General features: G+C 37.5%; 4 protein-coding genes across 4 annotated transcripts; 3 read left to right on the top strand and 1 right to left on the bottom strand.

Annotated features, from left to right (window-relative positions):
• The first annotated feature begins 5744 nt into the window (after positions 1 to 5744).
• On the top strand, positions 5745 to 11231 carry LOC129788362 (uncharacterized). The gene is made up of 4 exons (XM_055824337.1): positions 5745 to 6096; positions 6178 to 6262; positions 6340 to 10941; positions 11096 to 11231. Exons 3-4 carry the CDS (start codon positions 6755 to 6757, stop codon positions 11229 to 11231), a joined length of 4323 nt encoding a protein of 1440 aa, XP_055680312.1. The 5' UTR covers positions 5745 to 6096; positions 6178 to 6262; positions 6340 to 6754.
• On the top strand, positions 11232 to 12672 carry LOC129788680 (uncharacterized). The gene is made up of 2 exons (XM_055824923.1): positions 11232 to 12491; positions 12573 to 12672. Exon 1 carries the CDS (start codon positions 11264 to 11266, stop codon positions 12122 to 12124), a length of 861 nt encoding a protein of 286 aa, XP_055680898.1. The 5' UTR covers positions 11232 to 11263; the 3' UTR covers positions 12125 to 12491; positions 12573 to 12672.
• A 12489-nt stretch (positions 12673 to 25161) lies between these two features.
• Positions 25162 to 60081, bottom strand: LOC129788678 (protein artichoke). Its single transcript, XM_055824921.1, is given in 7 exon segments — positions 25162 to 28693; positions 30522 to 30814; positions 31507 to 32088; positions 32091 to 34374; positions 36329 to 36591; positions 41598 to 42109; positions 59612 to 60081. Coding segments are annotated over 6 exon segments (4212 nt in total). The 5' UTR covers positions 41797 to 42109; positions 59612 to 60081; the 3' UTR covers positions 25162 to 28102.
• LOC129788679 (uncharacterized) lies at positions 38296 to 41449 on the top strand. Its single transcript, XM_055824922.1, has 2 exons — positions 38296 to 38569; positions 38640 to 41449. The coding sequence occupies exon 2, from the start codon at positions 38945 to 38947 to the stop codon at positions 41321 to 41323; it is 2379 nt and encodes a 792-aa protein (XP_055680897.1). The 5' UTR covers positions 38296 to 38569; positions 38640 to 38944; the 3' UTR covers positions 41324 to 41449.
• Positions 60082 to 62519: the final 2438 nt, after the last annotated feature.

The raw sequence follows: 62519 nt of genomic DNA, 5'->3' as shown, positions 1-62519 counted from the left end.
TAGCTAAACAAAAGAAAATTACCATACTTTCTCTCGTGCTATCTACATAACTTTTTTTTCTTGCGAAATAACATACAGAAAGTGAAAGTTTTCCCTGGAAAAAAAAACTGAGATTTTTTTCTCTATACTTTCTGTTGGTTTTTCCTCACAACTTGAGAAACAAATCGCCATGCGGATTTAAAGGTATTTTTGTGGGGTATTTGTGAATTTACATCTAAGCTCCGTACATGGTGCGGGGCAGGGGTTTGTCATAAAAATTGGTTGGTGAATCTCCCTCTTTTTTTTTTGTGTCACGTCCGGACTCTTCACATCTGATAGAATCTCAAACCCCGCGAGCTTTCGATGCTAAAATAAACTTTGAAACAACTTTTGTGTTATTTCCGGCCGATTTCCCCAGCGTTCTCTGTTAGTATAGTTCACGCAGAGGGAGCGGAGGGTTCTGCATTTGGGGCTTCAACCTCTGGTGGAGTGTTCCTTTTTTCCCGCCCATCGGTGGGACCATGAAATTGTGTGTACATATACCGAACGAGTACCTCTTAGCCCATCAAGTGTTGTCCCTTGAATGGGTGTGAGACGATGGAATTTCCACAGAGTGAGGTATGGAATATTTAACTTTCTCCACAACACAATCCCTCCCCCGAAAAGTGATTAACACACTAATGAGCTCCCCATTTGTGTCTTTCCCAAGACTATTTCTTCACGGTTTATTTAAGTTGAAATTCTCGTGTCCTAATGTGGCGGGAGGGGTGGAAGACGGCTTATAAAAAGGCGCGTATAGAATGCCTAGAGTCCCTATTGGTGAATGTAGGTACCTTTCTTGAGGAATTTAATCAGATAAATGAGTGAAAATTGTCAAGAAAATCTTTGAAAATGAAATAAAATTGCTTTTCAATTTTACCCAGGTGTTCTGTTTCTAATTTACACCACCCATATACCTTTGCTGAATAACCACCCCACCGTAAAGTCATTAACATAGGCTACATTTAATTTTCATCGCCATTTAATGAGTTGAAAATAAATTTTCTAATTAGAATTTCAACATTACTGGCTTTAAATTTTGAGGAAATGCCTCGTTGTAAAAAAAATTGAGAGAGAAATGCAGAGAATTTGAAATGAAAATTCCGAATTTTTAAAGCTGACTTTCAATTAACAAATGGTTGAAAGAAAAACTTAAAAGTTTGAGAAGAATAAAATTCGAGATGTTTTTTTTCAAATTTATTTTTCCATTCTTTCCACGTGGAAAGAAAACTTATCAAGATTTAGCAAAATAATTCTTTTAAATACTCTGAAGTAAATTAACTGAATAAAAATCGCGAAAATACGTATAATAAGAAAAAAGCTCAATTAAAAGCTTTCCTTAAACCCTTCATTGCGTAGCAAGGATATTTAATTTATTGCTTGATTTTTTTCTATAAAAAATTCCTTCCCAATATTTGCACGAAATTCTACCGAAATCAGAATATTTTCATCTGTTTTATTACGTGAGCTTGAAGATGCAAAAGTAAGGTGAAAAATCAATTGCAACTGAAGCAATGCCACTAAGTAGATATATGTACTTGAATTCAAATTCTACTTCTGCTGCAAAGCTTTGTGCATGAATTTACATTAGGAAATGAAATTTTTCCACATTCTGTCGCACCAATTTTTTCTTCTAATTTGATGAGAAGAAAAGCTTGCCTTCCATCATACAAAGTGACACGATGACACGAAAGAAAAAAAAGGCACGTGGAAAAAATCCTATATAGCAAAGCTGGGGGTATGACGAAATTTAACACAATAAATATTCACCCAAAACGGCGTGTAAATACATAATCCCGGGTTTATTGGGCGGTGTGAGGAGTTTTGTGAGGCGCTCCAGGAAACCCTGATAAGGGCGGTTTGTGCCTTTTGTCACCTATACCATTCAGCTATGTAGTGTAGCTTTGCTGTACCATTAATCCGATTGAAGGCAACTGTTTATGAATTTATACACATAAAATGCCTGAAACTATGTTACGATACATTAGTTATAAAGCCCTCTCTTATAGCTCATCTATTATTTCGCTATTATAGCACAAATTCACACATCGTCACCACTACAATCGATTAATCAACAAATTATGTTTAAAATATTCTCCCATGCTCCCCCTCAATAAATTTGTAATTGACTGAGCACCTGCTACCAAATGTTACCTACCTCTAGTAGGTAGGTACCTATCGCTTTTACCACCAGGTAATGAATTAAAATGAGGGAGTAAGAATTTAGGCAAAAATCAAATTTTCATGAACAACCTTTGAATATTTTAATTATTATAGATAGTAGCTTCTATTTTTTCCATTTTAAGCAATTTTTTGACATATTTTCCTAGTTCTATTTTTTTTTACTCTTCTTAGGATTCCGTGTATCCTGATTATTTCTTCGAATTAGAAGTTTTCTCTACATTGCAGGTAAAATCTTTCCACAACATATTTCTATAAAATAAATCAAAATTATAGTTTGAACTTCATTTCCAGTTTAATTCTGCAATTCCACATGACATGACATTATAAGTTGTAATTAAACTTCTCTCAAAAGCTTTCGTCAGTTGAGAACATTTTATGATAGAAGTTAAAATGATAATTACTTTATTTTAATTGTTTAATGTTTATTTCTCATAAATCTCAACACATGAAAAGTTTATTAAACATTATTTGTTTATCAATAACAAAACCAATGAAATAATATTTTGCTCCTTTTGTGTGCCAATCACGGGTTATTTAATAAAATTCATTTGATTTAATATATCACCAAATATAATTCTATTTATTTCAATAATTCCACTATTATACGAATATTTTTTAAAAGTGTTTTTAATGGATGATGTACAATCAAATTGCTTTGTATTGAACAGATTATTTGGTGAATGCATTGCCTACGGGGAAAGCAGATAATTTCATTCATAGATTACCTCCAATATAAGGCCTATCTATCCCACGATAATCCTACAACACACATATTGAAAATGGAAGAGGAGAATTTTGTGATATTGCATACGATTTTCCAATAACGTACTACCCACTACACCACCATTATTCTGCAATTTATTATGTATAGGTAGTAGCTTGTGGGTTAGAGAATTTCCATTTATTGCATAACCCCTTTGGTTGGAAAATAAATCACATTTTTTGAATGATTGACTAAATTATCATGCAAATTTGGTCACTTTACCTTATCAAGAATGCGGTTGAGATGGTAATAGCTTGGCTAAGGCATAAGTGTAGTATATGGCTGAGTTCTCGTTTGGGAGTGTAATTAATGAATTATGTGAATTGAGGATGTTGGCAATTTACAGTGACAACCCTTTAAGTAATTTACCTTGAGTGTTTGCATACTGTTACAAGCAATAAACAGTTTAATCAAAAGGCCAGTTAATGAACATTCTGAGAAGCATGATGAAGCTACACAACTATACACATAAATATATTTATACGGAATAGTATTTCACATCCCTCACAGCAGTAGGTCTCACAGGGTTTACAGGAATATTAAAAGTTTTAATGCTATCATGAGGGAATAGGGGGTATCCCTCATCATAGAAAGGACTAAAATGTTTTAAAATTCGTTAGAAAAGTTTTCATGTTTTTTTTTTCCTCAGCAGAGCCACAGCATCTAATTATTTTCAAATCAACGATTTAAATTGTTAATTTTTGGCGCCAAAAGTTAGATCTATGTAGAGGAATGAGCTAGCTTTCAGCTAGACTAAAGCAAACGAATTCAAAAATCAAGTACTCAGCATTATTTAACATATTTTTAACCTGCCATCCCTCGTTTCAATTCCATCCCCTTTCCCCACCTCACTCCTCATGGTAAAGAATGTTGATTTGGAAAGTTTTTGATGAGCGTGTCAGTTTACCGGGGAAAGGCACTACGAAGCAACTATATGGGGGTGAATTTTGGGGAAATGTATGTATGTACATATGTGTGTGGATATGGGCACAAAAGCTCAGAGTGATTGAGTTTGAAAGGGGAGAATTTTGGGGTGTGTCGTTAGTTTTACATTTCCATCTTAATTGCATTAAATTTCACCGACAAAATAAACTATGTTTCTACCTTTAGGACCATAATTTTCTCTTAGCCTCTACCGAACAGCTGGGGATCATTACGGGAAAAGGAAAACTATTTTGGAGGATTAAAGCTCAAGGGAAGAATAATATGGAAATTATAGAATTAGGAATTTTATTATTTTAATTTAGGTAAACATTTAACTAGGATTTGTTTGGAATTTTCATTCCATTTATTTTGGAATTTTTCATCTCATATTTTTAGGTCAATAAAAATTCATAGACTAGTGAAAAATAAATTGAAAGTATCACAATGTTAGTCTTAATCTTTGCAAACTATTTTTGCCTTCGTCTGACTTATTGTTTAGTGGAAACTTGGCTCTAAAAATTTCATCATTTAGTTGGTATACCACAATCGTGGCATACCAAGTATTGTAATCATCGGAAAAACCGACCACTTCAGATCGGGCTCAAACTTGGTATGAGCACGTTTTAGACATCCCACATTACGAAAATGGTGGTGGAAAATTTTTGATCCGGCCGGCCGGCCTGCCGGCCTGCCGTTGGTCCCCATTTTGCCTTATAGCTCGAGAACGGTAACAGATAGAGACTTCGGGTTTGAAGTTTTCTATAGAAATGTGGGTGTAAAATTTCATTTTTTCGCATTTTCAAAATCCAAGATGGCCGCCGTCCGCCATTTTGAAATACCGTTAACCACTTCCTTTGTAGCTAGAGGTCTGAAATTTTAGTATGTTGTAGGGCTTAGTGAGATGTTTTCATCAACAATTCACACTTGAAAATCGGTCAAGCGGTTTAGCAAATATGGCGGCCTAAAGCAAAAAGTGTTTTTTCGATATAACTCGAGAACGGCTTGACCGATTTTGATCATCTTGATATCAAATGAAAGGTATTGAGAAGCCCTACAACTGTTTAGAACATTTCAAGTTTTAAAAACATCCGCAAGAGGCGCTAAAAACAAAAACAAAAATTGCCTAACTTTAAGGAGCTATATCTCCGAATCCCCATCATAGATTTCCTTGAATTTTTGATATGTTGTAGCCTGACTCAATATCTATCACCAGTCCGAAAATGAAGAAAATCTATGTCGCCGTTTAGAAGATATGGCAATTTGAAAAATTCTTAAATTTGAAAAGTTCTAAGAGCCATATCTCTTGAACCGCTTGTCCGATTTTGCTCAATTTGGTATCAAATTAAAGGTTATGCAAAACTCTACAACTTTCTAGAACATCAAAAACCTCTAGGACCATTCCTTCAGAACGAAAAGTGAAAAAAACTGTTTTTGTTGAACAAAAATCTGCCATTTTGTGTTCTGGAGGTGACCTTGAAATGTATCGAAATATATGTCAGATTATAGCTTATTTCAATACCTTTCCAGAACTAGTCTCGAAATTTTTGTAGGTCTTGTGGAACTTGAGATATAACCATTTTTGTCTTTCGAATTGATGAATTTCATAAAAAAAATCAACTTTGCCTACTAATCCTACTTACAAATTAAATTACAACGCATAGACTGACCCATCCGCGATGTGGTATACCAACTCTAATAACTGGACGCGTTATGATTGACTTTCACATAAAATTCATCCATGTTTATTTATTTTCATCAGTTTAATTTAAAACAATTTTACATTAAATACAAAAATGTAAACACAAATAAACAATAATAAAATTGTGCGCGCCTGTCCTAGGACAAGTCGGCACAGTAGTGTGGAAAAGTACGGCACAAATTATTTATAGGGAAAAACATCATAACCTCATTCTTCTTCTTACCCTGGCAACTGACGCAACAATACGCCATACTGTGAATTCTTAATTTTTATCATTTTTCTTGCCTTTAAACTTATTATTTGTGAAATTCATCATTCCTGTTCGAGAATTAAATTAGTTTTGAAGTGAAATATACTGAAATTCTCATCATTTGTGGACCACCTTAGCAGCAAAGGGAGGATTTGCATCGCTCAAAGAAAGGGAATCAGAGTCATTCAAGGTCACCCGCCATTCCGGTCAATTCGCGCCGGAGGTGCCTTTAATGCTCCCTCTGATTCTCTTCCGCAGGTGTGTAAAGCTCAAGAAGGAAGGCAAGGAGGTGAATTATCATTGAAGTTACTAATCTCTTTTGTGTACATCTTCTCAAAGGTGCGTACAGAACATATTGAGGTTGAGAGCCAGGGGACACTCCGTCACCATAGTGTCACTAATGTTTTTATCATCTCCCTCAAAGGTAACTTCATCTACATAAAATTCTGGTCAATTCGCGCCGGAGGTGCCTTTAATGCTCCCTCTGATTCTCTTCCGCAGGTGTGTAAAGCTCAAGAAGGAAGGCAAGGAGGTGAATTATCATTGAAGTTACTAATCTCTTTTGTGTACATCTTCTCAAAGGTGCGTACAGAACATATTGAGGTTGAGAGCCAGGGGACACTCCGTCACCATAGTGTCACTAATGTTTTTATCATCTCCCTCAAAGGTAACTTCATCTACATAAAATTCTGGTCCTTCGCACGTCAACAAGAATCAGCGCACTCAATTGGGAAGCCACCAGCAGCTTCTATTCTCAAGGGCATCGTGCTTTCTATCCTCCACGCCTCCAACGGCTTCAAGAAAATCTGCGCAGGATTGAATCACTTGCTATTCGACCTCGACTGTTGCGAATTGATACACACAATACCTGTCAAGTTGGTTCTACCGTCGTCACCCTGACCTGACTTGTAGCAAGATGGCAGAAATCAAACTCAGCGCATTCCGTGTACAGCGAGGTATTCACAAGCGTACTCTCACGAGACTGGAGAAGAAGGTCTCTGAGACTGACACAATCACACATCGTTTAGCAGCCTCCTGGCTCACTGAGATCCAATCAACATTGGATAAATTCATGCCAATTCAGATCGAGATCGAGGTTCTTGCACAAGTAGACCCTGATCTATGCAAACTCGAGGAAGATGAGGGCGACGCTTTTCAAGATCGCTGTATGGAACTACGTCTCAAGCTTGAGGACATCCTTGGAGAACACCAACAGAGCTCGAGAAATCACAATGACACTTCCAAGGACAACATGCTCCCGGAAGTACTGCAAAATCAAACCAATCTCCTACAGCATATTGTGAAGCTTCAAACAGAAGGCCCACCATCATCATCATCACTCTCAGCTCGCACAAAACTCCCACAGTTGAATCTTCCGACCTTCAACGGTCAATACACAGAATGGATGCGTTTCAGGGACGCATTTCACAGCACCATCCACTCAAATCCTGATCTGAGACCGAATCAAAAGATGCAGTATTTGAAAATGGCGCTCACAGGCAGCGCAGCTGAAGACATCAGCCATGTTCAAATTTCCGACGACAACTATGAGCCCACATGGCAGCGACTCACAAAGCGATACGAAAAGAAAGTGCATCTTATCAACGCCTTCATTGATCAATTCATGGCTCAGTCGAAACAGAAAGTAGACACCGTGGATGATCTCCTACAAGCAAACAGGAAATACCGCCAAATCTTCGACAGCATGAAGGCATTGGGGGATGATTGTCTAAAGCTAGATGTGTGGCTAATCTATCTTATGAAGCAGAACATGTCTGAGAAATTCAGAACAAAATGGGAAGAATCACGTGACTCGGAGAACATGGCTTCAGTGGATGACTTCTTCGACTTCATGGAAAAGGCTACTGATGTCATGGAGCGAGCTAATCTTGGCCTACAAGATACAACAAAGGCACCTCCCAAAGGTGCACCCAAGCAACCTGAGAAAGCTCCCTCTAAGCCCAGCAAGGGGGGAATTGCTACACATCACACGGAAACTGGAAAATGCCACAAATGTGGTGGAGCTCATCCGCTCTATCAGTGCGAGAGTTTCAAGGCTCTCCCTGTGGAGGAAAGGGGCAGGTTCGTCTCCAAATCTAGCCTCTGTTTCAACTGTATCAGAGGAAATCATCCTTCAAAGAAGTGTACATCACAATCTCGGTGCCGACTCTGCGGAAAGGCACATCACACTCTCCTGCACATTGATGTACAACAGGCTCAGATTCCCAAGCAATTTGTGCCTCCTCAAGGTCAACCACCTGTTGCTCCACAATCACCTACAGTTCCACAACAATTGATGCCTCCACAGGATACTCAAACACCTTCTACAAGCAGCATGGTCACTACACACCATTCTATGGTTCCCAAACGTGCCCTTCTCCCGACAGCCTTGGTTAACATTCTCGATGCTCATGGAAATAACCAGGTGTGTCGTGTTCTCATCGACGGAGGAGGTGAGTGTACCATGATCAGCGAGGATTGTGCGCAACGTCTCTTATTGCCACGATCAAATGCGAAAATTCCTGTGACAGGAGCCGCTGAAGTGACAGTTGGCTACACAAGGGGGCTTGTGCATCTCAGCATGAGTTCTATTCACGATGAAGATAGCAAGTTGCAGGCGGAAGCTTACGTCATGCAGAAGCTTACCGCATTTCTACCATCAGTTCCCATATCTCACATGTCATGGCCTCACATTGATTCTCTAAAGCTGGCTGATCCTGGCTACAAGACACCAGGGAAAATTGATGTGATCTTGGGAGGTGAATATGTGCCTTACATTACCCTTCCACAAATTCTCAAGGGGAACAATGATGAACCGGTGGCCCAGTTGACCATCTTTGGTTGGACAGCAGCTGGGAAAATTCCTTCTGAGGTGCGTGGATTCACATCGATGCACACTCACTGCGACTTGGACGACTCTCTCAAGAAGTTCTGGATGTCTGAAAATGTTCCATCGGACAAAAAGAAATGCTACACCAAGGAAGAACAGTTTTGCGAAGATCACTTTGCAAAAACACATACACGAGACGAATCTGGACGCTATGTGGTCGAACTAGCATTCAAAGAAGATCATGAAGAGTTGGGTGACTCATCAAAGGCGGCACTGGCGCGCCTCCAGACAATGGAGCGACGATTTGCTCGCGATCCTGAATTCAAAGCTGAGTACATAAAGTTCATGAATGAGTACCTACAGTTGGGGCATATGGAGGAGGTTCCATACGATCAGCTGTACAAACCACACAACAAGAGGTATTTCCTACCACATCAAGCGGTACTGAGGCCGAGTAGCGAAACAACGAAACTCAGAGTTGTCTTCGATGCCTCAGCTCCCACTCCTCCTAACAACAAATCGCTAAACGACAATCTTGCTGTCGGTCCAGTTCTCCAAGACGACCTATTCACCATTCTTGTGCGACACAGGACTTACGTTATCGCCTTCTGTGCCGATGCGGAGAAAATGTACCGACAGATTGGTGTTGCTATTGAATATCGTGACTACCTATCTCTCTTTTGGCGGCCAGACCCATCCCAAAAGATACGACAATACAGGCTGAAAACTGTGACGTATGGCACGTCCAGTGCACCGTACTTGGCAACCAAGGTACTTCAGCAAATCGCATTCGACTATGCATCTGAGTTTCCGGAAGCAGCAAGGGCCATCCTTAGCTGTTTCTACATGGACGATCTCCTCTGTGGAGCCTCTAACTTGGAAGAGGCAAAGAAGCTCTGTAAGGACATTCAAGAAGTTTTGCAGCGCGCGAAGTTTACATTGAGGAAATGGTGTTCAAACTCCAGTGAACTTCTTGCCGATATACCATCACACTTGCAAGCACTGTCTCCTGAAGAAGTCACAGCACAGTCCAAGACAATTACAGCACTTGGGCTACAATGGGCACCTGGGCCGGATGAGCTCTCGATTCTCACTGAAGCTCTTCCGCAGGTCATCACAAAAAGGGATTTTTGCGCTGCAGCAGCCAAAATCTTTGATCCACTGGGATTTCTCTCACCTTTCACGGTAAAACTCAAAATGATGTTTCAATCGCTATGGCTCTCTGGAATGGGCTGGGACGATGCCCTGCCTCAAGAACTTGTGGATACATACGAAGACTTCAGGACGCAGTACAGCGCTCTCAAGGAACTCAAAATTAGACGAAACATACCATCAAAGGGCGGAGTCATTGAACTGCACGGTTTTGCGGATGCTTCCGAACGTGCATTTGGCGCCGTAGTCTACGCAAAAGGGGAAGATTCTGAAGGCAATCCTGTGATTGCTATCGTCACCGCCAAGTCACGGGTGGCTCCCGTGAAAATTGTGTCGATTCCACGCTTGGAATTGAATGCCTGTCTGCTACTAGCAACACTCTTGGACAAAGTGAAAGATGCCATTACCAATTTCGAAGTCAAAGTTCATGCATGGTCTGATTCCATGGTCGCTCTTCAATGGATACAAGATTCTCCGAAGAGGTGGACTCCCTACGTGGCAAATCGTGTGAGTATGATCCATGATTATTTCCCACCAAGCATTTGGCGCCACGTATCCACTTTAGACAATCCCGCGGACTGTGTCTCGCGTGGCTTGTCCCCTACTGAACTGAAGGATCATCATCTCTGGTGGCAAGGCCCTCAGTGGTTGCTAGAGGAGGAATCCAATTGGCCAAAAACTGAAATCAAGAAGTCCACAACAAAGGAAGAGCGAACTTTACCAGTGAAAGTGTTTGTTACTCAGAAGCCAACTGGTTTTATTGAGGATCTCATTGACAAGCACTCCAATTTCTTGGACATCGTACGTATTCTCGCATGGGTGAAGAGGTATGTGCATAACCTTCGCCAACGCGCACGAAAGCAGCAAGTACAAACAGGAGAACTTCTCGTGCGTGAACTCAACAGTGCAACGTACACCATTTGTGCTCATATTCAGCAGCATTCTTTCCCGGATGAGTACAAATGTTGCCTCAAATTGAAACCAGTGTCTCTGAAAAGCAAGTTGAAAACGTTCGTGCCATTCTTGGACGAATTTGGCGTCATGAGAACAAAAGGACGTCTCCGCAACGCAGATGTGTCGGATGCAACGCGCCATCCCATCATTCTACCATCAAATCACAAGTTTGTCAAAGATCTTGTCACTCACACACACCAGACATATCTTCACGCAGGCCCAACACTCACCATGAGTATTCTATCAGCCACATACAACATTATTGGGGCGCGAAATCTCGTCAGGAAGGTTTATCAGCAGTGTGTGGTGTGTTTCCGGCAGAAACCTCGAATGGAAGCTCCTCTCATGGGAGATTTGCCGGCAGTCCGGGTGCAAGAAAACAGGCCATTCTACAATACTGGGTGTGATTTTGCCGGTCCTTTCAACTTCCGCAACACCTATCTCAGGAAATCCGTGATCACAAAAGGCTACATCTGCATTTTCGTGTGTATGGCCACCAAAATGATTCATCTTGAGGCTGTCACGGATTTGAGTACAGAAAGGTTCATCGCAGCTCTGCGGCGTTTCATGTCCCGTCGGGGAATTTGTGGCACTATCTACTGTGACAATGCCACGAATTTTGTTGGTGCCACTGGAGCTACGCGGGAGGAGAGAATGGAAGGAGTCCGCATTCACAACGGGAAAGTTGTCAAGCTCATGTCCTCTTTGGGGACAGCTTTCCATTACATTCCATCGTATTCTCCAACTTTCGGAGGTCTATGGGAGCGAGGTGTTGGCAGCAGCAAAACTCTCCTCCGCAAAGTCATTGGGGATACAGCTCTCACATATGAAGAATTTTCAACCATTCTCTGCCAGGTGGAGGCATGCCTCAACTCGAGGCCACTGTGTGCAAAATCTTCAGCTCCGGACGACCTGGAGCCACTTACGCCAGCGCATTTCGCCGTGGGACATGCTCTGACTCTGCCACCTGGTCCAGAACTGATGGACATGAATCCCAATTTATTAACTCGTTGGAACCTCATTCAGAGATTTCTTCAGCACTTCTGGCATCGATGGCATTCGGAGTACATCACTTCATTGCAGAATCGCCCAAAGTGTTATCGCAACACAAAGAATCTCGAAGTGGGTGATTTGGTTGTACTTCGTGAACCCAACTTGAAGCCTTCTCAATGGAAATTGGGGAGAATCCTTTCTACCAAGCCCGACAAGGAGAACGTCGTTCGTGTCGTGGTCATCAAAACTCAGGACAATATTCAGCAACGTGCCGTCAGCACTCTCGCCAAGCTTCCCGTCCCAATCAAGGATTTTGAGATGAACTCAATGGGGGGAATATGTGCGCGCCTGTCCTAGGACAAGTCGGCACAGTAGTGTGGAAAAGTACGGCACAAATTATTTATAGGGAAAAACATCATAACCTCATTCTTCTTCTTACCCTGGCAACTGACGCAACAATACGCCATACTGTGAATTCTTAATTTTTATCATTTTTCTTGCCTTTAAACTTATTATTTGTGAAATTCATCATTCCTGTTCGAGAATTAAATTAGTTTTGAAGTGAAATATACTGAAATTCTCATCATTTGTGGACCACCTTAGCAGCAAAGGGAGGATTTGCATCGCTCAAAGAAAGGGAATCAGAGTCATTCAAGGTCACCCGCCATTCCGGTCAATTCGCGCCGGAGGTGCCTTTAATGCTCCCTCTGATTCTCTTCCGCAGGTGTGTAAAGCTCAAGAAGGAAGGCAAGGAGGTGAATTATCATTGAAGTTACTAATCTCTTTTGTGTACATCTTCTCAAAGGTGCGTACAGAACATATTGAGGTTGAGAGCCAGGGGACACTCCGTCACCATAGTGTCACTAATGTTTTTATCATCTCCCTCAAAGGTAACTTCATCTACAAAAATAAATTTTAATATTTTAATGAACATTTTATGACAAACATTTGAAGAATTGAGTTCATAACAAATGTGTTAATTATGTACAATTAAATTCAATTACATCACAAATGCACATAGGTGTGAGAGTTGAGAGTTTATGGTGTATATATAAATAATTACTACAGAGAGAAAATTCACGAGGGCTCTCTACAAATGATTATTATTAATAAAGTTTGTCTGACAGGGTACCCCCATATAGGGGTACTCCACTAGTATGCAGGGCATGAAGGACAAATTCTGTAGATTCATGGACCATTTAGTTCCTTTTGAGTGTGCTAGACATCAAAAGCTCGGGTGGATTTTGTCCTGTATTAACATGCCATGGCAAATGAGCTTATTCTTATGCAATGAAAGTGCTCGGAGCTTTCTAGCACTAAATCTATACTTTAGTATTATTCATAGAATAATGAGAGGGGGTTGGGGGATGAATGAGGGGCACATAAGACATGAAAAATCCAAAAGGACTGCTGGCTGAAAATGGGGAAAATTAATTTTCTAGAAGAGTGTTAATTCATTCTCGTTGGGAAATGTATTCAACACCCGCACGTACACCTGCATAACTTTTTCCCCCGGGGCGGCTAGAGAGAGGACTATATGCAGGGTCCGCTATAAAAAGGGATGCATCTGCATATTAAATGGTGACAGTTAATGGTGCAATTTATCACCAGACTGTCTCGGCTTTTTTTCTTCACATCGTTACACAAGAGAATACGATGTATATAGTACGCTATATATAGTACATCTCGGGACGAATTGGACCAATTATTAATTTTTCTTTTCACCCCAAACCCTTTTTTCTTTTAAATTCAATTGAAACAGAATTTTGATTTATCATCCTTGATTGTGGGAAAAGGGAAAACGATTTTTTTTTGAATATATAACCCTTAATTGATTAGAATCGATTTATATTGCTCAAAGGAAAGCGTGGGAAAAAATTTAACTTTCAATCGCACCAGTTGAATAGATCACAATGATTGCTATATTTCCGATATTTCCGCTTTTCACTCATTTCACTGACAGTGAGAGAGAGCTTTCCATATAAACCACAGAGAGTGATTTATATAGCAAAATGGAATACAAATATTAATAATTTCTGAATTATTTGTGGTTTGCCAGTTAATGTTTCACATGTCATTCCGCCCACTAATACATCACAAAGCTTAATTGAATACCAATGTACTTTGCAAAACAAGGGGTAGGTACTAGGTAGGGTGGTAGGTACTTATCTGTGGAATATTTTGAAAATTATGGAAATGGTTGTAAAAGGGAGTTTGTTCAGCGAATTATGAAGAATTTTTTTGAATGAAAAAGGAGTTTATGTATCGAAGGGTTAAATTGATTTTTGCTTTCAGGTTTTCTTTTAAAATTGTTCATTCTTTTGAGCTAAACAAATATCTTTTTTCTCAACTTTTGGAAACTTAATTTTATGAATTTTCTCTTGTTGAAAAGTTCTTTTTTTTCAACTTTGATGTTTGGTGAATTTTAATCAAATAAATAATTAAATATTCTTAACGTTCTTAGCAATTTTATCAAACTGTCAATAAAGTTTCAGAACTTACGTGCAATTTGTGGTTGGATTTAATATGCAAAGCATTTCGGAAAGCTCATCAACCACAGAATTGAAAACAATTTTTTCAACGTTAGAAATTTTCTTCTTCTTTTAATTAAATGTCTATCGACTTCACAAATACCTACCTACATGAAAAAAAAGTTCCTCTCGCAATTTATTGCAATTAAAAGTCATTTTTGTGCATAATGATGCTGATGATGGCAGTGTGGCAGTAAAAACTTTCCTAGAGCATTGTGCTGGAGAAAATTCCCCCAAAAATGAGCATGCAAAAATGATACGTTGAAGATTATGTTTTATGCTCAAAACCTTCTAAATGAAGTGACTTTTAACATAAATTTTCCACTTTATTGTCAATTTTGCATGCAAATTCGTCACAATAATGTGATCCATATTGAATTCTAATGGAAGGCCCGTGTGCGAATTTCTCTATACATTCTTTGCGCACAGAAGAAAACATTTTCTTTTATTATTGAGGAAATTTTGTGTAATAACAGAAAAATTCTCATTCATTCTTCTTCCCTCTCGTTTGGCTGTTAAATTGTATATAAGACGTGGTTGGAGGAAGCAGCTGCTGTGTGAGTATTTTCTCCCCCAAAACTGGGTGGAATCCCTCCAGAAATGTTCCTTTTTATTTTAAAACTCGTGCGCGGGGATGGTGGATTTTGCAATAGGGGTGGTAGGGAAGCTATTAAATAATAAAGAGGCACCTAATATTGAGATTTTCATGTTGAACATCGCGCAGGGGACGTGACGATGGTGAAAAAAAAGAGAAGAAGCGGAAAGCACGACAAAAGGGAGAAAGCTTTTTCATTGAGAGTTAATTATAGGACCAGACATAGCCGCAATCTCCACCAAGTCTGCTATATCGTCTTCTCCGCGTGTATTCTATAGCTTTGGCACAAACAATTTCAGGGTGAAAGAACATCATCTTGCCGTCCATTCAGACAAAAGAACGTGGAACGTTGGTTTGACGAAGAAATGGCAAGGAGATGAATTATTATTTACGATGGGTCCAATGAAATTTCACCAAACGCACGATTAATGGAATCCAGACGAACCAGACGAGAAAATCCCTTTAGCTGTGATCGTATTTTCTCAATATATCGCCTCTAATACCCTCCAGAGGACCACCACGCTCCGTAAGATGGGGTGCGGAAAATATGATACACAAGATGAGTGGAGAAAATTGCAAGATACCCACCCTTTTTGGCTATATATGTTCTGGCCAATTCACACGGGATATCCAAGCGAAAAATGAAGCAAAAGACTCTCATGAGACAAAAGTTAAATGTGTTTCTTATGTAATCTCGAAGAAATACACTTATCGCCGTGAGAAAAGGGAAACAGAAGGCATTAAACTCACCCTCGTTACATTTTTTTTCTCCTTCATGTTACATCTGCAATGCATCCTCTATAGTCCAAAACAGCAGAGTCACTCATGTAGAGTTATCTTCAATAAAATACATATATAATCTCAATAGCTTTGAAGAGCTTAAAGCTCCCTGTATGCGCTTCAGCTGGTATAGCGTCCAAATCGATTTTCATCAAAATTTTCCCCACCCCCCACTCGAAGATATGGAGAAAATGCTATGCTCTGGGGAGAGAAGGAGTACAAGGTAATGAAATGTATGAATTGCATTAAGTTAAATGAAATTTATGGTTTGATTGAGAAGATTGAGTCTCGGAGATATTGATGAAAGATTTACTGGTTGAAATAAATTTACATAATGGTGACAACCCACTCTATATATTCAATTTTATCGCAAAATGCTCTATTGCGAATTTATTGAAATTGAATTTATGTGGTGGTTTATCAGTGCATTGATAGAATTCATTTTATGCAACAAAAAAATAGTTTTAGTGCAGCTATGCGCAAGCTTATCCATAAAGTGTGTGTTTTTAGTGGGAATAAAAGTGTAATTTATGATAAGAAAAATAGATTTTTTCGAATTGATGAAAACAGCAGGAATAAAAGAGAGTTTTATGTTCGAAATAAATCTTAATGTGTATCCGATTGTATCCTTTATTGAAAAGATTTTCCATATAGAAATGAATAAACTCTTTTTTCTCTAGTAAAAATAATAGGCCAGTAGAATTAAGTGAAAATGACCCCAAAGTTTAAATAAATTGCGATCAAGCCAAATTTTGCACTATTCGATTCAGAAAATTATAAGAAATCTTTTTTTATATTTACCAGCATGCTCTAAAACGTGAGCTCGTTTCACAAAATACGTTTAAATATTTCCATACATTTTCTTATAGAAGCCATCAAAGCTATTGAACGAACAAGTGATGTCACTTGGGTGTTCCAAGAAACTGCTCACACAAACCACATAAAATACTTTAGTTTTTACAATTTCCACTCAAAAGATTATAACGAGGGTTAAAAGAAGTACTTCCTACAAGAGAAAATGCAGAAATAATAAGTAAAACACACATTTATTTCACGAAAAATTTCACCACAAAAATGAAAATATTCACTCCAAATACTCGGAACTGTCAAATCATACTTCGGCGGAACACGAATTTCCGCGAAGTCACTTGTTCGTTTAATGGCTTCGATGGTTCCTATGGAAAAATGTAAGGAAATATTTAAACACATTTTGTGAAACGAGCTCACGTTTTAGAGCATGCTGGTAAATATAAAAAAGATTTCTTATAATTTTCTGAATCGAATAGTGCAAAATTTGGCTTGATCGCAATTTATTTTAGGTTTTTTCGCTTCTCTGCCGGGCTATAAGTTTAATTACTGCGTAAAAAAATATATATTTTACCCAATGAAAAGGATCTAAAAGTTTCAATTGCACTTAGAAATTATTTTAAAAAAGGAGAACAAGTAAATTCTAAAGTGCACTAAAAGCAAAATAACCCTTCAAATAAACCAGAGAAAACAATTAAACTAAAACTTCTGCTCATGATGACATTTCATCCTGTACGTTGGAGAAGAAAAGGATTTAATTTGTTTGTGTCTTTCAGTTAGTGCGAATGAAGACGGAGAAACAATTTGGGGCATTTTCTTCCCTGCTGCATGTGTCTCCCCATGAGAGGTGTGACATTCAAGAGACCACCAACTGCTAAGAGCGAGTGCATCCTTCAGAGACAATTGAGACTGTGAGATGTTGGAATTGAGGTGACATTCCTCATTCTGGTGTCACCCCCCTTCCTCGGGGAAAATGCTAAAGAAAATTCTCCATCATCGAGGGAAATAATACAGTGAAAATTCCCATCCGCTGAGTCAGCAAAGAACATTCTGTGGTGGCACATCTTGTGCACTATATGTGAGTGCAATTTGTTAGAGGGTTGAAATTGAGAAAGACAAATTCATAGACGTGAAAATGTTTTCATTTGAATTATCCCATGAAATGAAAAGTTTTTCCACCCGCTCTTCCCCCTCAACATTAGAGGAGCTATTAATGTGTGGATAAAAAAAAACATAAAGTGCAGAGTTCACAGAAATTGTGCTTTTTGCGAAAAAGCTCCAGGATGAGATGCGCGTGGGATGCATGAATTGAGTTTGATGAGGTACATCAAATACAATATTTAGACTCAATTTAAAATGTTAGTATAGTTGTTAGAATTGGACAAAAAATAAATAAATATTTATTTGCCAGAGGAAAACTTTTTAAATTACTTTAGAATTTCAAATTCACCCACTTTTGTCACACACCGTAAATAATTCGTAGACATGCTGTTTATTTAATTTGCATGACGACGACAAATAAAGATATATTAATTTAAATTTTCACCGTGAACTTTCTTTTGCTTCACGAGAAAATCTCGTGAGTTTTCCATCGCGTAAGGAAGTCTTTGATCTCTCCGTATATAGCTCTCTCTCTCTGTATGGAGGTTCTGCAAAAGGAATTGTTCTACAAGCTTTTCCATGTAAAAATTTCCATTCTCCCTCACACATCGCACCCACATACGTACATTGTGAAGAATAAATTAAGAGATAGGCGATAGAGAATTCTCAAGGGGGAGATTTTCATTGAATATTTCATTAAAAAGGTCACAGAAGAAAATTGAGATGTTCTCTGTTGAGAGAGAAGAATTAAATCAAATAAAAACAATTCTTGAGATTCTTTTTATCGCCTCTAAATTACAGCTCTTAGATTATCTTTTGATGAGTATTTCTATCAACAAATCTCTTATTATAAGTTTGATGATTCAGATTAATTTCTTACGATTCATTCAGTTCACAAATTCGCGTGAAATTCTCGTAAAACGTTCCGTTAATGAATGAATAACATAGAAAAATTTTATTTTATTTTCTTGAAATATGTGATATATTAAATTTGAATGAATATTGAAACATTCTATACATTGAGAGACGTTCTATATAAGAATTTTTTAATTTAAAAAAATTGTCAAACAAACACAATTTTCTTCAAGGCAGACTAAGCTTTTCTTGAGCTTTTTGATACCTACATTTGACCAATTTCTTAGCTTAAAAAATGCATTTAAACTAAACTCTTATCTTGAGGAATTTACAGGGGAATTTATTGAAATAAACAATGAATTATTATCCTTAAAATTATCAAGCATAAAATGCACGATAAAATACTTAAATGCTCATCATTATATGCTTGAAGCAAAATACCTTACACGACGTACATCATCGTCATTTTATATTAATTTTAAAACTCTCAAAAGCTCATTATTTATTGACTTTCCTTTCATAGCGTAGCACATGTTAATCTTCCTATCTCACTCATCTATATATTTAATGACCTCCTTTTTGTTTCTCCTCTCTTAGCAGAGTGTTTTTGTAGTACAAGAGAGGGATACAAAAAAGCATAAAAGCTCTCTTCAAACAAGACTTTTGATTAAAAAATCGCTGAAGAAAAAAAAATATAAAGACATTGACTGACAATGCAAAATCTATCAAAATAGGGTCACTCTAAGGAGCTTCTTTCATACTAAATAAATAATATACACCCTCCTGCCTTTATGGAGGATTAATAAAAATAATTTTGACTTTGGGGGCAGGAAGTTAATTTCTCTTCTATATATATTTGACTCTAACGGAGAGCGGGATGTATTCTGCGTGCTTCCTACGTACGAGAAAAACGCGTGAGAAATTCGTGGGAATTTTCCCACACTGCGTATAGCGGGTATGGGGGCGGGGAGAGCTTCAAAAGAAAGAGAAATATCCCTTGGCGAGAGGGAGCTTTTCCTCATTCATTTGAGCTTCATCCCACCCTCAAACTCTTCGTATTTTCTTGCATGTTCCTGTATATAAAAAAAAATCACAAAGCCCTCCGGGAATGAATGAGGGAACCCCCGCAATAGCATCCCCATGTATATCCATGGCAGAAAATTAGATAGCAGCTACTTCATATTCAGCCCACACCTTTTCATGAAGTAGTATGTCATTAATGTCTGCATGCTCGCCAATGAAATTAACTCAGCTTTTTGTTGCGAAATCCTCGTCATTTGCAGGCGCTACCATCTCTTCAACTTTTTCACATTCTCGTGCTTCCCGCCCCCCTCCTACATAGGTGTGAGGGAATTTAGCTTGACGAAAAAAAAAGTTAAAACACTTTTCCGCTTTTAGCAATTATAATGCGGGAAGGCAAACACACTTTTTAAGCAAAATGAAATTTATTAAATGTGAATTTAGAAAATTGCTCAGAGAATAGTTTAAAGGTCAAAGGAGGAATGTGCGGTGGGAATAATTTTTGAAGGCATTTTTACATTTTTAAATCAAATAAAACCTAAATAATCTTTTGATGACAAGAAATCTTATTAAAAGTTTGATGAATTATTATGAAATTTCTGAGAGTTGTTTCCTTGTGATTTTCTCCTCATTTATATTTAAAATTATTGATTGATTAATTCACACAAAAAAAATCTAATTAAATTTTAAATCGATTTCTAAACAGAAAATTAAATTTCAACATTAATTTTCATTCTTTTATCCTCATAAAAGCATTAAGCCACTCAAAGGGTTAATCAGTTTATTTTCAAATTAAATTCTCTAAACGTTCTAAAGTTTAAAAAAAATCCCTCAAATGATTATTAGAGCTTTTTAGTTTGATGAGGAAAGTCATTGGGAGTCGTTTAGGAGCAAAGAGTCCCTGTGTAGAGTGATAAATTGTACCTAATCTGTGGGAAATTGCTATAAGTATACATTGTGGGGGGATGAATCTCACAGGAAAAATCTTCATTGGTTCCGCAGAACAAGCAACTGAGCAGTGTGATGGCAAATGCAGGAAGAGGAAGCTCATTTTGAAAATAATAGATTGGCCCGTCAGTGGCACATGTCGCAAAGTTAATTAAATTTAATCATGGGTGAAGTTCACCTCGCCCGTCTTGGATGTGTCCTCAAGGGATCGGCCCCACCTTTAAAAACACAAGGGAGCATCTTTCAAAAGAACAAGGAGCTCTCCTCGGTGCTGACTCTGCGCCAACACACAGAGCATACACCGGCTTGGAGAATTTTTCGTATGTCGTTGTCACAGAGTGTGGCGAAATTTCGCAGTAATTGGAAAATTGCTCCCGGGAGGGATGCACGACGACATGGGTGGATGAATGATGGCACATCCGGACAATCAAACACACATCTCTCAAGTCGAAATTACATGCAACAATTTCCCTCCCAAAACTTTAGCTCTGATTGCTGTAGAATCTTTGAGGGAGCCCCATTCATATGCAGGATGTCTGCACTTCCATCAAATGCACTCGTGGCACACATCCTTTACACAACGGTGTGGGGGCAGGAGGGAGAGATTTCCACCCTCTGCCTTCCCTTGAATTTCATCTCCAGAATATTGTACATCGCATGTTAAGTTTCTGATACATGTGTGTATATGCTTATGTTGTACATACTATGTTACTGCAAAGATTGTGCAAGAAATTTAGAATTTGAAATTGTAGAATGAGTCCTTCTTCATTGTTCCCCTCCTTTAACTTACAATGCAGTTACTTATTGAGATGATATCTTTAATAACTGCAAGAGATTCACTTTAATTTAACCCTTTAAGTTTTTTTGAGTCATACGCTGACCCAAACGTGAAACATTTTATTTTTTCAACTATTTATGAATGTAATTGTTTTTCTATAAATGCATCAAATTCACGCATAAGTGGTCAAAGAAGACGTTCTGAGTGAGAAAAGGCCTATAATAAAAATTCATAGAATAAAAATCGCGATAAAAGAGCGCATGTTTCAATGTTTTTATGTTTCACGTTGGACGTTAAAGGGTTAAACTTTACTAAAAATCAAGAGAAATTCTTCACAAAATTAACTTTAAAAAATTGTAAAAATTCCTCGAAAGAGTCCAGCGAAGAATTCAAAATTATTGGACAATCCTTTGGAAGAAAAATATGATTTATGTAGAAGACATAAAAGGCAAAGCTCCCAACATAAAACATTGTGTCGATGGAGCATCATTGGCTAAAAACAACACGATGTAGAAAAAAAAATCACAACCAAAACAGCACTCGAATATACTTCTCTAATCCTAATATGCAAAGCTTTCAAACCACAAAAAAGGGGAAAAAAGCTCACTACTGTGTGTAAGAGCGAGTCCTGAAAGGCTCTCATGAAAATTTACAGTTAAATTGAAAATGTGTACATGAATCCGGAGAACATAAAGATGCCACATATGTTTCTCCCCATTCCCTGCTTGCTATATCCACCCCTCGCCCCTTGTTTTCCACACATAGCGAATCTCTGTGTGTGACTTTGTGCGAGTCCTTTTGTGTTTTGTGGGGAATTTCCATATAAATGGATTTTGCGGGGCGAAGAAAAGCGCGACATTGGCACTCATCGCGATGGACATTTGGATGCGGAACTGAGCTTTTCGTGCTAAATTGAAATACCGCCCATTCAACTTGAGTTAGAGCTCGTACACCTCTATGCCTTCCGCGCTGGTACACCCCCTCGCACCTGCTCCCACCTCACGGGGGCCGGTGAAACCCTTTCACATGGCGGAAGTTTATTTTGTGTGGTGTACTCCCACCAAGTCCAATTTCACATCACCCCGGCTCTCAACTGTGATTCCATGACTTTTTCATTCATCCCCATATGATCAACAATTTATCCACTCACAAGCACTGAATTCTGCTGTGTGCTCTGCACAGCAACCCCCAAAGTGCCTTCGGGGGAAACTCCTTGAGGTTTTTTTTGCACCTGTTTGCACAAAATTTAATTTTGAAGCTACAACTTCTTGCTTCAATTTATAACGAACAAAAATAAACAAAACGGTTTGAGGTAAACGAATACTTCCTCACCGCGTGAGTAAATTAAAGTTATTATTGCACACGTTACAATTCTCTTCTGCTGCTGCTGAATGTCTGCAAATAAAATCTCACCAAATAAACTCCCATAGAGTGATAAAATGAATTTCTTATAAGGTGTCGAATTATCTGATAAAATCCACTTCTGTGGCAACTTTCATTTCGTCAAGATTGAATCTCTCTGGGTCCATTGAAAATCATACAATATGCCAGGAATATATAGGAGGAACCATTGACTGACGAAGAGAGAGAGAGAAACAATCCGATATCATTAGTATTCAACGTAGGAGATTCGCGTTCCGATATATCCACCACCCCCACAATCTCCCCAAGGAGACTATATGAAAATATTTGATTTCTTCCGAAGACGTGCGAGGGAGTTGAATTTATTCCCAAAAAAAGAGAATTTTGTATGACTTGCAATATCGAGTGAATCCACACCACCAATATGCTTGGAGTTACTTAGGTACATCAGATTGTCTACCAAGAACATATTCTATACTTAGTTGTGGAGGTTTGTCTGTTGGTCTTTTACTAGTTTGGTTTTTTTAAAAGCTCGATCTAAAAAAAATTGTTTCATTTAGAAAAAGAGAAAAAAAAAATGTTTTGAACATTTTTTAGCGTTTTACTTGTAGCTTCAATTAATTTGCTATTTTTGCTGTTTTTTTTTCCTTGAAGAAGTTTACCCGTTTCTGTATAAGAAAACTCTTCATTCGAAGGAATAATCAGGGCACAAGCAATCTTTACAGAGGATCAAGAACAATTCAGAAATTGTCAGAGATATCTCATTTTCCATTAGGATCATCTGGTAAAAAAAATCGTAAAGATTTACTTAAAAGTATGAACTTTGTCAAACATTGTACATTAGTGACGTCATAGTTGCATTTTTAGGGAAATCTTTTCTGCTTTATCTTAGGTGATCCCAGTGGTAAAATGAAAAGGCAATTTAACAACTATTAAATTATTTTTTGAGCCTCTGTGTGTCCTGATTATTTTATTGAATAAGTAATTTTTCCTATAGAAAACGAATAAACTCCTTTAAATTCAATTAAACAACAATCCATGTCCAAAAATTCTTTACTTTGATAATTTGTTTTCAAGGTTTTGAAAGTTCTTCGGATAAAGAAAATTATTCTCCTAAACTTGATAATTATTCGATTCTTTTTAATTTTTTTCTCCACAGCTCCGTTTCCTCTTTTCCCATCCATTTAACAAACAACTCTTACTAAGTGGATGAAATAAATAATAATAATAATAACAAACAACTCATTTAAAAATAATTTTAAATGTTTTTTCATTCAAAAATACTTAAAAACCAGTAGGTGTATACCTATAGTGAAGACTTAATTATTCACCCGAATAAAGCTCTCCGCCCAAATCATGTAGAATATAGAATTAAAAAAATCCACCCCTGACTCATTAACTTTTCTCTCATGTTGGAAAAAATTTCCCTTCTTTCCCCTCCCCCCTCATACTTAGGTGAGCTTAAAATGCAAATTATAGTGTATCGTTAGAAGAAGAATCAAATTTATTAAATTATTTCTCTCTCCTGAGTTTTCACTTTCCTCACAAACTGTCCATCATTAAATTTTTTTGCACCTTCAACCCTCTTCATTCTGTGTGAAATAATTCAAGAGGAAATATTCATTTTACTTTTTGGTCTATGGTGGGGCTCTCTCGTGTTGCTCCCCCCTGATTTTGAATGGACACAGAAAAGGTATCATTTTAAACTTTTGATGGCAAATCATTGGGTCGTCCTGGCGTGGTGGGTGGTCATTGCTCTGTGTGAGATATATTCTTTAATTAAATCCCCTCTTAAAATGTCCAATGCAGAGTAAAGTGGCACAGTGCTAAAGGTCGAGGAATTGAATTTCTGGATTTCCTCGAGGGTGTGGGTTGTACATGGGGAGGTGGGAGGTTGGGGGTGGTGTGTGGAATGAGGGAAATTTGATTTCATTGAAGGAATGTTTAATTGAAATGGCATAAGCATCTGTGAGGTGTCGAGAAGGGGCTTCCTCCATCATCGTCCAATCGATCATCCTCTGCCAGAGAGGGGGTGTGTGTGGGCCTTTTGGCTCGCCAACTTCACCCCTTTGCTGTACAACAGTCACCTTTATTAATTCGCCCCACCGCCCGACTTCTCACCCCCTGGCCACTCACACACTTGTGGCACGAATGAGCGATTTAATCTCTTCGGCACACACACTCACTGCTCATAGACTTGCATAGTAATTTCGGGGGGCGCAGAGCCGGAGAGATCGAAGAAAAGGTGAGTAATTGAAGTGTCATCAATAGGGATCATGTTTCATACCAGCTAATCTCTACAAATTTCCCATTTCCATGTCACCACTCGTGTCTGGTGTCGTGATGATAATAACTTTCGATACTTGATTCTACATACCTACTGTTCAATTTAAAATAACGCATAGCTCGCTGGAAAGCTCTGTAGAACTTTAAATTCATTTGACTTAGAATATGCGAAAGCTCGCCATTTTTGACTTGCGAGGAAACTTCTGTAAAAACTTCTAAACTTCTCAACTTCTAAAGAAACTTCTGCAAGAGGAAAACTTTAAAAAATAGACAGAAGCTGTGCTATTCTTTTCTTCGAAAGAATCACAGCTAAAAAAGGAAAAACAAATCCTTCTCATTTAATACTCTTTATTGTTATTTACTTATAACAATGAATATAACTTAAATATCTAACTCAGTATTATGTATATATATAATTTCTTCATCATGTTTTTGGATGTGCATGGTATAAATATTAAATAAAATTTAAGTATATGTATTTTTTTATAAAAATGCACTGAGAGTAGATGATCTCACAGTGATGAGAGTCGCTACATTAAATTTACATTACACAAAAAAAACACATCGATTTTTATACTTTAACGCTGGTTTACCTCTGAATAATGCATACTTAATTTTTTTTCTTGGGGAGGGGATGAGGAAAAATCCCTCAGATGCTTATTTGATGTTTTTTCACGATGTGACCGTGGAAAATCGACGAATAATTTTATATGTTCTTGCGCAATTTTCTCCTTCTCTCTATGCGATGTGATGGATAATATGGAGATGCTTCTCTATGTATTAGGAACGAAAAAAAGCCAAAAACGGAAAGGAAAAATGCATGAGGATTTTGTGGATGAAATCTGGTGTTGGATTTTTTTTCCCTTCATTTATTGAATGTCTCGTGTGATTTGATGGTTTATGCTGAGGGGGAATCAGTGATGGTTAGGGGTAGGCAAAAGTGAGATTGGAAGACAAGAAGTCGAGGCATAAAATTCTCTTTCGGTTAAGCACTCCCAAATGAATGAGGTTTTTCGGTTATAAGGATTTTTATAACCATCCCCTATACAATTACACTCAATGTGACTTCTTGGCACACAAAACTTTTCCCAGCAGCCAATTTGTCATACATAAAGTTCTCATTGGTTTCCCATCTTTAAGGATTCTTCCTCATTTTCGCAAAAACTCTTTTACTCACGACAGTGTGTGTGTGGAACATACCGATCTGTAAATTATACGAATACCAACTTGATGGGTGCAGGAATTCCAAGTATTTCTCTGTGGGGAGGGCGCAAGGAGTGCCCCGAAGGGAATGTCTGCCTGCACCCAACTCTTAGGCCACACCGGAAGATGGTAGTTAATGAGTAGGAAAGATTCCCATCAGGAATGCCTTTTTCACCCTCCTCCCACACCCCTCATTGAGCGGCGAAAGTGTGAAAGAGACATCCTAATGAGGTTGGTGATTTTTTTCCTCCTCAACCACGGGGACCGTAAGTCTTAATTTGCCCTTTTTTATGTCTCACCATTATTCAGCATCTCTCCTTATGCGGTATTTTTTCCACTAAAATGATTCTTTTTTTCTTCGCCCTTTAATAATAACCCAGCTGACCATCCCAAGCGCGAGCATTTTTACCAGTTTTTTTTACGTAAAATTCGTTCTCTTTTCTAAAGAAAAGGAGTTTCTTCGTTTCTATATGAGCAAAAAGCTAATTTGTGGAAACAATAAGAATTTACGCAATGTTGTAGAATCAAAAATAAATAAGAAATCATCAGTTTTACCTTTTGCCATTGAAATCAACTGGAAAAGGAAAATAGAAATTGCTAAAAAAAATGTGAAAAATGACGTCATCATTGAGATTTTTGTCTTTTTCAATGCAAAAAGCATAAGAAAACTTCGTCAAAAGCATTGATAAATCATTAATGTGAAGACTTTATGAATTGAAAGCTTTGAAAGTGACTAAAAATAAAATTTTACATCAGTTTTTTTTTTACTCCAGTTTTACGTCAATTTTCATCGAAGTTTCAATCCTGGCAAAACTTAAAGAAAGTCTCTGGTTCTTTCTTATTATTATCTTTTTAGTATTCTTCAAACTTCTACAAATCTTGATTAGATTCTAAAGGTGTTGAAAGTCAGTACAGCCGGAAGTATCCAGTTGATTAATTCCACGAACGATGTATTTTCTCATATAAATACGAATAAACTCCTTCCTCTAAAAATCTTTCTTAACACTTTCAAAGTTTTTGAGTGTTTTTCAACCATTCGAAAAATCTGGAAAATTCATTAAATATTTATAATATTTTCTTCCATTCACAATAGTCTACCAAGAAGACTTTAACCTATTTCTTCGAGATTGATTTTGAAATATTTTTAAAGCACAAAATGGTCCTAATGAATGTAAAAAGTTTCCTAAGAAAATCCTCTGTATATCGATTTTTTTATTAAGAAATTTTATTTAGAAAATTTCAAAAACTTTGATTAAATCTGTCTATTCGATTCATTTGAATAATTCGTGGAAAAAAGGTAATGATCGCTCAAATTGCGTAAAGAGACTCCACCTATTTTTGTCTATTGATTTAAATCCTTGATTAAAAGAATGAATTTTAAGGCTTTTATTCGCTTTCTTTTTCTACCATTTTACGTATTTTTTTAATGAATTTTAATTATTTGAATTTTTATTCGATCACTATTTTTGTTTTTCTTTAATTATTTACTTCAAAGACGGATATTCAAAAGCTAATCGAAAGCTAAACTATGATACCTACATCGCTTCTATATCACTATCTCTTTACCTAACACCGAGAGGTAGTTCAAAAGTTGGTCTAGAAAGTCTTGATGCGAGTAGGTAATTATAAATGGGTGGTATTTGTTTTTGTTTAAAGAGGAAGCCCTAAGGCTTTGGTTGGAATGCTCTCTAACTTTTTTTTCTGTCTTCCATCCTCACTTTTTTCCTTCATTTATGCGCGTTTTCTTCTTTTCTATTTCTGAAGAAAAAAAAGGAAAAACCATCACCATCATCCCCTCTACTATGTCTCTCTACCACAGATTTCATGAATTTAACACCCGCAGAATGAACGCCGGGGAGGCGAACCGTGAGGAATGACTGTGTTATGGGGGGAAAATTGAGGAAGGAATTGAGGATGGGAGGAAGATGGCAAGAAATGTCGCATTCTCCGCACTGTCGCACTAATTAAAGGCTCGTTTTCAATTAGTTTAATTGCTTGAAGAGGAAAACGTCATACATGATGGCCTTGTATCTCTCCGAGCACGCCTTGCACTGGATCCTTTCACTTTGTTACGCATTGAGAGTTGTCATGCCCAGCAAATTGGTATTTGTGGCAATGAAATTGGGATGGCAGTTATCAACACGATTAGCCTCCTCATTGGGGATCGAAAAGTGGCGATAAGTTATAAATTCCGGCTGCATCGGCTGCAGACGCTTATTGGCCTCAATAATGCGCTGCTTCTTCAGCTTCAGCCACCCTAGTACGGAAATTAGTACAATGAACACAATAATACCCAAAACACAGCCCACAATTAGCCCAAGACGACGTGTTAGGATTGAATGGATAAAACTCTGCCCCGAAACCCCATTGTCGTCCATCATGAGGCTCGGTGATGCATCCAATGTTGTTACTTCCTGGCACTTTGTTGTGGCATTATCGGTGAGAAGGCGCTCCAATTCACCCGGGAAGTAGTCCCCACCTGGACCAGAATTTATTTGATTGGGCGAAGACCATTCCGTGGAGTCGAGCTCCAATGTTGGTGGATGCTGGAAGGCAACCCAATTCCCAATGCCAAGAACGCAAATACGATATCGTGTACCAGGAGCTAATTTTACAAGCTTCGTTGAACTTGCTGATCTATTGAGGGTTTTTGTGAAGATCTGCAAAGCAGAATTTTGAAGGAAAATCAGGGGCTTTAAGGACTTTATTCATTTTCAGTGAATTTTGGGATTTTTTTGGCATTTTTTATTGCTTTTTACGCATTTTATTGAATTTTCTTTATCAAATTGGCGTTGCTTTTGCTAAATTTTTAAACGGATTTTTTCATGAAGAGCGTTTTGGCAAAGAAAAATTTTCTTAAAAAAAATTCCGAATATTTTTAAACATTAAATATCTATATAATAAAGAAAGGTCTCTCTAAAATTTCGTTCCTGTTCAGCTATGCATTTCTACACCGTTGGTCCGATCGTGATGAAATTTGGTACAGACTCTACTGATACCAGACGGTTTTTACCAACGACATTCATTTTCCCCCCAGAGCCCCCCTTTTGACTACTTTTTGAATTTGGCGCCATAAATATTGTGTGATATTCACTCTCTCTCTTTTCGAATACCCTTCTACATTTTCTTTAACCCATCCTCACTTTTTGTATGCAATATCATACGCAAAATTGGTAATTTTTGATCAATTTTTATGACGCGAATTTGCAAAATTTTCCTTCCAGAAAATCAAAAATGAATGACGATCAAAAATGAATCCGTGATAATGTATCCGTGACGCCAAAAATGTATCCGTGACGCTAAAAAATGTTTCCATGACGCCAAAAATGTATCCGTGACGATCAAAAATGTATCCGTGACGCTAAAAAAATGTTTCCATGACGCCAAAAATGTATCCGTGACGATCAAAAATGTATCCGTGACGTCAAAAATGTATCCGTGACGCTAAAAAAAGTTTCCATGACGCCAAAAATGTATCCGTGACGATCAAAAATGTATCCGTGACGTCAAAAATGTATCCGTGACGCTAAAAAAAGTTTCCATGACGCCAAAAATGTATCCGTGACGTCAAAAATGTATCCGTGATGTCAAAAATGTATCCGTGACGCCAAGAAATGAATCCGTGACGCTAAAAAAGTTTCCGTGACGATTAAAAATGTATCCGTGACGTCAAAAATGTATCCGTGACGATCAAAAATGTATCCGTGACGCCAAAAAATGAGACTACTGATACCAGGCGGTTTTTACCAACGAATAAATCTTCCATTAAATCTATTTTAATTCATCACAAATCTTTTCTCTTTTAAAAATTTGAGCAAAGCGACAATTTACCTCGTTTTAAATATTTTTCATTGCTCTAATAGTGAAATTTCTAATAACTCAAAATTAATTTCTAATTCCCTTATATCATTTAATGAAAGACCTTAAATGTATAATTTCATAGAACATTAGCATTCTCATCATGTTTGAACTTTACTGCAGGTTCATAAATAATTTAATTAAACAATGATGATTCAATAAACTCCTGCATGCCGCAGCGCTCTTCAAGATCCACGCGGGAAAGAAAAAAGGGAAAATCCTGAATTTAAATGCGCTTCAAGAAATTCAGGAGAATACATAAATTTTATGCATAATCTCCAAAGTAACAAAGTTATTAAGGTAATATAGTCCGTCTTTAAGACACTACACACTACACCACCCATTAAACTGCCAGATAAGTGAGAAAGTTCCCGGGGAAACTTTTCTCAAAAAGTCCCCAAGCTGGGAAAAGCTCGTAAATATGTTTTGAGGGGAAAATTGTCATTCTTTTTGGGCACAACAATTGACAATGAAGGTGTTTGCAGCGCGAAGAAAATTCTTTGCGCGAAAGAAGGAAAAGTTTCTGCGGGAAAAGCGGGAAATATAGTTGAGAAAATTGCCAACTTTCTCTTACAAAAGGGTTTGTGCGGGTATTTTATCGATAGATATATAGAATATAGAGAAACTCACCTCATTCCCCAGAATATCGAGCGGATGAAAGACAACGTGGTAGCCCGAAAGTCCAGTATATTCCCGACTCTGCCATGAAACAATCACCGAGTATGGTTGAATGTCTTGAATGGCCACTTTGAGAATTAGTGGGGCATCACAGAATTCTTGTGGTTGCATCTCAAATAGAACCCTTCCCCGTAGCTCAATGGGTTGATCACAGCGCACGTGATGCTGGTCCACAGTCCACTTCTGATGGTCACGTAGCCATTCCCATAACTCTTGGGTGTCGCATGAGCACGATATGGGATTATCTAATTGATGGGTGGGAGAGAAAAGGTGCATAAATCACAAGGTGAGATTTTTTTTGGACAAAGAAAAGCTCCTCTTGGAAAATTTTTCAGCACGTACGAAAGAATATAAAATACACCAGAGAAAATTTATTGCAATATGCTACATTTTTCAAAACTTTATCAGTTATATTAAAGAAAGGGTTTTTAAGGGAAGCTTCTCTTCTTAGTTTTTATTCTTGGAACTTTTTAATGAATTCTTTTGGATCTCTGTTTAAAATCTGTATTTTAAATAAAAGCTCTAAAAGCTCTTCCTTGATAGCAAGCAATAGCCAATGAAAATACAATGCTTGAATTTTCAACAAATCAGAGCTCTTCCTTAAAATATTTCCTTTTCTTTTTTTCATTTAAAATTTCGTTTACGGGATCTAGGATGATTTAAATAGAGTACAGTGCTGTAAAATTTCCCTCAATTTCCTCTCTAGAAACCCTAGAAGTCCTAGAATCTGTAAGGTCCTAGAAACTCTAGAAGCCCTAGAAGTCCTAGAATCTGTAAGGTCCTAGAAACTCTAGAAGCCCTAGAAGTCCTAGAATCTCTAGGGTCCTAGAAACTTTAGAAGCCCTAGAAAGCTTAGCAAAGACTCTAAAAGCTCTATAAATTCTGAGAGCCCTAGAAACTCTGAAAGTCTTCTAGAAATCCCTAGAATTTAACCTACCTTCAGCCCTTAGCGTCTTGACGTGCGTCTCAATCACCCTAAGAGCCCTTAGTGGAAGATTCTCAAAGTAATTCATCCTCAGATCCAGTACAGCCAGTTTCCTTGAATTCCTAAATGCTTCAGCCGAAATGGTGGTCAGTCTGTTCCCGCGTAGACTGAGATCCGTAAGTCTAACCATATGACGGAATGTAATCTTCCCAATGCGACTTAGTTGATTAAAGGATAAATCCAATGTGTGTAGATGTGCGAGATCTTCACTAAACTCCTCCAATTCCTTCAAGCTATTATGCGATAGATTAAGCATCCGAAGGAGTTTAAGGCCCTGAAGTCTCTCACGTGGCAGTAGAGTTAGTTCATTGAGACTCAGATCCAGTGTAAGGAGCTGCGAGAGTGTTGAAAAGGCCCCGGGGGAAATGCGTCCAATACGATTCTGTACGAGATAGCAGTGCTGAAGGGCTGGGAAGACAACAAAGTCTCGACTTGTGAGGGTTGATATATTCGTCCTTGTTATGTGGATTTCCTTTAGGTGCGGGAACCTCTGACCATCATTGCCGTAGTAGAATTCAGTTAGGGGATTTCGGTGAGATTGAGCCAACTCAAGCGTGGGAGAGAATTCTCCGATAATGCCGAACTAGGTATCTGCCTGAAGCGATTCCTAGCTAGGTCAACACGATGTAAACTGTAGGAGTTCTGGAAGAAGTTGGCAGGCAGTGAGAGAAGGATGTTACCGCTGAGATCGACAAAGTCCAGCTGAGTTAAATTGAACGTGTTGAATCCACTAACAAGGGAAATGGAGTTATCACTCAAGTCCAGATATCTCAAGCTTGGTAGCCCGTTGAGTTTGAAGAAGTCCACACTTGTTAGGGCATTCCTGGCCATGCTAAGTGTCTCCAGGGTTGAGATGTTGTGCAATGCAATGTGCGGGAAGTCACCAATGAGATTTCCATCGAGCCTCAGCTCCTTGAATACATTGAGACCACTGAAGACATTCCGTCGGATAACTTTCATGCGATTGCGACTCAGATCAATTCGAACGAGATTTGTATTCTTCAGGAAGATCGCCTCAGGGAGGATTTGGATGCTGCAATTCGTCATACTGAGACTCTGAAGCGATGGGAGCTTATCGAAAATTCCCGCAATGATTTCTGAGAAGTTATTACTCCCAACACGAAGAGTCCTTAAGCTCGGGATGTCCAGTTGTTTGACATCAACGGGAGTCAGATCATTCTCCTCGAGATTTAATTCATTAAGATTGGTCATACCCCGAAAGGTTCCTACATCTATGCGGGAAACTGAGGAATTTTGCAAGCTAAGAACTGCCACGGGAAGTCCATCGAAGATATCTCTATTGAGGAGGGTGATGAAATTATTGGAGAGATCGAGAGATTTTAGCTTTCGCATTTTCCCAAAAGCCCTCCCTTCGATGGCTTGAATGTTATTATTGGCCAAATTGAGTTCTTCCAAATCAATCAAATGCTCAGCAAACATATCCCTGGTTACGTGCTCAAGACGATTGAAGCTCAGATCGAGATGTCGCAGTACAGCCATTGCCTGAAAAGCATCCGATGAGATCAAATTGATGGAGTTGTTGTTCAAGTAGAGCCTCTCAACGTGATGCAAATCTTTCAGGAGTGTCCTATTCAGCATCTGGATGTGGTTGTTGCTCAGCCACAGAGCTTGGACACTTGTCTGCCCCGCCAAGGCTCCTTCGGCAATATTTGTGATCTCATTGGATTCCAGCTGAATGGACAAAATGGCTGATTGATCGGCTGGGAAGACAGACTCCAACTGACTCAGCTGATGATTATTCTGCAACGTGATGTACTGCAGGCTCATAAGACTTGCCAATGCGGCTGATTCTATGGCCCCAATTTGATTGTTATGCAAATGCAATTCCAACAAGCTCGGCAATGGGTAGAAGACACTCCGTCTTATCAGTCGTATTCGATTATTTTGCAATCTCAACTCGCGCAAATTGTTCAACTTGGAAAATGTTCCACGCTCCAGCTCACTTATTTCGTTCGCATCCAAACTGAGGGATGTGAGACGTCCTGTATTCTCCAGCAAATTATGCGGTAGATGGGGTATAAAATTGGAATTGAGATAGAGCTGCTCGAGATTCGTGAGTGTCCTCAGTGCAGTACCATCGAGACGCCTTATTGCATTCGCCTCCAGGTATATGACGCTAATCTGCGTGGAGTTCGTGAAGGCATCACTTGGTAATTCCAATATGTTGTTGCCGGAGAGAAAAACCTCCCGGAGGAGGGGTAAATTGCAGAAGACACCATTGATGTAGTGGATGTGATTGTGGCTCAAATCCACCGTCTGGAGTTTCTTATTCCACACAAAAATTCCCCCATCGAGAAAAATGATGTTGTTGTGACTCATATCGAGGCTCGTGAGCTCATGGAGTGTCCTAAAGGCATTCCTATGGACTGTCTCAATGAGATTTGAGTAGAGTGAGAGTGTCTTGAGCTTGGTGAATGGCACACAAAAGTCCTCGTCAATCTGTTCCAAACTATTTGAGCTGATGTCGAGAAATTGTAGTGACACAAGCCGTGATATGCCGTCCCATCGGAAAGCGCTAATCCCATTCAATGCCAGACGCAGTGAACGGAGATTATCCAAATGGGTTAGGGCATTCATGGGGAAGAGTTTAAGCTTATTGTCGGACAAATCCACCTCAGCCAGGGACATCTCAAGCCCCTTAAATGCGTCCACGGGGATTGCCTCCAAGGAGTTACTTTTCATGTTAAGCTTCACAAGATGGAGCCCATCGAAGCCACCATTGACGGTCTCACTGATTTCATTTGACTCCAAATCAAGCACCATAAGTCGTTCGAGCCCGGATAGTGCTTTGTGCGGAACCTTTAAAAAAATTTCATTAAGGATTTTCATTTCAGATTTTTCATTTTATTCCAGGAAGTTATATCGAATCAAGGGGCGTTTATCTGGCGAATAAAAATAAACAAAATTCCTATTTTGTAGTAAATATTCGGAATATTTAAGAGAAATTGAATAATTGAAATTGAATAATTGAAATTGAATAATTCTCTTCAATTCGTTAAAAAACTGTTAAATATTTCAACTAATTTTTAATTTAAAAAAAATGATTTTACTGTGCAACAGAATAAATTAGAAAAGTTACGTTACGTTGAAAAATGCAATGAAATTTAGATGAAATTGCTTGAAATATTAAAAAGGAAGTGTTAAAAAGACGAAGAAATGTATAGAATCGTACAAAAAGCAATGAAGAGAAGGCAAAAATTCATTAAATAAAATAGAAAATACGTGAAATCTGCGAAATGCAACAAAATTGTTTTAAATTGAAATGATTGAAATAAAATTGCTCACATCGCAATTTAAATGCGTAAAATTACAATGAAAGTGTTCAAATGCTTTAAAAGAACGCAAAACCAGATAAAAATTAAGAATAATACAAAAAAAATATTCATAAAACACAGTAAAATGTGCAAAACGCATAGAAAATAATTTTAAAAAAATGTTTTTTTTTTCATTCATTATCAAGCAGTTAAAGAAATTAAATAAATTTTGAAAAATTCCAAAAAATCAGATTCTTTTCCAGAAGAATTAAAGAAAATTGAAATTAATTTCCAGCAATGAAAGATATTCGGAATTATTGGAAATATTCGAGAGAAACTCATAAATATTAGCCAGATAATCACCCCTTTCTTTTAAGCTTTTCAATGAATTTTTAATAAATTGGATGGTGAATTTCCTTCAACAACTACAGCTTTTTTTAGATTCATGAAAATTATGCTGAAGTTAGTGAGACAACGAGAAAACAATCTTAAATTATGTAATCGGATTTCTTCCTTCTTATTCCCTTCTTTTTGCAATTTTGCAATCAAATTGAATTGACGTTGTGCAATATTTTCATCCACTCAATGCAGATAAAGAACATCTCCTTATATAAAATTCTTCCCATAGAATATCCATATAGAGAATAATTTAATATCATCAAATAAGTTTTCTTTTCAAACATTAAGAGGCATTTTTTTTTGCCTCTACAACACCTTATACAAACTTTCCAACTGAAAGTTTTGAGAAAAGAGACCTTTTCTGTAGGAAAGCTTCATTGTTCCATGACCTTGTTCTCCCTTGCTGTGAAAACAGTGAGTATAAGAAATTCTGAATACGTTTCCATTGTCTCTCTCTCAAAAAAAAAGGAACTTTGTCTGAAATCACAAACAATTCATTCATCTCACTGTTTTCTCAATAGAGTTTAACATTCAAACGGGAGCCGGAAGTCTCGGCGGGGAGAAAGTGAAACGTTTAACATTTAAATTGATCTCAATTTTCGCACCCAAAGTGACACATCCCATGAAAAAGGAGAACGATGGCACAAGAATAGAGCCAACACAGTGCGGTGGAACTAAATGTGTGTGTGCACAAAAAGAAAAGCGTGTGGAAAAACAAGGAGGAAGAAAATCGATTCACACACATCCCCCCTCATATCATGGGAAAGTGGGTGGGGAAGACTGGGGGCTGGGTTGGTGTCTCTTTCACCAACATTCAGAGTCAACGAGAATAGAACGGCGTGTCGAAAATTCATTGTTTGCCAAAACGACAGCATTTTCAACTTTTGGTAATGTAGCGAATGTAGAAGTGGTCTCATCCCACACCCACGCGCACGTGACTATTGATTTATCATGCCAACCCCCAGTCCCCCTGAAGAGGAAGAGCAAGAAGGGATGAGGGATGATGTTTCTCATTCATGTCTCGCGTGTTGAGCATATACACACACTGCACAAGAAGGAAGAAAAAAAAAGTTCAAATGGGACGTTTATATAGCACATACCTGACTCAATTTCCCATTGACAATGCTGAGAGATTCAAGCGATGAGTGCAGATTACGGAGACTATTGTCAGCGAGAAATTGCAGGTGAGAATGCGAGAACTGCAGATGACGGATATGAATTTCCCCGGCGAACAGTTCGGATGATAATGAAGTCACTGATCTGTCGAAATCATACACGGAGAGCGACTGAATGGGCGCTCTAATGAGTTGCAGGGTACTCCGGAGTGAGTGTGCCGTTGTCCCTGGGCACTCCAGGAAGAGTCCTACGGACATTAAGAGAGGATGGCATCAATCATTTTGAGGACCCCCAGCATGACAATTTTGATGGGGATTATCAATTTTCCATCCACACACTCCACCATCATTGTGGAAGTTGATACTTTTTTCATTATTTTATCACAAAAGAGCTTTATTACAACAAACTTTTCTCAGTCTGGATGCATCTAATGAGGATTAAATGACCAATTAGGTCTTTCTCTTCACATAAACATGTTACATTTTATTTGAAAATGTTTAAAGAGGAATTTTAAAACAATAATGTGATATGTTGTTATGTCTTTGGGATATTATTTTTTGTATATTCATTCGTTTTTATATCCTTTCGTCCTTTTATTCTTTTGATTTTTTTTAAATATAAAAATGGAGAATTTTCTTTCACTTTGGATTTAATCATACGAAAGATTTAAGGATGAGAACAAAAGAATTATTTGATTAAAGACAATAATTTTAATTGAGACATCGATGACATTTGAACACAGAATTCTTTATAAAATTAATTAAAATCCTTGAAAGAGGAATTGATTCGTTTTAGCATGGAAAAAAACTTCTCATTAAAATAAGCAATTAGTAAGATGAGTAATCTTGTATAAACTTAAAAAGAATAAGAATGAAAAATCTCAGAAAAAACTTTTCTTTTACCATTGGGATCAGCTCAAATGGCTGGGGAAAATTAGACCAAAAAATACAATAAATGTCGTCACCAATATGATTTTTTATTTCGTAGATTCTGATATAAATCTTTTCTTTTCTAACGAATCGGATTTTTTAAGGAAAATTACTTTTCCAGCGATCTTTAAAGATTTTTCTGAATGTTTTCTGGAACAAAAAAATCTTCCATCAACTTTTAAGTTGCTAGAATAGAAAAGAAAAGATTTTTATCAGAATCAACCCCTATGTTCCTACATTAAAAAGTTCATACAAAGAGCTTTCAAACAAAAAGCTCAAAAGCTGCATTTGATCATCAAAATTGAAAAAAAGCATATCACTCTGCTGCAAAAGAGATGAAAGCTCCGGAAAAATAATGGGAAAAACTTTCACATTTCTTTCTCCGCTATCCTGATAAAAATATATTGTATTGTTAGAAGCTGAGAAGTCAATTTTTCAAATTGGTAGGATTCTCATCTTTCTTCCCAACAATGTGCGGGAGGAAGCAAGGGGACGGGTGGTTGCATCAGAGATTAATTTTCTTGAGCAATGTTCTGCCGGAGTGTAAAATATGTGAGCGCGTGTGTGAGCATGGAAAATGAGAAAGTGCCTTGAGGGAGTAATAACAATGTTTGGGGAGTTATGAAATAACTCTCTTGTAGAGAAGGGGAATAGTCAAATATCCTGAGGGTTTATCAGAAAAATTTACACTTTTCATTAAACTCTACATGAAGTATTTTGAGAACGATACATCTTTAAGGAATTTTTAGGAAAATATCTTGAGGAAAATCTAGCACAAATATAAGAATCTTGCTAATCAGGGAGAAATTAATATGTTTAATGGAAGGATTTTCAGTGATTTATGTACGATAGGAAGAATAATCAATTCTCAGCAAAATATAAACCCTTTGGGGGATTTTTCATTAAAAAAATATGACTTTGGGGTACAAAAATCTCTTCCATTTTTCTACAACATGTTTATGTGCATTTCATGGGGATGGTGGCGGCAGCAAACGAGGTGAATTTATGCGCCTCTGGATCCGCGCCAAAGGCACATTTCGGCACGAATCGGGAATGGTCGCGTGCCACCTATCAACGGTCAAAAACCTGTCAAATAGTCTCCCAAAAAGCGCGCAATAGACACCACATGCACGCCAACTCAGTGACGAATAATTCTCAATTCTTTTATTAATTTCTTTATATTTCCTGTAATTTTGAATAAATATTGAAGTTGTGAAGTGGAAGGAGATTTTATCAATGCGCGAAATCCGGTCGCTTCGACCCGGAAGCCCCAACTAACGCCCTATATATCTCCAGGTACGTCCACCTCACCTTCCATTGGTCGCTTCGACCCGGAAGCCCCAACTAACGCCCTATATATCTCCAGGTACGTCCACCTCACCTTCCATTGGTCCTTCGAGGGACAGAATACAACGGTATTCTGAACGGACAGCGCCACCCTTGGCCATCATCATTCCCGGACATCGCATCGGCGTTTCCGGACAGCTATCGAAATTTGCTCCCGGCCAGCGTAGCATCGTGCCTACCCTGCCAAATCCCTCTGCATTCAATCACTCCTGGTCACCGCATCGGCGTGTCTGGGGACGTTAGTGATTCTCACTCATCTGGCCTGAAGAACATCGGTTATCCCGGCCAGCCATTTTGTACCACGCCTGAACATAACCTCACAAAATGTCTCAGGAAACTGAAATGCTCCTTGCGCAAGCGCAGTCACTACACACAACAGTGAAAGCCCTCAAGGACATGGCTCTCAACGGAGAGTTTCTATGCGAGCTCGAGGCCAAGCTGCAATGTCTGCAGGGATGGCAACAACGTTTTTCTGCAACATTCGCAAGCGCTCAGCAAACACTCAAAACTCGTGAGCAACACGATAAAGCTCAACAAACATTCAAATCGTTCTGGGATCTTACTTCAGAGACAGAGTACGATCTTCGGCTGTGGATGTCCCGGACAAATCAATATCTCGCAAATATCAAATCAGAGGCAGGAGGAGGCAGACAAGATTCTGTCATCAACGCGATGAAGGAGCTTGTGAGTGCGATGCAAGGTCAATCTCGTTCAAAGGTGAAGCTGCCCCAATTGCAAATTCCCTCGTTCTCCGGAAAATACACGGAGTGGCAGTCATTCTCAGACAGCTTCGTGTCAACAATTCACACAAACAGAGATCTCAGTGCTGTGGACAAATTCACATACTTGAAAGCAGCTCTCACCGGAAATGCAGCGAGCGCGCTGAAGCATCTACCCGTATCTGAGGCCAATTACGCAGAAGCTTGGTCAATTTTGCAAAACAGATTCAACAAACCAAGTTCCATTGTTGCTGAATTCGTCACGACTTTTCATGCGCAGCCACATCTTCCGCACCCAGACGCCGGGAAGCTCCGTGGAATGTTCAATACTTTCGAGGAAGTTACGCACGGACTCAAAGCAATGGAGCAATTGCATCACGATCCCTTCATGATCCACTCTGCCTTGCAGATGGTGGACCCCGAAACGCGAACTCTGTGGTACCGGGAGACCACGGAGAAGCCCCAAGTCACGTGGGCACAATTTTGTGAGTTTTTGGCAAAACGATGCGATTCACTGGAATTGGGCGCGGCCTCGGATTCTGCACATGCACCGGCAAATGCAATCCAGCCCCCCAAAGAGTCCGCAAAGAAGAACACAAATTCTTTAGTGACTTTCAACCAGGAAGGGCAGGGGTCACTGGCATGTGATTTCTGTCAGCAATTGCACAAGACACATCGGTGTCCAACGTTCTTGTCCAAAATCCCAGCCGAACGCTACAGCACCGTGGCCAATCTCAAGCTCTGTTGGAATTGCCTGCGCCCAAATCATTTTCTGAAAGATTGTTCATCTGGAGGATGTCGTCAGTGTGGACAGAGACACAACACACTTCTTCACGATGCATTCCAAGGAAACATGAACTTTGAGGTTAGCGGACAACAAAATGAAAACAATCCAAGCAGCAATCTGTGTGCATCCAACCCAAGCAGCAATCAAACCACACAGAATTCGCTTTCATTCTCGACAATGGTCTCACAGGATCTGACATCTTTGGCTGCAAATCAATCCCATCAAGTGCTTCTGCCCACAGTGCAAGTTTTGGTGGCAGATTTGTGGGGGAATCAACATCGATGCCGTGCCCTCATTGATTCTTGCAGTCAACCAAATTGCATTTCTCGCAATCTTGCTCAGAAATTGGCGCTCCCTAAAAAGAATTCTGGGCAAAATATCAATGGTTTGGGAATGTCTGGGGTGACATCTTCTCAAACGGTGGACATATCGCTGCAATCACATTGTTCACCATTCTCTATGGGTATTGAATGTTCCGTGTTGGAGAGAATCACTGGAAATCAGCCATCAACAATGATCAATCGTGACGCATTGGTCATTCCTCACGACATCCAACTGGCTGATCCCGACTTCTACAAGCCGGGCAGTATCGATCTTCTCCTGGGATCGGAAGTTTTTGCGAAGGCTGTCCGCTCAAATCATCGCAGTGGAAGCCCAATGTTTCTTGACACGGCATTTGGATTTGTCGTCATCGGAGATTGTCCAGGCACAGCACAGACGACAGTCCACAGTCACATGGCCACTAGTCTTTGTGTGACGCAGCCTTGGGACAAACAAGCATCAGAATTGAATTCCGTCTGGCCCATCAACACGAATAGCATGAGTCAACGCAGGTTCAACTCCAGCGAGCAGCGATGTGAGTATCAAAACATCCCTCGTACCACAAATTATCTTTCCCACGTACATCTGCCTGCGCGAGATCGTCTCCATCATCAGGGGAACTCCAAGGAGATTGCGAAAAAGAACCCTCCAGCAAAGCACAAATCCCACAGCGGCAATAACCAAGCTCGTCAGTCACGCACACATGATCATTCTTCCTGGACTCAACAGCCCCACAATTCTCTCCCCCCACGACGAGATTTATTCAGAAATCTTCATTTCTGCCCGGCCAGGATGGATCCGCGCCAAAGGCACATTTCGGCACGAATCGGGAATGGTCGCGTGCCACCTATCAACGGTCAAAAACCTGTCAAATAGTCTCCCAAAAAGCGCGCAATAGACACCACATGCACGCCAACTCAGTGACGAATAATTCTCAATTCTTTTATTAATTTCTTTATATTTCCTGTAATTTTGAATAAATATTGAAGTTGTGAAGTGGAAGGAGATTTTATCAATGCGCGAAATCCGGTCGCTTCGACCCGGAAGCCCCAACTAACGCCCTATATATCTCCAGGTACGTCCACCTCACCTTCCAGCCTCATTAAAAGGAGATTTGCACGATAACTCACAGAGCGCACGTTATACTCACCATCATCAAATTTGTAGCAAGGACACGCGGAGTTTTCGGCAAAACTGGGACACTGAATGGCTGTGTCGTTGTGAAGAGTTGCCTGATGTGTCTTCCCTGCGTGGCACAGCAGCAAAAGGACCAGCGTGTACGTGAGTGGTGTTAAACGTCTTCGGTGCCAGCTGGACGGCCCGTAGTCGTAGCCACTGCAGTCTGTCATGGTTGATTTTTCACAGGAATCTTTCTCATGAGTCAACTGCAAGAAATTCCGCCCTCATTCTTCGGTGCTGCGCTTAGGGTGGGCTCTTTTTCTGGGAGGGACTCCCCCTCTGCTTAAAATGTCACCATCCCCCTAAAGAGGCTAGCCATAGCCCCTCTGGGAGAATATATCCTCGTATATACCACGGTGGGTTCTATGTCCTTCTATGTGCGGACGCTCTTTTATTATTCACCCCGTAGTCGGTGCGTGAGCCCTTCGGTGGATCGTTGATTGCGTGCTTAGAAGCGCTGGGTGTAAATGACTCCCGAGTTGTCTGCAAATACAAATTAAATATTCAGTATATGTACACACAGAGCATTCCCGCACCCCTCGAGAGGCGAGTCAAAAATATAATATTTCTCCGAGTGGTGCACTAATAAAAAGGCGCATTTCTACTTCCATTAGAACATGAAAATGTTTTCCCTAATGACACCAGCAATTTTCACTTCGCGAATGCGATGACGAAAAGACATCAAGCGGGGGATATTTTCGTATAGCATTTCACGGTTACTTTTGCAAACATGAATAGAAGAGAGTATGTCTCAAAAAAAAAAACATAATACTGCAAAGGAAAATCCTTGGAAAATCTCACACTGCTGGCTCCTTTACCGGGTATATAGGGACCACTCCCTGTGAGGAGGAGATGTGTAATTAAATTGAGGATCAGTGTAAACAGGAAGAGAAATGTGGAGTAATAAAATTACACGCAAAACGAATGAGTGGAGCGTGTTTCACTAAAAATGGAGATTTTCTAGTTTATTGCTTGACTTCGCCTCAAGATTTGGAGTTGTTTATCAAACACTTTGTTGTTTTTTTGTCCATGATCAGAATTTTAATTAAGAACTCTGAAAATCCTTAATTGATTCTTCAAAAAAAATCCTTTTACCCTTTTTCTGTTAGAAAATTCTATGAATCTCCTACTAGAAGAAAATAAGGAAGGAAAAGCTCTCAAAAAGCTCCATCATCGTCTACTTCCTAACCACGGTCAATTTATAAAGGAAAAAAAAAGCAATATACATCCTCCTTGGGAAGATAGTTTAGGCTTTAACGACAATGTTGAACATATTACCCCGTTGAAATTCAAAAGGACAGCCTCGCTAAAAGTGGAAATGAAAAGAAAAAATATTTAAAGTCAATAAAATTTCAGCACAAAACCATAAAGATATCTCCGTGTGTAAGAGGTTCTTATGCTCCAACTATATATGTACGTTTATTCATGGTCCTCTCTCTCAGAGATTTTGGAGATTTCCTCTTGCTGGAGCCGTCTGCCACGCAAGCTGGTGGTTGATGTCATTAAAGGGAAGACTTGGAGGTTTCATGAGCAGAAGAGGCACGCAGGGTTTCGCTTTTCCTCAACACATTCATGGCGGTGAAATTGTGTTATATTTTCGGGAGGGTTGTGAGTTGGGGGGGGGATACATACATGGCAATAGGAAGGAGATGGCGCGAGACTTTATGAGGTAGCATGACTTTCATGTGGGGAAGTCACTTTGTGTGCCTTCCTACGGGAGTTCAAACACGCCAAAAAAGAAGGAGATACCATCAACCTTAAGCTACCCACACGGGTCTCTCCTTAAATTTACATCCCAGATTACTTTTGGTTGGGAAAAGAACTGACGCGCGGAGCACTGAAAATGCTTCGCGTTGACAGCGAAAAAGTGCTTTCTATGTGTAAAACGCTTTTCATATCATATCAACATTGTATATCTCTAGAAATGTTCCTTATTCTAGCAGATAGTGTGGAATAATTGAACTGCTTATTGGGATAAAGGAAAGAAATTTTCAAAGGTCAAAGAAAGCTCTTGCTGATTTTTTTTAAGAAAATTCAACAACTTTTGAATCCAATTTTTGAGTAAATCATAAGTCAGAAGAAAGCACGAAAAGCTCATGAAGATTCAGACTAATGTTGAGAAACTTTCAATTCATTTTTTCATGGTCTTGAGGATTTTCCTTTACATGAAACTTGTGGTCAAAAATCATCTTTTTAATCCAAATTAAATAGACAATTTCTTGTTAATTTTTCCTTAATTTTCTTTAACGCAAGACTGTACAAAAATCAAGACAAAAATCTTCCTGAATGTTCAATATTAAATTAAACAACATAAAAAATTCAATTCAACTGGCCCACCGTGCACTAGGAGACGGGATATTGTTGTCGCATAAATGAGCCTCTGTTGTGGGTGGCAAAAGTATGTGTATGTGTGTTTTTCGGGGGGAGGAAAATGGAATGGGTGGGTTTGTACATAACATATAAAATGACAGATGAAGACATTACATTACTATCCCCCTCATTTATTCCATTTTCATCTCATCCACGGCGGAAAACATGGAAAAAGGATAGCGTCATGCTTTAGTGAATGAATTGTCGAATTAATCATAAACATTTCTATGGTTACACAAGAATTACTTTGCCCCTGCAACAGCTCTTTTTTTACCCAACCACACATACACAGCCCATTCTTGTAACGAAGAAATTTTCCTGCTTCGCCGAAGAATTCCTACTTCGCAATTCAATTATGTATTTTGCACAGAGAAGAAGAATTGTATGTGCCAGCAGCGGGGCGAGAAAAAAAAGAGTCGTATGGTCAGAAGAAAAGGAAAATTTCTCTTCTTGGCATTCTGGAAGTTTTCAAGTCAAAAATTATTCACTAATTAAGAAATTACCACTGCTGAAGGAAACTTTTCTCACTCATTCCCGGAAAACTTAAATGCGCAACACCCTTAATCAGTTCAAGGGAGCTTTTTTTCTTCTTTCTTCTAATGAAAGCCCTGCAAGACCTTTTGCTCTTTTTCCTTGATTCTTATTTCACCACACACACGTATGAAGGAAAATCTAACTGACTCGCAGGGATGGTGGTGCCAGGGAGGAGGCTATACCTTTTAAAAGTTGAATTTATTGTACCAAAAGGAGAAAAGCAAAGTGCACGTCAATGTTCAATTCAATGGAAACATTTTTGCAAGCACGATTCTCAATGGAAAATTCTCTTCAATGCATTCCTTGCATTCGACACTGGCAATTTTCCAACAATATCAATTTACAACTTTTTCCTGTTTCCCAAAACATGTCTCACACTTCTTGCCCGTAAGCTCAAATATTATAACGTTCAATTCATGCTGTCAATATAAATTTTTGGTTTCAATGCAAAAACATGTCCTCTTTACACATATCAACAGCGATACGACATTTTATTCGTGTCAATGAGAATTTTGTCTTGAAGAAAAAGGAATTATGAGAAGGTTTATTTTTCTTTTTCAAATTATTTCAGAATTTGAAGAATTTTCTTAAGAATGTTTAAAATTCTTAATTGTAATAATTTATTTCTATCCCAAGGAACTAGAGCTTGATTAAAACTTTATTTTACATGTTTCCCAAATAAATCGTTTAATTTGTCTGCAATTAAATTTGTCGTCTTGACTATAAATTCTATTGCTGGTGTACTTTAGAAAGTTAAACTTATCTTCTTCTAGGGGAGAATGGAATAAATCTAACCGTTTTAGCTTTTCTTCATAAACCAAAAGATTTTTCTTATTACTTAATAATCTTTTCCATGTTATTAACTCTTTTAAATAAAATATCTTTGAACTGAATTAAAATTTAAATAATAATCGTCAAAAAAAGAAAAAGTAAAATTGACTGCAAGATACCCAATTTGGGCAAATCTTCCCTAACCAAAAAGAAAACTAATAGCATCCCAAACACGCTTCTCTCCCCCACATCGTCTACCTTGAAGCCACGTACTTGCAATCTCTGCAAAATCTTCTGCATTGTGTTCTGGAAGTAATCTGGAGGAATTAGTGCGAATATGGGTGAATTTGCAGTGAAATTGCCAAGGAAAACACAAAATTCAAATGTTGAGATGAATCAGGATGGAGTACAAGAAGTCCTGCATAATAATTGAGGCTCTATAGTGGTTGTGGGAGAAGTTTTGTGGAAAAGTATAATTTTCTTCCTGTGATAGTTTGGACTTTGTTAAACTATATCTTTTAATGAACTTTTCAAGAAATTTCACAAAAATATAGTGTCTGTTTCATTCATGTTTTCCTTTTTTCTTACTTAAATTAAATTTGAGGAATATTTCAGGAAAATTGTGTGAAAAGCTCTGTGGGGAATTTTATTAATTATTCAATTGAATATTAACACGTTTGCTGCTAAGTACATCAACATTGGTGGTAAATATATATGTCATAGTTTAAATTAAAATGTTTATTTGGAATTTTCCATTTATATTGCCCTCATATTAATATTTTCCACCTCTACTTAATCAAGTTTGATCATTATTCCATTCAAATAAATGCTTTGACACGCTCTAATGTTTGTTTTACCGACACAGCTCACATAATTGTACATAAAATGCCATACTGTTTCCACTAAACATTGTGTTGCAAATTCATGTGCGCTTCCTGCTGCTTCCTGCTCTTCCATATTTAGAGCTTTTGTGCTTGCAAACTGTGATTTTCAAGGTTGAGAGAGTGATGAGAGCTTTTTCCAAGGCTACATCTGACGCATTTACTTCATAGAATTTTCTTGTTTGGAAAACTTTGAAGGATGCAGTTTGAAAATTTTTCTACACAACACTATGTACAGTACATGTAGGAAACTATATATCAACAAAAAAATATATGAACAGCAAGAAAGCTCAGCCAATTTTCTAGAGAGATAAAATCCTTTTTTTTTCTTGAAGCACAAGGATATCTGGTATAGAGAAACTCTCGAAAAGAGGATGATTCATTGACAACATTATACCTCATTATTGGACGGATAGGACAAAAGAGACAATGTGCGAAAAGTAGATTATGTTGGTGAGTAAATGAGCAGTAAGACGAAGGAGATTTGGCAGCTAATAATGCCAATCACGTATTAGGAGGAAGTTCCTTAAATCTTGGAGATGCCACAGTGCATAAATTAAGTACATATACAACATATACTCAATGCATTTATTGTTGAGTAACATAAATCCCCGTTGACATCCCCATTGGGAGAAGTTGCTCTTTGTATATACGAGGAGAAAACGAGAAAGGAGCTTCCGGGTTACAGCTGAGGAATTCTCCTGAAAGGGCTTACAGAAGCGAAACGGAGGGATAACTTAATTTTATCCGTACGATGTGTGGACCAAGGATATTCACTAGGATAATAATATCCTTGTGTGTGTATGGTAAAGAGGCTTGAGGTGGAATTTCAGGCAATTGATGAAGTTATACTCTTGTGGTTATAGAGCTTCCCTTATTTTTTCCCGCAGCCTCAAACCTTCCCAACGTTTTGCTAAAGTGATCAGCAATCAATGTAATCCTCTTCGAATTTATGTCCGTTTTAACATTTCCTCTGCTCTTTTTTGTGCTATTTTCCCTCTCACACAATTTTCAAGCTCACCCACAACTTCCTCTGTATCAGTGAGGAAAATCCGATCATTTTCTAAAGACTGAACTATGGTAATAATGTTCAACTTCCTCTTTTCCCGAAAGGATTTTCCTCTCGCAAGGGCTTGGAGAGAGCTCAGCAAGTGCAAATAAATACCATAACGTACATGGAGATGTTCCCCAACGCATATGTGAACCGTATTGTAGGGAAAATTTCCCATTATTTGGTACTTTATTTAGTTGGAGCTGGAACCCGGTGTGTGTGGGCAAAATTTGGGGAATCGTTGAAGGGAAAAAGCTCCCTTATGGGCAAGTTCCATTGAAAAAAAGACCAATCCACCCTTCGTTTGGAAATTTTCAAGGATTGATGGGATGTATTTGAAAATATTTCGTAAAATGCTCACAAAGCGAGGCCAATTGAAGTGCAAAATATTGAAGGAGACAATCCTTAAATGGGAGGAAGAAGGAGGAGTTGTCTCCTCTAAAAAAGGGGTTTATTTATGGATTTTTTTTTCAACTTCATCAGCAATATTTGCACATTATACCCCATCCGCTATTTTTTTTCATACCGAGGACATACCATACAGCGTTGAAAAGTGTCTTGGAGACATTTAGGGGGAGCACCCTCTTTTTCCGGAAGGATGACAGAAAAGAATTCAGCAGAGGATATATAATTTGATCCATTCTATGCCCTTCCACACCCATAAAATACTTCCTGCTTTCAACTGAAAAATTTTTCAACCCATTCGACCTACAATCGAACTCCAGGCTCTTCCTCACCCCAAGCAAAATCATTTTGCACCAATCCTTTTGCCAACATCAATTTTGGGATATTTTCCCAAGTGGATGCTCCTTCATTTTCATACAAGAATTTGACCGGCTAACCCAGAAATGTTGAATGGCAAATTTACACAGTGTGGCATTGCAAATCCCATCGGGATTGTCAACTATCTTCATTGCATTTCCGATTTTTCCTCTAAAAAGGAGGAAGTGGGGGGACTTTTCCCCGTTAGTTCTGCACCAATAAGAGATTAATTTAAGACTTAAAAATAGATACTTTTCCTTGAACTTTGAATGCTTTTCACGTCTTCTTTTTCTAAAGGAAATTTGCCTTTAAGGTGTTATAAAATAATTTACATAAATTTCCGCATATCGAAAATAAATTACGTTACGTGTAAAAATATTCCCAAACACAGGGAATTTGATAAAAATAAATTATTCATTCATTCATTACGATGAATGAACACAGAAAAGGTAAAAGTCCGAAATATGACCGAAATAAAAAAGGATTTAAAAGTTATTTTTTCTTTAAATTATTTTCAGTTAAATAAAAGCTTTAAATATACAGTCGTGACCTCGTGGTAGGACCGTCGTTAAAATGACTTCTCCGCGGTAAAACGGCTTCAGAATGAGGAATTTTGCCTTCGCAGTGGGACAATTAGTATCCTACCTTTCCAATAGTACTAATTGTCTCACTGCGAAGGCAAAATTCTTCATTCTGAAGCCGTTTTACCGCGGAGAAGTCATTTTGACGACGGTCCTACCACGAGGTCACGACTGTATTTATTTTGGCTTTCCATTATTTAATGTTATTTTGAAAATTCCATTAAGCTTCAAAAGAGCTTTTTTTATTATTTTCAGAGACCACAAATTAAAACACCATTTTATTGTTAATCGGATTACATCCCATACATATCATCGCTACCTATGTACCTACATATTTTCATATAAATATAATATATTTTAATATGATAAAATGTTGAAGATTATTGCAACCAACGCGAGTGAATAAAAAAAACCCATTTGAAAGGTAAAATATTTTTCAGACTTCTTGGCACATTGCTTTGCCAAATACTTTCATTGCATTTTAAATTTAATTTCTTCACCGCGTTTATCATTTTACAAAACACACCTCCATTCACATTTTTCGCTCCGTTATATATCCTGGCACATTGTGGAACCTTTCCAAAATATCTGAATGATTTATTTGCCAAGGAGTCTTTTCGTGGGCAATTTATTTAAACAAGTTTTGCTCGTTTTACCCTGCCCTGATCCAATTGCCAGGATTTTCAATTTATCCTGCCACGGGATTCTCATGGTTGTTAAACGAATCATATAAAGGGAATTTAAATCAGAGAATTTTACAATTTATGTTGGATTTTAATGATTCATGCGAATGGATTGTTTCAAATTATTTAGAAAGAGTTTATTTGATTCTGTATGGGAAAATTCCTCATTAAAGGAAATGATTGGAATAAAGGATAAAAAAGAATAAGAAATCCTTAAAGAGACATCCTTTTTATCGCAAAATAATTCTTCGTAGAACAGAATCTCAATCTCAATCAAAACAGCTCTCAATTCGTTTATTTTCGCAATATTTTCCTTTTCATTGAGCTTTTTTTGAGGCGAAACTAAAACTACCATACCTACATACATTTTTCTCGTTAAGTAAACGGCATCGCTCTTTTATATTTTTCCCAATTAACATTCACATAACGCTTAATTGTTTGTTTTTTGTTGGTTCACTGAAATGGAGTTTCATCACAAAAGAATACCCAATAAATATGGGAGATTTTCACGTTTTTTTTTAACAGCTTCTGCCTCACAATTTTTAATTGGATTTTCTACTTTATTTACTTCCGATTAACGAAACTACCAGAGTGGGGATATACCTACCTATGTTGGAAATATTGAAAATGGAAAAATTGCTTTTATTCAATTTGACTTAATCCCAATTGTTTAGTTTTGAAAATGCGAAATCACTTCTCAAATGCTCTTTTCCACCACAGAACATTCAGCCATCAGTGTGAGGATAAAAGCACAAACAATTTTACAGGGATAATCTCATTTATTGCAATAATTGAGTGCACGGGACTAAATTTAATGAAGGGACTTCCGTACGATGGAAGTTCTCTTTCACAATTTAATTAGGTTTAATCGCCCTTGTTACCTCTGCACACGCTTTAGGTGAAATAATATATCACTGTGTGAGGATGAGGAAGAAATTCCAACCCATCGCACATCGTAAGTCTCGGGCCAGACACCGAGGGGTTTTGCCTTTAATAATACCATTTCGCTGTACGACAAACATGATGAGAATTTTTATGTGTTTATAATATGAGGGGGCTCGTGGATATAAATTCCCGCCTGGTGGAAGAGCGGAAGTTATATAGAGATGAATTGAACAGAATGTACGCCTTTTGTATTAATCTCATAATTGCTTCCACCCATTTCTTACATTTTTTTTTCTTTTGCTTTTTTTCCCCACAACTCTTGGCACAATATACATATACTTCCTCTTCCGAGTGAGTGGGGAAGAGATAAATGTCCCAAAGTATAAGATGGTGGTGAAGAAAACACCATAAATTCTTCACAATCATAAGCTGCCAGAATTCAATTTTCTTTCTTTTTTTGCAATAATATTTATGGAATGAAATGTAAAATATATATTTTGTGGAGGAAAAACAATTCGCTGGCTGTGGCGAAAGAGGTCGAAATTTTCGGTTGGAAAATATGGAAAATATGGAACGATATAATTCAATTAAATCATAATTGAGTCAGAGAATTTATAATTCATTCAACTGACGATTTATTGTCTCTGTGCGAACCGCGTGATTAAAAATAAAACACTGGAAACGTCAGAGCTTTACTTTTTAAAGGAATTACATAATTTAATAAGGGGGCTGCTGATCTTTTTTTAAAGGAAAATTTAAGAACTTTTGAGGTCTATTTTTGAGTAAATCATAAATCAGAAGAAAGCGAAAAAAAATTCTGAAGATTAAAAATAATATGGAGGTGCTTTCAATTTATTTTTCAACATTCTAAGATTTTTCTTTAGGCTGAAAATTAAGTTTTTAAATTCTTAAAATTCCAATTCCTACTAAAATATCCACTGAATTATTAAAAACTTCAATCCCTTTGTAAGCACAAAAAGTAAGAAATCTTGACCCAGAATCTGTCTCAATTGCGAAATCAATACATTGTTATACTTTCTCTTGATGTTTTTTTTTTGCTACTTCTATACCTTCTATTCTTTTTCCCAATCAATTTCTGTGTACTTAACAGTTTCTCTGACTTCATGAAATTTTGATAAGCACGCGTGGTAAAGCGAGGAAAGGAGAATATATAGAACGTTATATGGGGAAAAAGCAAAAGTGGTTAATTGAAAGCTCCACCCACCCCATTTCTCAATTCATTTGGCTCTGCACAAATGATTACATCAGCTACGAGGACGTGGGATTTACAGTGGTGGCACGTTGTATTACTTCCTCTTAATTTTCATTTTTTTTTTGCCAATTGTTTTGGGACTTTTCCGAGATGGTGGAAAATTCGGATTTTTTATGAAAAAAATTAACTAAGGAATGGTTGAATAAATATGGAAACTCAAAGGATATATGAGCGGTTTTTAGTCAATTTGTAAGCTAGAATCAAAAAAATTTTGCATTCTTTCAAAAAACAAACAATTGTTGCAACAAACAATTTTTCAATGATTCTTTTAATGAATTAAGATAAAATCTCTCATTCTGCTAGATCTAAATCAAATTTAACTATTAGGGGAACGTGGCCCAATTCGGACCACCGCCCAATTGCGACCGCCCCTTTTTCTCGTAAATGACGAAATATTATAAAATTAGTTTCACTACATTATGAAGATATTATAGTAAGGTAATGTTAGCGCCTAAAATAAATTAATTTGGTACACAACAGGGCAAATTAAAAATCAAAATTCATTTTCAGCACTTTGCCGACATTTTCTGATTTTAGAAACTAAGTTGATATGAGTTTTTTTCTCACTATTATGTCTCAAATTATGCCGCGTTTCTGTAGCTGAGTGGGTCTAGTTTATTACTTGATTTACAATTTTTTGAAAGATTTTAGGTATATTAAATAATTAAGTGAAAATGTTATACATGCAGAATGGTCTAATTGCGACCCCCAAAATGTTTCAATTCGGACCGTATATTTCCACCACTCACCACGGTAAAGCTGTCGCGCGTGCGTGTAGTAGTGTAGAAGTGTCTTTCTCACACAGACCGCGCTGTGTTTTAATTTCGGGAAAATCAATATTTTTTCACGTTTATTGAAAGTTTTTTCGCAGTGAAAATGTTCCTAAAGCCAAAGGGGAGTGTAGTTAGTGTAATTCACGCATTCCTCAGAAGAATTTTCGTGGATTTTCTGCGAATTACGTCAGTGAGTGCGCAATTGTCGGTGTGTGTGAATGTGTGTAGTCACCTCAAGGGCGAAATGTCAAAACAAATGTGGGGAAAAAAGAAAATAAATTCTTGATTTTCCGGCTTTTCCGGGTAATTCATGGTGTTTTTCCTATTTATAGTAGTGATAAAAGTGATCTGCTAGTGAAAAACCCACAAATTACGTCAAAAACAGGGGGTCGCAATTGGAACACTCGGGGGGTCGCAATTAGAACACCATGGTGAAAAAGTGCAATTTTAGCAACTTTTTTTAATTCCATTATTACTCAGAACAGGTAAGAGTTAGAAGGTTTGCATCTATAGAACAAAGTTAGCCTATTAAATGACCTTTCCAATGGTACCAAACTTGGAAAGATTTAATTCATTTTAATATGACTTTTTTCAATCCTTCTGAAACAGAATTTAGGGGGTCCGAATTGGGCCACGTTCCCCTAGCTATTTTCCTTGTTTTTCCAGCCTCTTGGAAAAATTTCATTCACCTCTAAATTTAACAACTAAAAAGATCAAAGAGCATGGGAAACGTTTCAAACGTTTAAAGTAAAAAAAAAACTTGAAAGCCGCAATTCAACGAGGTCCAACTGTATCGGTGAAAAAAGAGGCAATGCCAAGGAAAAGATTATATAGGTATGGGAAAATGTTGTAAAAAAAAGCACCATAGCACGAACATAATTAACCAATGTGTGTGTGTACCATAAGGGAGTTCACCTCACTTCCGGAAATTATTTGTAAATGTTTCAGCATTTGGGGTGTGCACGTTGTTGCTATTTTTTTTTATGTCGTATTTCAATGTGGACTAACAAGAGAGATTTTCCCAGAGAGTGGTGGTGGGTATATTGGGGTACAAAATGCAATTTCCATTGCTTGTTGTTTGTTCTCGCATTTTGCCATTCTTCTCTGGTCACTGAGTGTTAAATATTACCATTTGGGTATCCTCCAAAATCCTATGTGAGTGGTGGTTGGGTGTTCCATGTGAATTGGTAACGAGGAAAAGAACATCCCGAAATCCATCAACATGCATATAGGGCTAATTTAATGTTTACGAAGAAGGAAAAAATAGGCCAACATTTGAGTGGAAAAACAACGACTCTCAAAATTCTATTAAATTTTTAGGTAGAGAATTTAAGCAAAAAAAAGAAGGATTCAAAGGATTGAACAAACTCTACATTTTGGATTAAATTCATAAACCAGAAAGCTGGAGAAAAATCCCCGCGTACAAAACATGTACATTATATCTATGTAGGTAGATGGAATTTCACACGGTTTGCATTACATTTGAGGTTTATTCATGGATTTATTTTTCAATCATCTGATTAAACATTCATATTTTCGAAAATATGTTTATTACCAACATTTATGTATCCAATATTAAACTTTCACAAAAACCCCCGCACTGAAATCATAATGTTTTGTAAACATTGATACTCAAAGCTAATTGATTGCAAATGCTCCAGCATATTAATTTATATATTGATAGGTATCCTACCAATTTTTTTTTTGTAATTTACTTTTTAATTATAAACAAATACAACCATAATTAAGCGATAAATACAAATTTTATTATGGCGCTGAATGAAATAAAAAACTCTGCAAAAACTTTACAAAATAAATATTTAACTTGTAGCAGGAGTCTACCCTATATGTTCTTGCGGAATTGAAATTACTTGGAAAACTTTTCGTTCAAGTAGCTTGAGATTTTCTTTTTTATTGTGGAAATGTTTCATTTTAAAGTAGGGGAATATGGGGTAGTTTGGTGAATTTTTAGAGGAATCTTTAGTGCTATTTTGTAGGAAATTTATTTGAAGAAAAATTAGAAATTCTTTCGTTGTTCTAAACCCTTTCAGTGAGCAAATTACGCCAAATTCTTTAAATATTTTGAGGAAGACAAAACATATTTAACGTCTGTTTAAACACTGAACCAAAACATTAATTTCTATTAAATTAAATTTTGTATTAAGAGCAAAAGAAATCAACCAAGAAATGACAAAATTTCTTCTCCACAACATTACATAAATAAGCTCTTTTATGATTTTTCATTTCTTGCAGAAAATTACTTAACGGTTCTAAAGGTACATAGAATTACCAACTGTAGATTGAACATAATCCCTAATTTAGTAAACATTGCATAAGAAAATAATTCTATTTTATATACTTTATGCGAAGGGTTCGTGTAAGTAGCATGTTTAAGAGGGAATCAAGTTAATTCTCCTAAAGAGAAACAATGAAGGTAATTAGGCAAATTACAGGATATGGAAAACCCATAAGACCTCAATTGATTTTCTCAGTAATTCCATGTGTGTGTATGGTAAATACAAACAGCAATTTGTTTTTGAAACAATTTACTTTGACTAAAGCCTTTGCATTTGGGGGAGACACACACGGAGGAAGTTTGTTATGGAAAACATCACAAATATAAGGAAAATCTTATTTAAGGCTCATCACTATTGAAAATATACGACATGTGCGAGGAAAAATAAGAGAGAGATAAATCCAGGAATTACGACGCACAAAAATGACAAGATGGAAATATCGGGGAGGGGGGGGGGTGAGGAAAAAATATGATAAGAAAATCCCTTTTCTCCAGGAACATGCCGCGTGTTCATTTTCTGACACTCGCTTGTTTAGAAAATTGTATATAATCAGAGTTGGGGAAATAAATGGTTGGAATTTATTTAATTACAGCATGGATTGTAAAATAATAACGAATTTATTTTAAGGAATTAAGTGCGAGAGAATGCGTGGGTGCGTGGGTGGGCACCATACTGAGGGGAGGACATGCTCATAAATTTAATTAAATGCATTTTGAAATAATATTTGGAATTATTTACAAGTTATATTATTGGAATTTTTTTAGCTGTGATTTTTTTTTATTGGATTCCCATGTGCAAGTGACATGGGTTGGGAGGGGGTGGGGGGGGAGAACAATATGTAGGTATTTTTTTTTCAAGTGAAAAACATTGTGAAAATATTTCCCTATTTCAATGGTTATTTAACTTCATATATTTACAATAAATTAAAATATATGTATGTATACCTATAGTCAATTATATACATCTGTGCCCTTTTTGTCGCGTGAACTCTCTCTATGATATTCCATTTTAATATCGCGCAGAGAGAAACTCATGGTGTATAATTAACGATTTCCTTATGCAGAGCATGTATCGACCATTTGGTGGGTCTATTTTTGGGGCCATTTATTGTGTGCTTCAACTATAGTTGATGCGGAGAAAGGGACGCGTGGTAGTGTGAACGCATTCACATATTGGCATATGCCGCAAAGTGCTGCACTTTTCACGATGACTCTCCCAATGAATTGAGTGACCCTCACAGAGTGATAGCTCACGCCATTCACATCACTATAAACCTTCCCGGAATTAATTAAATTCCTGCACCCATAGTAAAAAAAAACTTCATCCAGCTTCCTCTTGTGCAATTTATTTCCAGTGAAATGCTGCATCATCAATGACATTCATTCACTGACTTGTGACGATTTCCATCTCCGACAATTCTTAATATTGCTACATAATATTCAAAAGGGTTTATGTGTTGAAAAATATGTTGGAGGCTTCTTCGTCAATAGTAAGCTAATTTTCTTGATGAAATGAAAGAGATATTGCGAGAGAGAGAAGCTTAATAAACACCATAAACACCTTCACATGTCTTCTTTTTGATGAACTAAATCACCAGGGGGGCTATTCACTACTAATATTAGATATACTTTTGTTACTAATTTGTTGGATTAAAAGAAATTATTTTGAGGCTAAGAATTGTATGGAAAAAATTGAAAAACTAATTTTTAAACGATTGATAACTCCTTTACCTTACAATTCATTAAAATTTCTTATTCTTGTGGGGCCCTGAATAGGGGGGTGCCACAGGGCTTTGGTCAACTCCTCTAGTAACCTCAATCCTCGTAGTCCTCAAACTAAACTACAGAGCACTTTAAGCTTGCAGCCATACCCGCACAAGGCTGAGCTCCGACTAACTCTCTCTACACACATCAGCACTCTTTACCATTCTACACTCATCAGCACTCTGCCATTCTACATCTAATTACTCTCTCAGTGCTCTCCTACATTCTCTTGTGGATTCTCATATTCTCTCACCTATTTGAGGGTTTGTAACCTAGAGGCAGAAGCCATTGCCAAGGGTGGGCAGCCATTACAGTTACCGCCAATCTAAGGGTACTCACTCTATGAGCAGGTTAATATTCGCTGGATAGTGAGTCGGGCGCTACATTCTAGAAAATTGTTGGTTTATTAACACCAATCAAATTCTCTACTAAATGATTAGTTAACTTAACTGTCCAGAAGAATTTTTTATCAAATAAACAATCATAAAAAAATTTCATTTTCGTTTACTGAAACTCTTTAACAATAAATCATGCAATTTATCAGCCCTTTTTCTTTGCTAAAATGAACACTGTACAAGCAAAACTTCTCTCGCTTATACGAAACAACGCGCGAGGCTGCAAAAGGGAAGGCAATCAATCACTTTGTCATACAATTTCCTCAATAAAATATCACACTTCAAACGAAGTGAGGAAAAGTGTACTTTTACTTTTTTTTTTTGGAGCAAATGTACACACAATGTATTAGAAATAATAGCTCCCCATGAAAGACAAATAAACAAATCAATTTATGATGTTGAACTTCTCCAATAAGAACCCCCACGATATTGATTCAAAATCACTGAGAGTGGGTGGATTTACCCACAAGGAAAATTCCTTGTGGGTTTTCTGATTTTCATTGGAATTTTCACACGAAGATCTTGAATGTTATATGGGCTCAATGTATACCAATATGTTGTTTATCCAGAAATCATGAATCATAAAATACATATCATGAGATGAGATGTTTTTCTTAAGGTGCATTGTGTGTTGTCTTTAACGAAATTCCAGAGAATTCTGTTTGTTAATCTTGATATAAGAAGAACATGTAGGGGAGATTGAAAAAGGATTTAATGTATTTATTTTCTGGTTTTCCATATTATTCGTGCATTAATCCATTTAGAAATTAATACGAGGAAAGAAGAAAGCTTCGATCCCTTTGAATTGTAAATATTTATATTAATTCACTTTTAATGGGAATTATTTGTGGAAAAATTCCTATTTTGGAAAATTCTGACCACATAACCACGTATATTTATTCAAATTTCACTTTACAGAATTTACTCTAATTTTTTACGACCCCCACTGTGTATTATCTTTCTCACATTCTCACAGTTGCAATGTTAGTCGTAATGATGTGGATAAGAGAAGTGAAAACAGTCGGATGTGGAAATTGTGCAAAAGATCCCCAAGCGAATATGTGAGTGTAAATATTTAAAGAAAATTGAATCTATTTTAGTCGGGAAAAGTCTCCCCATATTGAGTACAAACTCAATTATATGAGGCACAACTTTCTCTCTTTCCTCTCTGGATTATTCTTTTCGTCTGGTGCGGTTTTCTCCTTTAAAATTTCATCATGTGGCTCCGCGCGTTCTCCGCCTCCCCCCATGGTTTCCCCATCGTATACACAAAACTACTATATGGGGTTGTGAGGTATGTATATAATATCTGAGAATTTCTCGAAATGGAAACAGTTGTTCCTCATCATTAATGCTGATGCTTCTTCGGGGGCTCTTCTTACTTTTAATAGAGTTTCTTTATAAGCTGCGAAGAAAAAATATATATAAAGAGGAAAAGGAGAACCATAAAAAGTCCACCCATGGACAATAAAATATACAAAAGCGAAAATGTTTTACTCGAAAATAGAGTAAATTTGTATATATTTCTCTGCCACTTTCTCCTTTTCATTTACTAAACAAAATAACATTCCACCAGTGCGCGCTTTTCGCCCTTTCTTCCGTGAGAACAAAATCATTCATTTATCTTTTTTTTTGCCTTTTCTTTTGCCATCTCACAGAGGAAAAACAGTCCACTGAGGGGGCAAAAAGAATTATAATAAACAGAATGTTAAAGCCAAAAACTATATCCAATTGAAATGTGTATCCAAACAGAGTCTCTAAAGGTTGTTGATTTATTACATAAACTCCCAAAGACGGAGAGAGAGAGAGAGAGGAGATCTGAAGAAATCTTAGTTCATTATACCCATTTAGTCATATTAATGAGTTAGAAATGAAGTCAAAAAAAAAACTCTGCGTCAATTCGTTTTGGGTCATTTTGGCCTATTTATGGAGATGGGTAAATTGTCTACAAGCTAGCAAAATCTTCATGGGGATTCACGACATTTTCAATTATCCCCTCTCGTTCTTTCAATTCCCACAATAAACATTAAACTGAGGGCCATAAAGTGTGTTGAGGAGATTCCTCAGGAGCCGAATATGATGGATAATGATTGCAGAAATAGATTTATGCTTTAAAATTTTACAACCAAACAAATGATGGTAGGGGACGATGAACTAAATCCGACCCTCATTATTCGATTTTAACAATTTTTTTAGAATTATTTCACAAATTGATGAATCGTTCAAATCTCTAAAGAAAATGCCCAAAATGTTGAAAAATAAAAAAAATTGTTTGGCCATTGAATGAGAAATAAAGTTTTTTCTACAATTTTTGATTAAAAAATTAACTCAAAAGTCGTTTAAAAAACCTTAAGGTGTTGATTTTATGAAAACTGTCTTAAACTGAAAACTGTCTGTGAAAATAAGAAGTAAATTTCTCATTTAAAAATAAAAAAAAATCTCTGAAAAATCGTATAGGGTCGGATTTGAGCAATTTCCCCCTAAATATTGAATGTCTTGCGAATTTAATGCACCGTGCTAAATCGCATTTTATGGGTAAACCATTTAGATTTAGAATGTTTCATATAATGCCAAATTGATCCGTTAAGATATTGCTCATTAAAAGATATTCCTGAACACATTTTTTGGAATTATGAGGACTCCAGAGAAATTCCTTGACTAACAAGAATATTTTTTAAATTATGTATTTTCCCCATTTAAAATATTTCAGTAAATTCCGATTGATCGATTTATTATTTTGTTGAAAACTCTCGGAAAATTCAATCTCATATGATTTTTTGGAAGCTCTTTCAAGAAAATGATCAGAAAAAATTTCTGAGAATAAAAAAAAAGAAATCTTAAAGTAATTCTTTTTCTCTCATAAAGTTTGCAAAATATTTTCATAATCACTCATCTGAGAGAGATTTACGCGGATGGACTTTTCAGACTTTTCACAATTCATGAAAATTAAATAAAAGCCAACACACCTGAAGTTCCTGGAATTTTCTGCACAAAGAGGCACCGCACACTTCTAGGTCAGTGGGGGAAATTATTTATCAATTTGAATCACTCCTCTGAGAGTCCTGGACACATTCACGTAATTCCACCAACACGGGTGATTAATTAAAATCGTAAATCCTCTTCTCTGGCTTTTTTACCACCACTATATTTGGTCTTGCGGATACACGAGCGCACACAACAATTAATTATCCATTTGCACAGGATAGAATTCACTAACAAATGACCAATTAATTTTCACCTTCGTTAGTGTTCTCACTTGGCGACAAATCCTCGAGAGAGGTGGTGGTTGGTACACCTTGACCCAACACCCACTCAACCCCCTTTTTTTCTGCTGCTCCTATATAGCCGACGCACACGAAAAGACAGTTTTAGGGGGCGCGCGTGGACAACAGAGTACACCTGGAGAGATCCCTTCAGTGGAAGCACATGTGCATGGGACGGGACTCCACGACAGACTGACGCACGGAATACCGTCTAGCAGATGGGTACGTCTGCATGGACCACAGATTCAGTGTGAGAAGAGAAATGCCACGGAATGTCACGGATTACCCACGCACGCGCCTGCGTGTAATCTCTACCACATTGCACACCAGTGAGAGTCTCCAAAAGGGCAAATGTGGAGACTTTAATCTCTCTCTCGCATTGTGATTTCCCCGCCATTCGCTACATAACTTTTGGAGGAACAACGGAGGACCCCCAGAATCTCTCACTGACCTTCGGCACTCATTGCACTCCTGCAATGCACTTCCCCTGCAATTTATGGATTCCCCAACAGCCGCTGAAGGTCAAGTCAGCTTCACAAAGTTTCCCACATGCAAAGATTTTCCAAAGTCCTGCGGGGAATTCTTGACATTTGGATGTTTTTTCAAAGAAAAGTCCCCACACAGAAGCTCATTGACTTGCTAAATATGTACACACGCCTGCGATGGCAAAAGCAAATATATTCTTGACCTTTTAACAAATTCAATACCTATCCACCACCCTCCAGGCAATATTCCTAAATTATGAAAATTTATCTTCCACTCTCTGTGTGCTTACTGTGCTTATCTATTCCTTATGTATTTTTCCAATGCTTCAGGACTTTGCAAATCAAACATATCTCCATGAATTGGATGATTTTGATTAATAAATGTTACAAAATGTTTTTTTTATAAAATTTACATTGTTAAAAAATAAAATTTATATATACTATACATATAAAGTATATAAATGTAAATGCAAAGTAAAATATAACGGTAAAATATATATAGCAGTATAGTATAGATTAATAAGAAAAGGGAATGTACATGGTAAGTTTCACTTACGGGCTGTGATTCTTCCTTCAGAGGCCAAGTTAAATATATGTAAATGCAAAGTTTAATAGATAGCTGCAGAGTATGGATTATTAGGAAAAGGGAATGTACTGGTAAGTTTCACTTACGGGCTGTGATTCTTCCTTCAGAGGTCAGTCCAAGTATGATATTTGATGAAGATTGAGGTGAAATGTGGCAGAAAATTCAAATGTGTCATAAATTGGGGGTGCAAACTCTGGGGAAGGCTAACTCGCGCATTGGCTGTGATTCCTGGCGCGAGTCATCCTTCTCCAGAGTTTGCACCCCCAATTTATGACACATTTGAATTTTCTGCCACATTTCACCTCAATCTTCATCAAATATCATACTTGGACTGACCTCTGAAGGAAGAATCACAGCCCGTAAGTGAAACTTACCAGTACATTCCCTTTTCCTAATAATCCATACTCTGCAGCTATCTATTAAACTTTGCATTTACATATATTTAACTTGGCCTCTGAAGGAAGAATCACAGCCCGTAAGTGAAACTTACCATGTACATTCCCTTTTCTTATTAATCTATACTATACTGCTATATATATTTTACCGTTATATTTTACTTTGCATTTACATTTATATACTTTATATGTATAGTATATATAAAGCGCCCCGCTTCGCGGGGCGCCAAAAGGTTTCTATTCTTCTTTATATTTTTATGTATTTATATACTTATATATGTATATATAAGGCGCCCCGCTTCGCGGGGCGCAGGGTGCCTATATATTCCACTATTTTTTCATATATTTGTTCATATACTTATATGTATTCAAAATTTCGACACTCATTTACAAAACCTCACATAATAAAGATCTGCCAAAAATCGGATTAGTAGAGCCCGAAATATCATATGCTAACTTTAGAACGCAATATCTCAGGAACGGCTAGATAGATTTTCTTAAATGAGCTATCGTTGGAAAGGTCTTGATATAAGCTATAACATACAGAAGTTTAATCAAAATTTATGATCCAGTTTTCGAAAAGTTCGAGTTTGAAATTTTCGAAAATTTTGTTTTTGATTTTAGTGCCTCTTGCGGTCATTTCTCGAAGTTGCAATGTTCTAGATATTTATAGGGTTTCACGAAACCTTTCATTTGCGCTTGAGTTGATCAAAATCGGACAAATAGAACTCGAGATATTTAAAGCTAACTTTGGAAGGCTATATCTCAGGAACGGCGACATAGATTTTCTTCATTTTTGGCATGGAGCTAGATAATATAGTCAGCTACAACATACTAAAATTTCATCCAAATCTATCGTTCAGTTTCCGAGATATTCATCGAAAACTAATCGTAAATTTTGTTTTTGATTTTTGGCCCCCTAGTGGTCACTTTTGAAACTTTTGATGTTCTGGAGAGTTGTAGGGTTTGTTGAGAGCTTTCATTTGACCCCGAGTTGATCAAAATCGGTCAAGCCGTTCTCGAGTTATGACAAATTTTCGATGAAAATTTATGACAGCCATATAGGCTAAACCGCTTGACCGATTTTCAAAAATGAGGTATCGTTGGAAAGGTCTTAATGGCCCCTACAACATATCAAAATTTCA

The sequence above is a fragment of the Lutzomyia longipalpis genome, chromosome 2 (assembly GCF_024334085.1).
Source record: "Lutzomyia longipalpis isolate SR_M1_2022 chromosome 2, ASM2433408v1".
Classification (NCBI taxonomy): domain Eukaryota; kingdom Metazoa; phylum Arthropoda; class Insecta; order Diptera; family Psychodidae; genus Lutzomyia; species Lutzomyia longipalpis.
The sequence above is the reverse complement of the archived record's forward strand: the minus strand, read 5'-3'. Positions and strand labels throughout refer to the sequence as shown.

Coding starts and splice junctions, on each gene's coding strand:
- LOC129788680 (XM_055824923.1), top strand. CDS start 11,264: ATGGCCACCAAAATGATTCATCTTGAGGCTGTCACGGATTTGAGTACA.
- LOC129788362 (XM_055824337.1), top strand. CDS start 6,755: ATGGCAGAAATCAAACTCAGCGCATTCCGTGTACAGCGAGGTATTCAC. Junction 10,942..11,095: donor ATTCTACCATCAAATCACAA/GTTTGTCAAAGA, acceptor TGTTTCCGGCAG/AAACCTCGAATGGAAGCTCC.
- LOC129788679 (XM_055824922.1), top strand. CDS start 38,945: ATGTCTCAGGAAACTGAAATGCTCCTTGCGCAAGCGCAGTCACTACAC.